Source organism: Arachis duranensis, chromosome 10 (genome assembly GCF_000817695.3).
Source record: "Arachis duranensis cultivar V14167 chromosome 10, aradu.V14167.gnm2.J7QH, whole genome shotgun sequence".
Classification (NCBI taxonomy): domain Eukaryota; kingdom Viridiplantae; phylum Streptophyta; class Magnoliopsida; order Fabales; family Fabaceae; genus Arachis; species Arachis duranensis.
This window is the reverse complement of record NC_029781.3, coordinates 97,276,879-97,348,967: the sequence shown is the minus strand read 5'-3', so window position 1 is coordinate 97,348,967 and position 72,089 is coordinate 97,276,879. Positions and strand designations below refer to the sequence as shown.

Below are 72,089 nucleotides of genomic sequence, written 5' to 3'. Positions count from 1 at the left end.
TTATCCTTTTAATTTAAAACTTCGAAAAATTACGCAGAAATAAAAATATTAAAGAAGGAGAGAGAAAGACGAGGATAAAAGGACAAAATAAATTGAGTTGCTATAGTGAATTAACAAGGTGATTGTTATGATACATAAAAAAATTTGTCTAATTTATTAAAAAACTTAAAAATTAATATTTAAAATTTATCATAAAAAATAAATTAAATAAAAATTAGACACTAAATTATAGATATTAAAAAATTCACTTAACATTAAATGCTATTAAAAAAGAATGAAAACATTTTTTAAAAGAAAGAAAACAAGTTCATGAATAAAATAAATATATGAATAAATTTAGCAAAAAAGGTAAAATGTATGAATGAAAATGGCGAAGACAAAGACACTAGAAACAGGCGCTGCCAACAAACTAGAAACTAAAGGAACATACGCATGTTGCAGACATGAATGATGAAAACCCAAGAGAACAGCTTGTTTAGGCATGTTAACATCTTTTTGAGATTTTTCTGCTTGAAATTTTATGTATACTAATATTTTTATTCGTAATAATATTTTGGGAATATAAATTTTTTAAAATTATAGTCCATTTTATTTTGACAGTATAAATTATGTATGGTATAAAAGATTTATAAAATCAAACTATTTTTTTAAAAAAATTTATAAATTGACAAAAGTCTCTGACTAAGAAGATTAAGGTACCTGTAGATAAAAAATCAAATAATAAGGTTTTTAGTTATTATTTTTATCTGAAAAAGTCTAATTTTTTATTAATAATTAATTTTAACATTTGTTATCTAAAATTTAAAACAATTTAACGTGTATATTTTTATATTTAATTAGATGTTAACTGTTAAGTCTGTTGCACAAATAAAAATAATTAATTTGTATACTTGTTATTTAAAAATGATATTTTTTCTCTCTATGTATATAAAACTACAATTAGATATTAGTAAAAAAAATTATACTGATAGTTATAAAATTAACTCAAAAATAATTTTTTTAAACAATTGAATATTGATTCTAACTTTTAATTATAACATTAGTATTCTCTCCAAATTATATATAATAAATATTTGAAAAAAGAGAAATAAAAATGTAAATTAGAAAGATAAGCGGTGAAAATTTAAAACTAAATAAAAAACTAAAATACTATATATATAATAACAATAATAATAATATTTTTTATTTAAATTATATTATTTTGTTAATTTTATTTTTTGTAGAAGAGAAAGATAGAAAAAATAGAGAATGAGAGAAAAGAGGGAGAAAGATAAAGATGAAGAATGAGAGTGAGAGTGAAAATTTGTTAATTTTGGAAGAAAAAATTTTATTTTAATTGTAAAGAAATATCGGATGACATATTTTGATTTATCAAATTACTAATATAAAATATAAATTATATATGAGTAAAAATAGTAGAGAGAAATAGAAAATTTGAGAGAGGTAGATAGATGAGAGAATTTAAGAAAGAAGTTTATTAATTTTGAAAAAAATATTTTCTCTCAATTTTAATAAGAAAGTGTCACGTGACACATTTAATTATTAAATTAGATAGTAATATATGATACATAATATAAGTATATTTCAATTTTCATTTTAATTTTAATGCAATTAAAGAATGTCATGTTGCACATTTTGATTGTCAAATTAGTAATTAGCCATTGATATTGATAATGATATACAAAATAGATAGAATAGTTGAAGGAATGAGAGAAATAGAAAAAGGAAGAGAGAGGAGGGGAGAACTCTTTAATTTTAGAGAGAAAGATTTAATTTCAATTGCAATGAAAAAATGACATGTGACATATTTTGGTTGTAAAATTAGTAAGGATGAGAGAAGAATTCCTTAATTTTGGAGAAAAAGACTTAATTTTAATATAATAAAAAAGTGATATATAATATATTTTAATTATAAAATTAGAGATATATAATAGATGATAATGATAAGTAATAAGTCTATTTATCTAATAAGACTATTTTGATTAATTGTTTGAACTACTATTGCTATATATATTTTATTTGACTTGAAATTCAGTGTATTATAAATTGAGATTAAATAATAATATAATAAATATAATATATATCTATATTTATATATTAGAAATATAATTATTTATATTTTTTATTAGTTTAAATTTTTAGAAGAAGTGGTATTGTAACATATATAGGATCAAAATTTTATATTCAAAAAATTTAAAATTTAATCTTTCATGAATTTTAAAAATAAAAAAATAATAGTATCAGACAAATAAAAAAAATTTATACAAAAAATCAAGTATTTCTAAAAAAAATTAATTTAAAAAATATATAAAAATATAATATCTAAATTAAATACTTTCAAACTCATTAATTTCTGGCACAGTAATTAGTCTTACGTTTTATAAAACTTTGCTTTCAAGTTTCAACTTTTTAAAAAAGGTTACCTTATAATAAATTATTGCAAATAATACTCGAAAATTATAATCATATTCTTCTATTTATTATTATTATGATTTTAAATTGAGATGAAGAAACTTCTAAGAATATTTATTTTGTCAGAATATAACCTTCATAATTATTGAGTGGATTTGTTCACAATTGCTTTTATTTTTTTTAGAATAAAGATTTAAATTAGTTCTAAGAAATTTTAAATTAGATACTTCAATTCTTAATTAATTTTTATTATTTTAAAATTTTTTAAGATGAATTGATCTTTGTGGACCAATTTACCTAATAATGATATTTGTTAAAAATTTAATTATATTTTTTAAAAAATTTATTAAGATCGTATTTGTTCAACATGTATATTAAATATGTTATTATAAATAATAATGGGATCCAACTGTGCGACAAAATAATATTTAGAGACTTCTAGAGTTATAAAGTTTTACTAGAATCTAAAATGTCTTATCGAAAATTCATTAAGTATCACTTTGACTGTATATATATATTTTTTTAAGAAAAGGTATCCGTTTAATATATTTAACTTTTAGACATACATAATTTTTTTTCTTTTTCATAAAGACATTAAAGACATTCTTTTGATAACAAAAGATACTAAGGCACTCGAAACATTTATAATTGACATGTTTTAATTATCGATCAATTTAAATATTTTATTATTATTTTTTCATCAATTTAATTAATTAGTAAAATGTAATACTATGCTCAAATAATTTTGATGAGATTTGTCTATTGCATTGATCTATCATCAAAAACTTTTTTCTTAAATTTAGTTAATAAAAAAATACATAAATAATTATATACTAATAAATAGTAAAAAAATAATTTTTTTAAATTTAATTTTAATGTATTAATAATATATACATATAAAATAAAAAATATTCTTTTTTAGATGATTATTTTTATGATTAATATAGAAGATAATTATTTTATTGATGATATAGTATTAGATATAATTTAATGCATTTGTAAAATAATTTTAAATTAATAATGTATCAAAATTAAATTTATTTTTAAATTATAAAATATCATATTTTAATGATGTAATAATATTTATATAATTATTTAAATTATATTCGCTCTTTTTAAATGACCATTCAAATTATTAATAAAAAATATTTTTACTGAAATATCACTATGTAATTGAATGTACACGTAAATCTATTTACATCAATAGTGCATTAAATTAAAATTGTATATATAATTTAATTTTTATACACGATCATAAAATAATTTTATATATGTACATTTAATTACGTAATGATACGTCAATAAAAGTAATTAATTTTTTATATTAACGATATAAATAATTATCTAAAAAAATAAACATCATTATAATGTGTGTATCTATGTATTTATACTAGCAGAATATCCATATCATGCGCGGATGAAATTAAAGATCACTATTTGCTAAATTCTTCAATTCGATTCTACTCATAAAAAAGATTCTATTATTATTTTATTAAAAAATACATATAACACATAGACTAAAAAAAAATGTGTAAGTACTGTTTTGGTCCCTAAAGTTTAGGGCCAGAATTGAAATCGTCTATCTTCTAATTTTAGATTTAAAATTATCTTTAATGTTTTTTTTGTATTAAAATCGTCCTTATAATTTTTTTGGACAAAAATACCCTCACTACTACCAACACAATTACCTCCTCCACCGCCACCGCCACCAACCAACACCAACACCAACACCAACACCAACACCGCCACCGCCACCGCCACCGCCACCGCCACCGCCACCGCCACCAACCAACACCACCACCACCACCACCACCATCACCACCACCACCACAGCAAACAACAAACAGAGATCAATTAACAAACTTCTTCCATCAACGGCAAACAACAATTCAAAGATTCAACAAATCAAAGATTCAACAAATCAAAGATTCAAAGATTCAACAAATTCAGAAATCAAGAAAATCAACAACTCAAATCCAACAATGATTCAACAAATCAAAGATTCAACAAATCAAGAAGCAGAAGAAGCAGAAGACGAAGCAGAAACAGAAATCGAAACAAGAAGCAGAGGCGGTGGGCAGCAGCGGCGAGGCGGCGACCAGCAGTGGAGCGGAAGCCGACGACGAGGAGGAGGTCACGGCGGCGACCTCCCTGTTTCTCCCCCTTCTTTCGCTCTCCACTCCCCGGTAGCGTGGTGAGGACGACGGCAGCAGCGCGGTGAGGACGCGGTGGTGATGAAGGCACGGCGGCTCTAAGCCCGTGACCCCCTCACTCGTGATCCATCTCTCTTCGTGGTTCTGCTCACGATGGCACGACGCAAACGGCGCGATGGTGGCGACGACTGAAGCACGAACGGCGACGACAGGGTCTGACGGCAGCAATGCGAGCAGCAGCGAGCTGCTCCCTTCCCGGCGCCATCCCCCTCCCCCCTTCCCAGGAATTAAATTAAAATTTTTAATAAAAAAGATAATTTTAATACAAAAAAAATATTAAGGATGATTTTAAATTCAAAATTAAAAGAGGGACAATTTTAATTCTGACCCTAAATTTTAGGGACCAAAACAGTACTTATTCCTAAAAAAAATTACTTCAATTATATCATTTTCAACGGAAGACACGATAAAATTAAACACTTACCAAAATATCATATATAGCTTAGTTTGAATAATTTTTCTAAATAGAAACATGGTTTGAAGTTGATAGTGCGGTTAACTTGAAGCCGACTTTTGTTGCACAAAAAAAACTAAAATATTAGCCACAGTATTTAGATTGTTTCTATATGTTATTGTTTTTCTCTAAGATTATAACCAAAAAAAATGCCTATATATCTCCAAATAATAAAATTATAATATTTTAATTAATATTAATTTATATTTTTTTATTATCATTTTCATATTGATTCAAAATTTGAATTATTTTTTTATTTGTATAATTATGTCAACTTAATATTTAATTAATATATATCTAATCATGTATTTCAAAAACTAATTACTTCAATTTAAAAAACTACAAAATCTTAAACAAACGTCAAAAGTGAAAAATATAATCCTTATTATCAACAATTGGTTTTTATAAGTTTATGATCATTAATTTGCCATAAATTGAAATAGAATAATAAAAAAAACATAAAATAAATATGAAGTGTAAACGCATTGCTTTCATAAGAATATCTTAGAAGATAAATTTTGATTTTGTCAATATAGGACAAAGAAAATTAAAATACTAATAATATCATACTATTCCAGGGATATGATATTATATATATTTAGATTAAACTAAAAAATTGCTTATTACAGTATTCGGTCTTTATTATAAATGGATATTTGGTTATTGACAAAATTACTGATAGATTTTATTATTTTGTAAAAGTTTTGTCGAAAATTATTTATCGATATATTTTTTTCTGTTATCGATATAATTTTTTCGGTAGTGGTCCCTTATTTCGCTAAAAAACTATCAGATTTTCTGTCGATAATTTACCAACAAATTTTTTCTATGATCTATTACAGACAGATTTTTCCTCGATAATCGTCACTTCCATTTCACTTAAACCGTCCGACTTTTTTGACAGATTTTTCATTGGTAACTAGCGTCAGATTTTTTGACAAATTTTCTGTCGATAATTGGAGCCTTGGAAAAGCATTCTAACTCTGAATACAGACGAAAAATTCGTCTATAAATCTGTCACTAAAGTAAAACATAATTTTTTTTAGATTTTTTCATTGTAAAATAAACTTGTTTTCATACAAAATAAATATAAATTTAATAAATATAAATTTTCATCTAATTTTCATCTAACTTGTATTCAAACATTCATAGTATTTCAAAAGAATCAGTATTTAAGATTAACAATAGAACCAAACACGATGTTTGATTTTTACAATGTATCAAGAACAAAGACAATAGTACCAAATTAATTATCAAAATTTTATTGAAATTTTTACAAAAATGCACAAAAAAAGTGATTAAAACAAGGTCAATCATTCTCGATGATATCCCAAATATCATATCATATCCATCATGCATTTATGCCAATGAATTCTTTGGCCATGCTAGTGGATACCATCTTAAGAGACTGCATATGTAAAAAACAGTAATTAATTAAAAAAATTTGATTCATCATTGATGGTTTCAGTGGCTAAGAGAAGGGGGTTGAATCTTAGCCCCTTTTTCACTTTTGCACACTTGTTGGTCTTTGTAATATTTTTTGGAGACTTTTATTTTTGTCTCGTCCCTAACCACGAGACTTTTCTTTTTGTCTTGTCACTTAGCACGAGATATTTTTCGGTTTTATCTCTTATGCAGCAGAAATAGAAATAGAGTAGAAGAGAGAGAAAATTACACCCAGATATATCCTGGTTCAGCTGCTAAGTGCAGTGCACCCTACATCCAGTCTTCATCACAAAGATGATGAAATTTCACTATAATCATTCTTGATTAAAAGCACCAATTCTCCCTAGGAACTACCCTTCCTATCTGAGACAAGTCCAGAATCTAATCCCAAACTGAACTTGACTTGGTCACTGCCAAGATTTCAACTGTAAAGTGCTAACCCAACTTACAAGGGAATTCCCACAGAATCATAAAACACAACATAGATGAACAAAAGAACTCTAAGGACATCCATGGCTTTTTCTTTTAATTTTGCACTCTCTGCCTTTTTCCACTCTATGGCTTTTTCATACAAATTTTACTGTTTGTCTGTTTCCATGAGACTCAAGACATGACAAAATTAAACAGAAAAATTACAAAATAGAATACATTGAAGGAGAAGAAAATCTGTTAGCTTAGGTAGCTCTGAGAATTCTGTGCCTTGCACTCTCACTCTTCTTCCTTACTTCAAGCCCTGGCTGTTCTCCCTTATTTATAGGAAGAAGCCTCCACGGTTGAAACCAAACAAACCAAGCTAAACTTCTTCTTCTTCAAAAAACATAACCGGTTCGGCCAGAGAGAGAAGAGATAACCCATGCAAAATCCAACATGCAATTACCTCTAGTCCTTCCTTGGTCACCAATCTTCATCAACCCGAGCCCTTCATCTTTTCTTGCTCTCCAAGATGAACTTCTGGCCCTTGATGCTTCATAATGATGATAGTTTCATCTGTTCCTATCTCTGCCTCTTCCATTACGTAGCCACTGTAGCTACCTCCTATGGTGGTTGAGCAAGATCAGAGACAAGCCATCCCTCCAAAGATCTTCTCCTTTCTGGCCGAAATCTTCTTCAACCATTTTTGGTATGAAGAAGCCAAGATCTCATCACCAAATCTTACCACAAGTGAATGAGAATCTTAGTCACAGTATACTTTTTGTTTGCTTTTTCTTGCCATCATTTTGATGGTCTTGTAGCTTGCTTCTAGCTTCATCTTGATTTTTACTGATAACTTGCTTCATCCCTCCTTTCCTGTGAGACAAGACCGAAAGAGAGAGGAGAGAGAACAGAGAAAAACTTGCAATGTAATTAAAGAAGAAAATGAAAATGAGTTAGGTTTATATTACCCATGCCTAGCCTCTGCTTCCTTCTTCAGATTACTTGCTTCTACCATCTTCTTCTCTGACAATGAGGTGACCGAATGCAAAGAGAGAGAAGATAGAGTAGAAAGAAAAGCAAAGCTATGGAAGCAATGAATGTTATCAATTAAAATCAAATTCTCATGCTTTTGCCTTGTAACGTGCCCAACTCAATAAATGCCATCAAATCAGATTTTTTCTTTCCATATACCAAGGCATTCATTAAATCCATTTAATTCAAAATTTGAATTCCAACCATGGAATGAGTTGGTGTCCGTGGGAAGCAAGCATTCATCTTTTGCTTTTTCTTTATTTTTAATTTTGGACCTAACCCTTGTTGGTCTTGCAAGGATTTTAATTGGGCTTGCTTCTTAAATTTTTGGCCCAATTATCATTTTAATAAATCAGCCACTTATATTAATATTTTGCATAAAGACTGATTATTTTTGTCAATCAAATTGGGCTTCATGCATTTTTTTGTGTCCATTGATAAAATTTGCATATAACAAAATTATTAATTAATAAGTGTGGATTAAAAATCAAATTAATAATTTTGTAATTAATTGTTTTAATAATGTTTGATCATCATCAAATTAATTTGGAGTTTTTCAAACTCATCAATCATAAACTACTACATAGTGCTTGGGACAAAGGGCAAAAAATTAAAGAACCTTCGCATTAAAGTTTTGGTTATCAACTTGAAAAACAGAGTTTTTTTTATGAATTGCAAAAGTAGTGATAATCTTTGAGAGACTATTAACAAATCAATTCCTGTATTCTTTCTTTATTTTTTTCATATTTTTTAAAATTAATTTATTATTTTCAAGCAACACCTTATTAGATATCCAACAGCCTATTAGCAGAACTTTGCAAATAGGAAACAACTATGCTTAATCTCACCTCTTTTTTTTCTCTATTGATCTGTTCATAGCACAGAAAATCCTTATGGAACCCAAAGTTCCTACATGAATTCCTTTATGAAGCACATAGCTAAGAGAAGACAAGTACTTTGAAGTTTGAACTTTAATAGAATCATTGACTTGAATTCCAAATATACAATTTTCGTAAATGGAACCACACCTCTAAATGAAGATGTAACATTGTTTCATACAAGTCTAAAGGTAAATGGAAGTTTTGCGGAGATTTAATAATTTTGGCATTTGCTTCACCAATACCAAGTAGCATGGAGATACTGTTTATAGTCATCTCAGCAAAATACTGTTCAGCAAGTGAATCAAAGCCTTTAAATATCAAATTACAAACATTCCTCTCTTCAGCAAACAACTTGACCTGTCCATGTATATATAGTTACTTACATATTTGAATAAAAAACAGAAAGCAGATAAACCAATTATACAATCTTCTTACAGCTATAGGCAGAAAAATCATTGTAATATTAGTATAATGCTACCTAAATATGTTAAAACGATAATAAAATAAAGAACAATAATATAGCATCTTAAAAAAAATCATAAACATCCTCCTAATACTATTTGAAGTAAAAGTTAGATAATTTCAAAATCTTGGAATCTTATAAAATAATCACTTATTCCTTGATTTAGTAGTTAAAACCAACATTATCGAACTTGAAAATTCACCTAAAATCGTAGAATTTAGCTACACTTGAATCAGCAAACTCAATCTAGAGCCTACACTTATCAAATTCACAAATTCACAAATTCATATACTGAAAGATTGCAATAAATTCCAAGTACCAATAAACTGAACTAAGAACTCAGAGTAGCAACTAAAGAAATAAGAATTATAATTACAATTATACATGTAATAGTTTGATATAAATAGTTCAAGCTCAAATTAAGATAAAAAATTGTTCATTTCAAACTAAAACAAATGTATTTATCCACATAAAAAAATCACAAATAGAGTAAAATTATGGAACAAGCTTAGAATACGTGATCGAATCTCTAAGCTGGAAATTAGAAACATTTAAACAGAAGAAAGAGAATGAAAAGGATAAAACTACCATCTATTTTGAGATATCAGCATATGATAGAAGCTACAACAGGAACAAGAAGTTCAATCAGCATCAACAGAAACAAGAAGATAGAAACTGTAAAGAAAAATTAATAAACCTAAAATTGGCACACACAAAATTGAGCCATAAGCAATAGAATCACAAAAATTAGAGTATACCTGAAATTCACGAAGGGAGCAGACGCAACGAAAGCGGCAATGAAGAGAGTTCTGCGACGATGGCGATGAAGGGAGCAGACACGACAAGAACGGCGTAGAGAGTTCTGTAACGATGGCGATGAAGGGAGCAAACGGGATGAGAACGGCAGCGAATCGGAGGTGGCTTGTGCGATGCAAGGGATGACAAAAAGAGAACGTGCAATGCGAGCCGCGGCATCGGCGGGAAAAGCTCGTGCAACGGAGAGAAGAAGTAGCCCTGCGACGAAGAGAGGAAGAAGCTCGTGTTTTATTTGTGTGGAGTATGAATGGAAATCGAGAGAGTGGGGTTAAGTTAGGTTTAACTCTATATTTTTCGACGTAATATTTTATATTACAGACAGATTTTTTATCTATAATAATTAAATAAAATACAGTGTTTTGTTCATTTAAATACAAATGAATTTTCTGTCAGTAATTATTTCCCACAAAAGTATTAATTTTTTGATAGAATTATCGACAGATTAAATTTTTTTCGTCTATAATTCATACTAATTCATTTTTCTTTGGTTTTGATGAAAATTTCCTTGCAAAATCTCTTTTTTCTATGAAATAAAATCTATCAAAAATATTAATATATAATAATAAGTAGTTTTGTAGTAGCGGGTGTTTTGTGAAACTAATAGCTTTAACGCATTCATCTTGATTTCTTCTCAAATTGTCGAAACAAGTCGGTCAAATACCACTGATATTCTAACACGAATTGCTGATCTTATTCATTTGGAGTGGGTGGGTTCATTTCAATGTTGTTCTTAAGAAGTTAAATTATGTGGCTGATAATCTTACTAGATTAAGGGTTAATGGCTCAGTTGACTCTATGGAATGGTTTATCTGGATGAGGTTCGAGAGCGTGTGACCATGAAAGCGGTGGCCCTTTTGTGATCATCATTTAGCTTGGGTTTTTTCTATTTCTTTTTTTTTTTCTTTCTTTCTTTGTCCTTTTCTTTTTTCTTTACTCTATCGCTACCCCAAAAAAAATTGTTTAGAATATTGACCTACCAAGCTTATGAAGCCAAGCAAAATCGTTTAGTTGTTTAAAGCTCTCATTAATACATGACTGAGAAGAAATTGACTTAGGATCTTGGTTATATTTATATACTGAAAAAATTCGGATCTCTTAATTTATGGTAATTTAATTTTTGGTGACTTTGGGGGTAGTGTAATAATAATGAGAGAATGAGAGAGAGAACATAGAGAATGGTTTGTGAGAGAATTGGTGACTCTCATTATGACTGAATTTGGTGCTTGATTGAACTACAAGCTAGCTATTTATAGTAGCTTCACATATATAACACGTGAAACTACTGCATATAATTGCATGCAGAGACTACTATCTAACTAACAGTAACAAACCGAAACAAACTGGTGTCCCACGTCACTAGCTTTCTAACTAACTCACCTCATTCCCATGCTTCTACAACTTTCTTCTCATTACTCGTGAAAGAGAATATGATCACACCCTCAGTAGAAGAAGAGAAGTCCACATACATACATATATAGCTGCAGAGAGTACAAGTTGTTAGTTACAGTTAGTAAATTGGTTACAAGGAGCTGCTTAAGTTAGTTATACTTGCTGAGTCAGTTAGTGTTAGTTAGTGAGTCATGTAAGATACCTATAAGGCTATAAAGCCTGATGTAACTAATTTTGATTCAAAATTAAGTGTAAGATTTTATTTTATCATTTTCTTATATAATTAGTTACAACTACTGCATCTGATATTCAAATAAAGAAAAAAAAAATTAAAAAAGATACAATTGTGTCTGCTTTTATATACTTAGTGTACTAACAAGTAAAATAATTTATTAAATATAATAATCATAAAATTAATCAAAATGACATATACCTTACCTTATATTTTAATTAAAAGACATTGAATGAAAAAAAAATAAAACAGGGCTACCAGTACAGAATACAATTATAATATGTATATATTAAATATCAGTAATTAAATTAGTTATATCTATAAAATATATATTTAAAAAACTTAAGTAATATATATTAATATACAAATATATAGTAATTGTTTTATAATATTTACATAATATATTTTTGATTGCTAGTATATTATATAAGACAAAGCTATTTTTTTCAAAAAGGATAAAGTATTAAATTTGTCCAATGTTTGGGTATAATTCTGTTTTAGTCTTTAAGGTTTAAAGTATTCTATTTGAATCCAAAAAAGTTTTATTTAGCATTAATTTAGTTCTACAATGAGTTCAAATTTGAATAATTAACGGAATCTCCTACATAACAACAGTACAAGAACAAAATTGATAATTTGGAGAACAAATACAAGCTCCAGAGACAAAAAATCAACCGTTGATACATTAATATATAAACGGTTGATTTTGTGCCTCTGGAGCTTGTACTTGATGTATCAACGATTGATTTTGTGTCTCTGGAGCTTATATTTGTTCTCCAGATTATTAATTTTGTTCTTGTACTGTTGTTATGTTCCGTTATTTATTTAAGTTTGACCTCACTGTGGGACTAAATTAATACTAAATGAAACTTTATAAAATTCAAATAGAACACTTTAAACTTTAAGGATCAAAATAGAATTACGTCCAAACATAGGACCAATTTAGTACTTTACCCGTTCAAAAATAACAGGTAAAGTAGCGCATTCACGGATTCTAACCGATTAAGTCCCGCATCAAAGAGTTATGCAAATAGTAATAATAAAAAAGTAGTTAATAACGCAACCTCTTATTATTATAAAAATCCATAATAAGTTAATAACAAATTGAAGTTGTTATTATGACTCTGAAAAACCATGTGGAGCATGGGTAGTGGAGAATTTGAAGAAGAGAAGATGGTTGTAAGGCTTTTCCGGCGTGACAATAGTTGACGGAAAATTGGGATGGTTGACGGAGTCAGGGAACGCTTGAGTCTCCAAACACAACGCCGATCGTGGCTGATACACAAACCCGTCTTTCCCCTTCTCATTCTTCACATAATTCGCAGTGTAGAATTGCAAACCCGGTTGATTCGTCGCAATCTTCATCACTCTCCCTGACCTCTTATCCGTCACAATAGCCGCAACCTTAACCTCGTTGTCGTCATTCTTATTCTTATCAAGAACATAATTTACGTTATAGCCATTGGTCTTGGTTAATTGGTCAATCCTAGAGCCAACAACTTGTGGTTTAAGAAAATCATATGGGGTTCCTTTTACGGACGAGAAGTTTCCGAAGGGAATGAGCTGGTCGTTGAGCGGTGTGAATTTGGATCCGAAGATTTGAACAACTTGATTAAGGATGTTGCCGCTGTTGTGGTTTCCTAGGTTCCAATATGCATGGTTAACGAGGTTCAATGGTGTTGCTTTGTTTAAGGCTTTTGCTTTCATGACTATGCTCAAACTCCCTTCTTCACTTAGGATGTAGCTCACTGTTACCAATAGGTCACCCGGAAATCCTGAAACACAAATTTTCAATATTTTAATTTGAAATTTTATTAACGCAGTTATTCATGGCTATTAAGATATTTTTTTTTTTAAACTAAAGATGAGAGATTCGAACTCACAATCTCTTGAGTGAGTATAAAAAAACTATATCATTTGAATTATAACTCATTTAACAAGATATTCTAATATACTATGTTAAATAATTTAGTTAAATATTATCAAATTTTCTAACCGTCTCAGCGGCCATTTTTATATAAAAAGTAAAATAGTCAAATATTATAGAATTATATTAGAATTTATTATTTTTAATTATTATTTTTAGTTATTAATTTAATATTTTTTAATAATTCAATAATATATTTTAATTTAAATTTTTAAATATTAATAATTAATTAATAGTAAAAAATAATATATTCTAATAAATCTTTTAAGTTTTTTCTTTTATTAATAGTGTTATATATTTTGCATAAAAATTTATATAAAAATTCTCGTACAAGTTTAAATATTGTATTGACACGCATTTTATGATCTATTTAAGGGAAACATATTCAGTTTATTTTTTATAAATTATCGATTAGTTTTTTTCTTAATTATATCTTGGTTTAATTGAACCATTATACTTTTTAATTATTGAACCAATTATATGACACGTTTCGATATTTAAATTTATATTCTTGCATGAAGACGACTTTAACTATTTTCATGGAAGATTTGTTACCGTGTTAAGCTCTCTTAATTAAATTAATTTGACTCTACACTAAGATAAAAACTGAGAAAAACCTTTTGAGGTTTGTATATAGTGTTTATTTAGGTGTCATTATTTTAATAATTTCTTTTTATTTTTAGTGTGTTTAGTAAATTTTTAATAGTAAAAATAAAAACACTAGAAAAATAAAAAATATCTTTTTTTTGAAAAATTGTAATTTACATCTTTTTTTTAAATATTTTTTTAAAAAAAGATATTTTTTATATAATAAATAAACAAAAATATTTTTATATTATTATATCTAAACATAATTAATAAATAAAAAAATATTTTTATATGAGATATTTAAACATAAAATTATTTTACTTTGTTAAAAGATATTATAAAAAAATCAAAATTAAAAAAAAATCACCCAAACGAACTCTTAATATGACAAAGCACACAAGTGATAATTTGTTAGAGGTTTCAAGGATTTATCATGAGATATAAATTGTTATATACCGTGTTGGACTCTCACGTTAGTTAAAAAATAGGAGCATATAAGTAATACGCTGCATTTTTATAAAATTTAAAATTTTATTTTATAAAATATGGACAAGTAAATAACCTTAATAAAAATGGTTACAATAGTTATAAAAAATTTTAGTTGAAAATTTTAACCTTTACATGCTTTGTGTATTTTTCACACACAAATTTTTAATAATTACTTTCAAGAATATTTTTAGAACAAGTCAAATTTGTATATTTTCACTTTAAAATAAATGGTTAGTTCTCATATATCAGATATACTATAACTAATAATAACGTTTTGAATGAATAATATTAAAATAATATTTTGAACCAAACAAGCGACTTATATTTTGGAGAAACTAAAATTGTGGACTGAAAAAATAACACACATCATATATAGGAAAGAAAGAATAATAATATATCCCATTAAATAATTAATTTGAATGAAGTGACATGATGATGAGATTTGATTATTGTGTAGATATGGATCGTTGGAGATGGATGGGATGAAGATGAGCAAATGAGTGCATCAAAAGGATCATTATTCATTCCTTTTTCTCATTTCCCTCCAAAGAAATTCCGAAAAGATTGCTACTTCCATTTTACACCAGCAATGACCGCTCCTCCTAAATTCATGAATTTGCACTCTTGCGAGGTTGGTACAATAATACTCCATTATTCACAGGTAGAAATTCATGTGGAATCGGCTTCATGTAAAATTGATAATTGAGAGTTATTAGATGATTTAACTGATTTTACTAAATTTTCATCTAACGACTCTCAACTATTAACTTCACGTGAAGTCAACTGCACCTGAATTTTCATCTTTATTCACATTTTTTTGGCGTGCGTGTGTATAAAATAGTTAATTGGATAATTATTTTGTGGGTGCGTAAAAGATAAATTCAAAAGTTATATTTGTTGGTTATTGACATTTTATTTTTCCCCATATTTATGCACAATTTTAACAATTTTGGAACAAAGCAATTAGTTAGACTACATATAAATTTTTCTTTATTTGATGAACAAATTATTAATGTTTTAAGTACATTATTATTATATTCTAAAAATAGATTAATGTGTTACGTTGCAGAATTGGCTTCCAAGAAGAGTTCTAAGTGCTTGGCGTATAGCTGGAATAGTTCATGCCTTAGAAGGATGGAATGTTCACGAATGTGGATACACCATACTTAGTATTAAAAAAGTGTGGCAAGCAAGTTTATTCCATGGTTTTCAACCTCTCAAGATTCCCCACTCACCATGATCAACACTACTACTCTATTATATTACGCCTTGAATAATTCATCGAAAAAACCTGAGAAATTCAGAGAATCAATTCGCAAGGAGATCAAGGGAGGAGAATTTAGATGTTTCTGGATTTCATCATGTATTATTGGAATAAGCAATAATATTATTAGTTGTTTACATACATATGTATGGTTTGTTGCGTTGTAATTAAATAATATCCAAAAATATTAAACTTCAAAATCATCTCTAAAATATATCGATTCTTCGCCATTTTGTAATTTAATATGTTGTCTTTGATTTGCAGCATTAATTAAAAACAAAAAAGGGTGGAAAAAGAGAAATTTAAGATTAGTTGTCAAGATGGAAAGCCATACAACATATAATATCACTAAGAACTTGCTCATTTTCCTATTAATGTTATATTCAGACTGATTATAATTACAATAATAATAATGGGCTATAGAGAAGGATATAACTAGCAAAAGAAGAACATTGAAGTAAGGAAGAAGGACAAATTGGTCAATGTAAAATGTGCGTGGCTTTCAGACTTATTCATCAGTTGTAATAGGCTGTGGCCTTTTTATATACCTGTGTCTGGATTCCAAGTATATTTTTGAGTTATATTACGGGTAAATTGAATTTAGGTCGAAAATTATATTTTATAATAGTAATAATTTTATATTATTATATAATTTTATTTTTGTTTTAAAATAATTTAGTTTGATATAAATATTATATTTTATTAATTTATTACATAAAATTTATAAAATTATATATCGAATTGACTCAATTTAATAACCTAATTTATTTTTATTTTATGATTCAATTTAACTTTTTAAAATGCATCTAATAAAATATTATAATCAAATTTAAATCTTAACAAAATTCGACCTGACTTGGCCCTTATAAATACCACTACACAATTGTATCTACATTTTAATACTAATATATTAATAATTACAGTAATTTATTATTTTATTTATTAAATGTGTAAAAAATAATAATTGTGATATTAATCAAAATAATAAAAGCTTATATTTGAACCAAAAAAACTTGAAAAAAATAGAAATAAAGAGCGATACTAAGCTATATATATTATAATTGGTTAGTTAAAGTGGAGGGGAAGACTCATGTAAAAATGTCCAAAACAAGTTTTTTTAAGTTGCTGACGTGTATCGGTTAATGAAATCTGTCTTTAAACTAGGTACTTTAATCTTTGGTTCGATCTGTCTGATTTAAATAAATCGATCCTAATTATTTTTTTTTATTTTTTTTTTAAACTAAAGATGAGAGATTCGAACTCACAATCTCTTGAGTGAGTATAAAAAAACTATATCATTTGAATTATAACTCATTTAACAAGATATTCTAATATACTATGTTAAATAATTTAGTTAAATATTATCAAATTTTCTAACCGTCTCAGCGGCCATTTTTATATAAAAAGTAAAATAGTCAAATATTATAGAATTATATTAGAATTTATTATTTTTAATTATTATTTTTAGTTATTAATTTAATATTTTTTAATAATTCAATAATATATTTTAATTTAAATTTTTAAATATTAATAATTAATTAATAGTAAAAAATAATATATTCTAATAAATCTTTTAAGTTTTTTCTTTTATTAATAGTGTTATATATTTTGCATAAAAATTTATATAAAAATTCTCGTACAAGTTTAAATATTGTATTGACACGCATTTTATGATCTATTTAAGGGAAACATATTCAGTTTATTTTTTATAAATTATCGATTAGTTTTTTTCTTAATTATATCTTGGTTTAATTGAACCATTATACTTTTTAATTATTGAACCAATTATATGACACGTTTCGATATTTAAATTTATATTCTTGCATGAAGACGACTTTAACTATTTTCATGGAAGATTTGTTACCGTGTTAAGCTCTCTTAATTAAATTAATTTGACTCTACACTAAGATAAAAACTGAGAAAAACCTTTTGAGGTTTGTATATAGTGTTTATTTAGGTGTCATTATTTTAATAATTTCTTTTTATTTTTAGTGTGTTTAGTAAATTTTTTTATTCAATCATGTAGTGGTGAATCTTACTTTACAAATGAGAGCAACGTTGCTTGTATATATATATATACTGTAAAAAAAATTAATTTTAACAGTTGATTTTAATTAATATATAATATATTTTATTTTTTTATTGTTTTTGGAACAAAATAGTACATTGCATGCAATTATTGTACCACATGAAAGTATCTGCCAGTAATCATTTTCCGGTACAGCTGTGAAAATGTCTGTTTTTTTTTTATTGTCAGATTTTTTTATGGATTTTTCTTTTGGCTTCCTTCCTTTAATATAAGAGAAATTTTACGTGAACATAGTGAAAGTAATTTTATGAATAATCAACTTAATTTAGCCAATTTTCTATTTTTTTCATTAAAAATATTGATCTTCTAGCATTTTTTTAACTAAAACTATTCATCAATCATCATATAATTTTAAGATTTAATTCTAAGATATCTTGATGACCTAAATCCAATAATTTTTTAGTTAGAATATAAGATGTTTATTATTTTAATAACTAATTTATCATTTTTATTATACACGTTTAACTAATAAATAAAAAAATTAATATGCTAGTTATATATATAATGCAACTATACATGGGGTTGGTTGTCAACTAACTATTTTATGGAGTAACAGAGCACGTGATGACAAGAAAAGTAAGCTAGCGACAAAGCTAATAAGTGTGACAAGTGGTAACTATACAGTACAAATGTTAGCTATCACATGTTTGTGTTTGTGTTTTGTCACAGTCCAAATTATTTTGCTATCAACAGATGAATATAATACAGTTCGATTCATCATTGGGCTTCTCCAATTTAGAGAGAAAAAATACAACAATGAATTATCAATTAAAAAATCAACGATTTAAATATTTTATAATAATTTAGTATATGTGGTAACTACTCCTTTAAAAATAATTATGCATGTTGTGTTTATAGTTCATTAACTCTAAATTTAATCATTCTTTTCCATCAAGAGAATAGTTTAGATATTTTAGTTTATTAAAAGCAAAACAATCTCAAACTTTTATTGAGAATTATTAGAGATATAATCTTTTATTTTATTTTTTTATAAATTTAAACTTTTAAAAGAAATAGGATTATGACATAGTATTAAAATTTTGTTTCAAAAATTTAGAATTTAATTTTTGTATTAGTGAATCTAAAAAAAATAACATAAAACAAATAAAAAAAATTCTAAACAAAATATCAAACAAACTTAAAAGAAAATTTTTTTAAGAGAATACTTAAATATATAATCATTCATGTTATTCTTTGGCTCTCCTAACTTAATAATTTTTACAGGAGATGAAAGGAAGAAGAGAGAGAAATCTTTAGGACTGTTGTTTTAGTGAAAACATACTTTCACTGCTATTTATATTAATAAAATAAAAAATATTAAAAAAATAAGACATATTTTCACAAACAAGCATAAATATATAATTAACTACTAAATTAATTATTTGTATAAATACATATTAAAATAATATAAAAATATTAAAAATATGTATGGTAATATATATATATATAAGTTAGTAGTTAAATTTTTACGTAAAGATAATATTTTTGTTGATAATTAAAGAAATAATTTATTAAAACAATAGGCTTACAGTGTATGCCTCGGGAGAATCATATCCAAGAAGAATGTCTCCCAACTTTCCTAAAACAAACAACATTGCAGGAAAAGAAAAATAATGAAGTTAGTGAAAGGCTTTTGAAAAAATAACGAAGCAACACATAGAAACCTGGAAGATTTAATTATAGTTCTTTTGAAGATGAAAAGTGAAAACTAACACACACACACTGAAGAGAGATTGAAGCATATGTACCATATTTGTCCGGGAGTACTAAGGAAACAAGTGTGGCACCCCAGTTAGTGACCTTCAAAGTAAGGTCACCCTTCTTTAATTCAAAGACCCTAATTTGGTCTTTCTCCTTCTTGATGATAGATCCATTAACAAACCCAGAAGCAGCTAACCATACAACATATAATATCACTAAGAACTTGCTCATTTTCCTATTAATGTTATATTCAGACTGATTATAATTACAATAATAATAATGGGCTATAGAGAAGGATATAACTAGCAAAAGAAGAACATTGAAGTAAGGAAGAAGGACAAATTGGTCAATGTAAAATGTGCGTGGCTTTCAGACTTATTCATCAGTTGTAATAGGCTGTGGCCTTTTTATATACCTGTGTCTGGATTCCAAGTATATTTTTGAGTTATATTACGGGTAAATTGAATTTAGGTCGAAAATTATATTTTATAATAGTAATAATTTTATATTATTATATAATTTTATTTTTGTTTTAAAATAATTTAGTTTGATATAAATATTATATTTTATTAATTTATTACATAAAATTTATAAAATTATATATCGAATTGACTCAATTTAATAACCTAATTTATTTTTATTTTATGATTCAATTTAACTTTTTAAAATGCATCTAATAAAATATTATAATCAAATTTAAATCTTAACAAAATTCGACCTGACTTGGCCCTTATAAATACCACTACACAATTGTATCTACATTTTAATACTAATATATTAATAATTACAGTAATTTATTATTTTATTTATTAAATGTGTAAAAAATAATAATTGTGATATTAATCAAAATAATAAAAGCTTATATTTGAACCAAAAAAACTTGAAAAAAATAGAAATAAAGAGCGATACTAAGCTATATATATTATAATTGGTTAGTTAAAGTGGAGGGGAAGACTCATGTAAAAATGTCCAAAACAAGTTTTTTTAAGTTGCTGACGTGTATCGGTTAATGAAATCTGTCTTTAAACTAGGTACTTTAATCTTTGGTTCGATCTGTCTGATTTAAATAAATCGATCCTAATTATTTTTTTTTTCATTAAATCTATGATACTACGTTGTTTTACCGACCTCTTCTCCTCCCTCAACATTACTGTCACAGCAGCTCTCATCTCTCACTGTGCATCTGTGTCGCATTACTCTCGAACTCAAGTTCTCTCCCTCTTTCGGCATCGGTCTCTCTCACTGTCTCCAACAAGCTCGTCGTCGCTCTCCTACGATCTCCGGTCTCGCGCTCCTTCCCTGTCCTCGTCATCGCTGGCGGCAATAGCAGCAGCTCCCGGGACTGGACGCCGTCATCGCTCCCTATCTTGTCACTGCCTCGCAGTCAGTCTCACGCTGTCGTTGCGCCCGTCGTCGCCGGAGACAGAAGCAGCAGGTCCCGGGACTTCATCCTCGTCTTCAGCAACTCTCGCCATCAGCTTCCTCCCCGTCGTCGGCTTCCTTCGCACAACCTGGTCCCAATTTGGTGAGTTTCAACAAATTTTCCTGTTCTTCCATTTTCTATTTTGTTGCTGTCTTTGATTGTTTTGCTGAAAATATCAATTAATAAGTCTCTTTGTTGCTCAAAATAATCACATTGATTATGAACCTTGAATAATTTATTGATGAAAATTCACTAAGCTAGTTTTTTTGTTGACGAAAAATCATTGAAATAAATTTGTTATTGATCTGAATTTTGAATTTATTGTTGTTCTACTCAAATAATTACTTAGCTATATCTTTTCATCACTGAAAATAATCACCGAGTTGAATTTGTTAAATAATTTGTTGATAAAAATTCACTGAGCAAGTTTTTTTTTGTTGCTGAAAAATCATTTTGTATGAATTTGGTATTGATAACATTCACTGAATTTTGAATGTGTTGCTGTTCTACTCAAATAATTACTTAGCTAAATCCTTTTGTTGCTGAGTTGAATTTTAGAAAAATGATCTTGCACTGGACAATCTAGCACAAAAAGTTCAAGAATCCCTCTCCCTTAAAAGAAGGTATAAATTTTGGGAAACCCAACATGTCGGACAGTTCAAGGATGTAAGGGACACCAGTTTGCCTGAAGGCCCTATTGAAGCTCCAACTCCCTTGTCAGAGGTCAAACAAGACCCCTTGCTTCAACTGATGAATGATGCTCTCATTGTAGCAAAACAGAAGGACTACAGTGTCACCAATGCATTGGATGTCATGCAGAATGAAATCTTTTTGAAAGAACTGAAATTTGGACTAGGTGATGGGAAGCTTCATTATTATCTTTACAACTACTGGATAAGGAATGGGTTGAAGCCATCAGAACTTGGCCTTGAGCTTCTATAGCTTAAAGTTTTCAGAAAATTTATTGCAATTTATGGATTTTGAATTACAATAGTTTTACTGATAGACTTTGTATCGTGGTTGTACATGATGCTAGACTTTAAATTTTGCCTGACCATCTGAAGAAAACAAACCTGTTAGACACTGAATTTTCATGGTTATGAATTTCATACTGAGTTATGTCTTTGTGAGCGGCAGGGACCTATCTGCTTCAGTTCATGCCTCTCATCTCCATCTATATTTATTTCCATGCCTTTGCTCAACTGATTCATTTTCTTTAACTTTTCAATTGTCATGACAGGTTTATTGTCTTATTTGGCTATGAATATTTTCATAACAGCTTTAGGTGTATGCAAATATTTCTTGTATTTTACATCAAGTCTCATTAATTTTGATAACAAAAAAAAAGTAAGGCCGATGACTAAGTATCAAAAGAAAAGGATTTGTTTTACTTAAGGAAAAGAAAGTGTTAAAGTAAAGTAATCATACCCAAACAACCAGTATGTACCTTTCCCTTACTACTTCTTCAATGCCTAGTGCATTTCCTGATCACTTTCAATTTTAAGAAATCAACATAGTAAAAGTCACTTTGTGTCAGTCAACTTCAAGTAAATAAAGCAATTATAATTAAACTTATTTTCCAAGGCCATTTTACTTGAATACTCTAGAGCTTTTTATTTAGAATACAATTATCTATAGTTAGTTCAATAATCACTCTTGCTTTCATCTTGCGCGTGTAAAGGTGCAAAGCTTCTTTCCTGCAAACAAAAGAACATACAAAAAGGTTAAGATGAAGTCCAATGCAGTGATTGAAATAATATTTAGCTCATTCACCAGATAAGTGGATTCAAAATGAAGAAGCACTAATTGATAAATAAATTTTGTTACATAATTCAGATTGTGAGACTATTCCTGTTACACTCGTGAATCATTTTTTTTTGCTTTAATACTTCAAAACCAAAATATCATAACATGTCACAAATTAAGCACAAAAAAATTGATGATGGAATAAATCAGAGGTACAAGTTTAGAAATACAAACTAGAAACAAAGTGCTACTCAATGCTTTCCTACAGTTAAAGAATATAGGAACTGCAACCAATCTTCTTCATGCACTACATCATGATAGACACAAGTTTATAACAACAAGGGAGCACCATCTTCCATCTTACACCAACTTGATGGTAAAATATTAACTTTTTTCTCACTAACCACCAATGCCTGCCGTGGTTCCATTTCATCTGTTCTTACCACCACTAAGGCCTGCTCTGTTTCCATTTCCTTAGCTCTTTCCACCATAATAGCCGGTGGTTTCTTTTCCTTTTTCTTTTTCTACTTGGTTCAATTATAATAACAACATTAGTACTGGTCTTTTTTAAAAGAACCAACTAAAAAAAAAAATATAATTAAAATAAAGATATTAAAATGAGTCAATGCAACACCAAATCATATGGATTGCTGCAAGTTTTTCTTTAATATCTACATTGCATATACAAAAACTTCAAGATACAAATATGCATGTCAACAATAAATTCAAATTCAACAATGGCATAAGATTAGTTGTTTACAACAGCTCACTAATTTTGTAATTCAAATTCAATGGCATAAGAGGCACATACACTGAGCCATTTTGTTTAATCATCCTTAACTTTATTTGAAAACAATACAAATAAGTGCTTCTTCATCAACAACACCCACAATCATCTCATCATCATTATCATTAATCACTAAAACTAATCAGCACTCTCAATAACATTCTTGCTATAACAATGGTTCCAATCTTCTTCATCATCATTTCTTGGTCTTCAATTACCACACTCCATCAAGGTCAGAAGACACACACACTAAATAAAATCACAGAAGACTACCGAAAGGAAGAGCCGTGAAGAGGCTGACGAACGAGCTGCAACTAAGACCAGCGAAGATGCTTCTGCAGCGGCGATGAAGACCGAGCTGGAGGCGGCGTCGTTCAGGCTACAACGAGGGAAGGCAACGGTTCTACTTTATCCCTCAGATGCGGGAAGACGACGATTTTGTGGTGAAATTGTGAGAGAGAGAGAGAGACGGTGGCAGTAAGAGCGGAGGAGCATGCCGGTGAGGGAAAAACCATGAAAAAATTGGTTATAACCAAATAAAAAAAACCGTTAAAGGTGGACCGTATTTTAATTTGACCAATGCTACATGTCAAACATTAATTGGTAGAATTAATATATCTTTAAAAAAAGTTGTTTATTGTGTCTTTATGTGAGTGGCGCCCAAAGTAAAGGGGGAACACCTTTATTATAGATAGTAGAGTACTTATAAGTTATAACTAAAAACACTTAACATCAATACACTTTACATCTCACTATGCTCATCATTGTTGGTCAAGAATGCCAAGATCACTTGGTGAAAGAGAAGGTTCCAATTAGATTCGCCACTATCGCCGGTGAATTCATGGGAATTGAGACAAAGCAATCAATGTCAATTCTTGACTTTTTGCATCAATGGACGCCTCATTCAAACACAGAGTCATTGGCTATCAATTTGCATACCAAGTGTGGGACAGAATTCACATATACTTTGCTTCACAAACAAAAGTACGAACTTCAATTGAAAATCATCAAGAAAGTTTGTTTTGCATCAGAGTATCTTCTTAAGATCAAGAAGCTCGTTGATCACTAGCAGTTATAGGCGCACCTCTCTCTAATTCAGAACGCACCAATGTGATTCTTGATGGGTTGAGTGAAGAATATCATTCTTTTATCACAATAATGATCACTGCAAATAAATGACCCACCATACATCATTTTTGACCTTTTAATGGCTCAAGAAGAAATAGTTGAGAGATTCAAGAAGCCATATGCATCCGTAGTACAAGTTCACCTCTCACAAGCTTCATTATTCTTTTGCAAATGGAAACTTTCTTGGAAGAGCACAAGCTAAGGGATGAATAGACCACAATGTTAAATTTGTGGCAAACTTAACCATGTCGCAAGCTATTGTTATTTCATGTTTAATTAAGCATACAATCATGCACAGAAAAACACCATACCCCTGCCACTTTCATGCATAATGCTCTTTCACCACCACCTTCCTTTCACAATCCACGTGCTATGGTTGCCACCCTGTCATTAGTAGCCGATCAATCCTGATATTGTAGACAAAAGAGCCACTCATCACTATACACTAAACCCAAATAATCTTCAACAATCCTATGACTATACTGGACATGAACATGTATATGTTGGTAATGGCTCAGGTATGTATATTCAACGTGTTGGTAATTCTCTATTACATTGTTCTTGCATTCCTAGAAAATATGAATTGTATAGTTTGTGCGTGTTGTTTCTCTCAATTACTCAGAATTTAGTAAGTGTCTCTCATTTGCAAAGGACAATCATGTATACTTCTCATTTTGGCTTGATTTTTGTTTCGTAAAATTATAAGATACCAAGACGGTGTTTCTCCGAGGAAAAGTTGAAAAGCGCATGTATAAATTTAAGAAAGTTAATATTTCCAAAATTGTATCTATCCATATTAGGCTTGTTGTGACAAATGTGTCATGGGATATGTAATATAGGAAATTTGGACATTCCTCCTTACAAATTGCAAAATCCATTCTTAATAAAGTGGCTTACCTACTAATTCTATTTTTAAAGATTCTAATTGTTCTCAATATTGTCAATTTTGCTGCATGACCAAATCACATAGATGACCATATACTCTATCTTATTTCATTGTGCTCCTAATAAGTTTGTTTAGCATCTTTAGTTGTTTGTGTTTCCTAAAAATCAGACCTTATAGTCAATATAAATTGGAATTGAGATCTCAACCATGCATTTTCTTAGGTTAATATAATGAATAAAATGTTTATAAATTCTTGCATGCTTCTAGAAAACTGACTATATCCATAGACGTGGTGTTTCATGAAGATAATTATGCATATCCTTCTACCTAATTCTGTAGCTCCTAATACCACTAGTGATGTCAATACTCATGCAACCCAATCTAAACCTCAACAATATTTTTATACATGATCATGATTCTTTATCTATTAATACAGAAGCACCTCTTCCTTCAACCTTACCAACTATTCCTCTAACTACAAAGAACCAACACCATATATATGAGAACTCATTCTAAAACAGGTTTCTTGAAGTCTAAGGCTTTTCAAGCTATCACAAACTTTTTCAATTGGATAATTCTCACCAATTGCCAAAATATTCCAACTTACACTAAAAATTCCTCATTGGAAAGAGGCAATGTGGAAGAATACAAAGCACTTCTCTATCATAAAACTTGGATATTGGTGGAATTTCCTTCAAATGAGAAAGTTGTGAGCTGCAAATGGATTTTTACAGTAAAAAAAATGTTCAAAGACAAGTTGTTAGGCATAAAGCCAGACTTGTTGCTCGTGGTTTCACTCAAACAGTTAGAGTGGACTTCGACCAAGTCTTCTCTCCAATGATTAAACTTGTTACCATCAGGATTATACTCCAATTGGCATTTCTTAATGTGACTTTGCATGAAATTATGATAAGACCAGCAATAGCAAACCAGCTGATCTTTATTGATACATAGGGATGGCCAATTAGCACTCTCTAGAAGGTTCTACACAATTGGAACTACCAAATTAGGAGGAGAGATTCTCTCCAACTTCTAACAAAATTCATAACAGAAAATACACTCCCCTAAACTAACTATAACCTAGCTATTTATAGGCAGTGAGTAATAGAATCTAACAACCTATCAGGCAGTTGGACATGCAACTAATTCCTAAAACTAATTGTTACTTAACCGCTACTTACCTCTCCTTTTGTAACAAAACCCAAACCTATTAGTAGTAGGCACTTCTATCAATACTTCTCCCTTGCACAACCATCTTGTGCTCAAGGTGGAACATCGAAAAGGTGGTCCGCGATGTCACCGCTCGCTCCCAGCTGTCCTCACAAGGAGAGAGACCCACCCAGCACACCAAATACTCCAAAGCCTCGTCCTTTGCGGTTCGCAATGGCACGATCTGAGACGGATGCATCACCAGCTAACCATCCTCAGCCAGCCTCGGTGGAAGTGTCTATACCTACTGCTGCGGTAGAACGGCCTTTATCAACTTGCTAACATGGAAGACCGGGTGGAGTCTGCACCCTTGAGGCAATGCTAACCTGCATGCCACTACCCCTATCTTCTCAACCACTTCAAACGGTCCATAGTGAAAAGGGCTTAGCATCCGATAAGGTTGCATTTTCAAATAAACCCAATACCCAGGCTTGAACTCCACATCCCTTTGATGCCCATCTGCAGCTTGTTTCATCCGCTGCTTAGTCTGCACCAAGTACGTCTTTAACTCTGCCAATACCGCATCCCTGGCTATGTCAACACTGCCACCTCCTCAACATGCGATGGAAATGTCTCTCCATGGAAAAGAACGGGTGCTGGAACACCATAAAGTGCCTGAAATGGAGTTGTTTGGGATGAGGTATTAGGAGGTATTAAACCAAAACTCCACCCACGGTAATCACTCCAACCATTTCTTTGGGTAGCCCCTCACAAAGCATCGCAAATAAGTCTCGAAACAGCAATTCACCACTTTGGTTTGGCCATCGGTTTGAGAATGAAATGTCGTGCTATACTTCAACTTTGTCCCTACGGCTTAGAATAGTTCGGACTAAAACTTACTCATGAACACCCTATGCCTATTCGATATGATTGACTTGGGAAACTTGTATAGTTTAACCACCTCCTTAATAAAGGCTAGGGCCACCTCCTTGGATAAAAATGGATGAGCTAGGGGGATGAAGTGAGCGTATTTAGTTAACTGATCGACCACTACCAGGATAGTGTCCATGCCTTTAGATTTTGGCAATGCCGCCACTAAATGTATGGTAACGTGCTCCCAAACTCTCTCCGAAACTGGTAGGGGTTGCAACAGCTTTGCCGGTTTCATCGCGGCATGCTTGTTTTGCTGGAACGTGTGGTAGCCCACAACATAATCTTTGATCCGCTATCTCATGCCGCACAAATGAATCGCTGCTGCTAGCCGCTTATAGGTTTGAAAGAAGTCTGAATGTCCTCCTGCCCCACTATCAAGGGACTAATCCGGCAAAAGTGATATCTGAAAAGAATTTGCGAGCAACACTGCTTTCCCTTGATAAAACAGCCGACAGTAGGGAATACCCCGGATAGTCATCCAGCCCCTACTGCAGGGCGACTACGATATTTTGTAGCTCTTGGTCGCGAGCCACCTCCTCTTCGACCATTTTCTAGAGGTTCATATGTACTACCGAGATTGCCCTTACCATCATTTGTCGTGACAATGTATCTGCTGCCTTATTCTCAAGGCCTGGCCGGTATCGGATCTCAAAATCCAAGCCTAACAATTTAGTGGTCCACTTCAAGTAAGCTGGGTCCATGAGTTACTGGTCCGCGAGGAATTTCAGACTCCGTTGATTTGTGAGAACAATAAAATGGTGACCCAACAAGTAATGCCGCCACTTTTGGACAGCAAAGACAATGGCCATCAATATGCAGATTTTTGTCGAGCCCTTGGAGATAGTGCTTGCCTTAGGAATGCTATCGGTCTGTATTGCTGGGACAGCACCACACCCAATCCCTCACTCGATGCATCAGTTTCCAATACAAAGTCTCGATTGAAATCTAGGACTACTAGAATTGGTAGGTCTGCCATTAGCCTCTTCAATCTCTCAAAAGCCTCTTGAGCCTTGTCATTCCATTCAAATGTATTAAGCTTTGTCAACTCCATCAACGGCTTGGCAATCACCCCATATTCTTGCACAAAATGCCTATGATAGCCGGTAAGGCCCAAGAACCCCCGTAAATCCTGCTAGTCCGTAGGCGTCGGCTACTCTAGTATCGTTGTGGTTTTGTTAGGATCAACCGAGACCTCTTGCGCCGAGACAATGTGACCTAAATATTCCACCGACCTCACTATAAATGTGCATTTTTTCTCATTCAACACCAGCTGGTTCTCTATTAAAATCTTGAAGACTTGTTAGAGGTGAAAGGCATGGCTCGCCATATCCTGACTATAGATGAGAATATCATCGAAAAAGACTAAGACAAATTTCCACAATAGAGGCTTAAGAATGTCATTCATCAAGGTTTGGAAGGAGCTAGGAGCGTTGGTCAAGCCGAAGGGCATGATTAGGAACTCATAATGGCCATCATGAGTGCTAAAGGTAGTCTTGTGGATGTCTTGATCCCTCATTCGAATTTGGTGGTACCTCGATTTCAAGTCCAGTTTAAAGAAAACTGCAGCTCCTGCCAATTCATCGAGTAGCTCATCAATAACAGGGATAGAAAATTTATCCAGCACCATAATACCATTTAACTCTCTATAATCGACACAAAATATCCAACTGCCGTCATTTTTCTTCACCAACAATATCGGGCTAGCATAGGGCTAGAGCTTGGCCGAATTATCCCTGAGGCCAGCATTTCTCGCACCATTTGTTCAATTACTGATTTCTGATGGTGCGGGTAACGATAAGGTCTTATATTCGGGGTTGCAGCTCCTCTCTCAGTGGAATGGCATGATCATGGCAACGGTGTGGTGGCAAGCCTGGTAATGTCTGAAACACCTTAGCATGAGAAGTTAACACCAATTGTATCACCTGCGGCACCTACAAAATAGCGGCCACTTGCAAAGTCATGGACCATAGCTGGACCATAAATCCCTCTCCCCCTTCTTGAATGGTCAAAACTGCAGATTGAAGGTACATGCCTCGATAGCACAGCTCTGGGTCTCCCTGCGAAGTAACCATGTTGTCCCTATTCCGAAATCAAAGGCATGATTTTTGATGTTTGTGATGACGTCTCCCAACTTATCTAGCCACGCCAACTCCAGGACAAACTCAGCTTTGTCAGTTGGGAAGATGAATAAGTCTTCCTTGATCGCCAATTCCTTGAATTGGAGAGTGACGCCCATACACCTTCCTTGTCCCTCTTTATTGCTGTTGTCCGCTACCTTGACCTGGAACTTAGGGGTGTTGTCAATCCTTTGGCCCAACTCGATGACGATTTTCGGTGTCGCAAAGTTGTCCGAAGCTCCACAATCTAGAGAATGCATACACGATGGCCATTTATCTCTGCCCAAGCTTTGATTGACTTGTGATGTCCACTCAAGGTCATAACTTTGAGTTCCGATTGTCCCTGCTCTCCTGTTTCTGGAACCGCCTCATGATGTAACCAATCCGCTTCAAAGTCTGGCTCCATGATTAAAAGCTTGAACTCTCTATTCTTACAAATGTGATCTGCGGTGTACGGTTCATCACAGAGGAAGCATTCCCCCTGGCGCGCTTTGCCCTATACTTCTCGTTGCTAAGATGTCTCAATCCGCACCATCGCAAAGGATCCTTCGTCAACTCCGCGTCGTTGCTTGCCCAGAGTTGGATGCTGTAGCAGGGTGCACTGCTTTGGTGGCAGTTAAATTAGCAATGACGAAGTTGGGAGCCAGTGGTTTACTGTGTCCTAATGCTCCCACAAGGCAACATTTCAGTTTTCTACCTTTTGTGCCAGTTCCATTAACTCGTCAACTGACAGGTATGGGAACAGTTTACATTCTTCCCCCACTTCCGGTTTCAGCCCATTCAGGAAGAGTCCATTATCCATTCCGGTGCAATTCCATGAAGGGGTCACGCGTGAAGCCCAAACTAATCAATGTAGTCTTATACCGAGTTTGTCTGTTTCAACTTCAGCAGCGCCTGATATGGACTCTGCAGTCGTTCCGATTGAAAATGTCGTAGCAGCGCTGCACTGAGGAACCGCCACTGCAGCACCAGTGGTATCGCCTCCCACCACCTGAACCACGTGAACGCCCTTCCTTCCATTGCGAAGGTGGCAAACATGAGCCATTCCTCCTTGGCACTGAGTGCAGCAAGAAGAATTGCTCCATGCATTCAATCCAACCCACTGCGTCATCTTCGTAGAAGATCGAAAGTTCCATCTTTTGCCATTGCTCTGGCGCGTCGTGGCTTCTAGCCAACAAGCCTGCAGCTAGGTGCAATCCCAGTAAACACGCTCGTTCCAATTAGGTGCGCGATTTTCGAACGAATCCATTCAGAAATCGAAGCGCTGCAGCGTCTCTTGCATCGATCGGAACATCTCCTCCATGCGTGACTCGATTGTGTCAAATCGTGTCTTCATTTTCCTTGACTCGATTGCACCTTTCAGCATCAGGATCCTCAAGCTCTGATACCAGTTCATAGGACCAGCAATAGAAGAACGGTTGAGCTTTATTGATGCACAGGGATAGCCAATTAGCACTCCCTAAAAGGTTCTACACAGTTGGAACTACCAACATAGGGGGAGAAATTCTCTCCAACTTCTAACAGAATTCATAACAGAAAAATACACTCCTCTAAACTAACTATAACCTAGCTATTTAACCACTACTTACCTCTCCTTTTGTAACAGCTGAAACTTATTAGTAGTAGGCGCCTCTCTATCAGATTATGTATATGTCTAAACCACCAGTTTCGCTCATGTCAATTCTCAATTAGTTTGTAAATTTAATAAAGCTATATATGGCCCTAAACAAGGCCCAAGGACATAGTAACTAACTATTATTACTGCAGCACTAAAAGAATTTGATTTAATTGCACAAAGTAGACCCATCTTTGTTTACAAGATTCACTCCTAATTCTATTATGTACATTTTAATCTATATTGATGATATGCTGATTACAAGTGATAATAAGAATGAAATTGATAGCATTATGAAGAAATTACACTCTACCTTTCTTCTCAAAGAATTAGATTATTTAAAATTTTTTTCTTAGAATAGAAGCCATAACATACTCTGACACTTTAATTTCTTTAAATCAAAATAAGTATATTAAAAAAATATTAATTAAAGCTGGAATGCATAAAGCTAAGCATGTAATTACTCCAATGGTTAGTTCTTTTAGATTAATTGCTAATGCAGGTGCTCCATTTGAAGACCCCATACTATTTCACTCAATAGTGGAGGAGGGTTTACAATATGAGACCATCACTCGTCTATATTTTTCTTTCTGAGTGAACAATCTAAGTCAATTCATGGTGAACTCAAGACAATATTATTGGATAGCAGCCAAGAGAGTTTTGAGATATCTGGCAGGAACTAGTAATCTTACATTTGTAATTCTATAAATCTAATAATCTACATTTAACTACCTTTTCATATTCGAATTGGACTACAGACATAAATGATCGACGATCAAGTTTAGGTCAAGTCTACTTTGGTTTAAATTTAATTGTCTTGAAAATGTGTCAAACAACCAACTGTAAGTAGAAGCTTGATAAAATTAATATGGACTGAAATATTTTTATATAAATTGTATCAGCCTTACAAGATTCTACTTATTGTGTTATGTGATAATATCTCAACTATTCCTTTTACATATAATCCCATTTTTCATGACAGAATTGGTGGTAATAACTCATGTCCTGGATTCGGAGCAGATGGCAGACATTCTCATCATTAAGTCCTTTTTAAAACCGCTGCTAAATGGTAAATGAATAACAACACCACACTTAGTTGCCGCATCAACCACCGTTATTTTACAAACTGCGACAGGTATTTACAATCGCTGCAAAACTACCAGCACTGTCTGCCGTTTTTGTTGTAGTGTATAAGAACCTTTATTATAAATAGCAGAATATTTATAACTCTAAACAGTTAATATCAAATACACTTTATATTCGGTTTTACTTCCATTCTCTCTTTCTCTCCTTTTCCCTGAAAAGTTCTTAGGCGACTCTAGTGTTTATTGAACACTAGAGTATATCATACAAGACCGTAGTGTATCCTATGCTCCAATAATAGCATATCAAAAAAGTCTAACATTAGTGTACCATAGCATACTGCGTATCCATTTTCTCATGGCATAATCATGTAATTATACGTGAAACATAATGAAAGTGAATTATAATCTAATTAATTTTAGTTACTACAATGCTTTAGAGAATAATATATAGCTGAAGTGGCAGAGTCAGGGATTCTAACCGATGGAGTCCCGCATCAAAGAGTTATGCAAGTAGTAAAATTAACGGTCATGTTTGAAAAATAATAAAGTAAAATTATTTTATTTAACTAAATATTTATAATTTTATATATGTAATATTCATAATTACACATTTATTATTTTTAATATTACTCAATTATTTTAACAATAATTTATTTTAGATTAATTTTTTATTATCTTTTAAATATTCTTGAATAAACAGATGCATGCATGCTAATACACTCATAATAACCAAACTGAAGTACTTATTAGTTATTAAGACCGTTAAAAACCATGTGGAGCATGGGTAGTGGAGAATTTGAAGAAGAGAAGATGGTTGTAAGGCTTTTCCGGCGTGACAATAGTTGACGGAAAATTGGGATGGTTGACGGAGTCAGGGAACGCTTGAGTCTCCAAACACAACGCCGATCGTGGCTGATACACAAACCCGTCTTTCCCCTTCTCATTCTTCACATAATTCGCAGTGTAGAATTGCAAACCCGGTTGATTCGTCGCAATCTTCATCACTCTCCCTGACCTCTTATCCGTCACAATAGCCGCAACCTTAACCTCGTTGTCGTCATTCTTATTCTTATCAAGAACATAATTTACGTTATAGCCATTGGTCTTGGTTAATTGGTCAATCCTAGAGCCAACAACTTGTGGTTTAAGAAAATCATATGGGGTTCCTTTTACGGACGAGAAGTTTCCGAAGGGAATGAGCTGGTCGTTGAGCGGTGTGAATTTGGATCCGAAGATTTGAACAACTTGATTAAGGATGTTGCCGCTGTTGTGGTTTCCTAGGTTCCAATATGCATGGTTAACGAGGTTCAATGGTGTTGCTTTGTTTAAGGCTTTTGCTTTCATGACTATGCTCAAACTCCCTTCTTCACTTAGGATGTAGTTCACTGTTACCAATAGGTCACCCGGAAATCCTGAAACACAAATTTTCAATATTTTAATTTGAAATTTTATTAACGCAGTTATTCATGGCTATTAAGATATATTTTTTTTTTAAACTAAAGATGAGAGATTCGAACTCACAATCTCTTGAGTGAGTATAAAAAAACTATATCATTTGAATTATAACTCATTTAACAAGATATTCTAATATACTATGTTAAATAATTTAGTTAAATATTATCAAATTTTCTAACCGTCTCAGCGGCCATTTTTATATAAAAAGTAAAATAGTCAAATATTATAGAATTATATTAGAATTTATTATTTTTAATTATTATTTTTAGTTATTAATTTAATATTTTTTAATAATTCAATAATATATTTTAATTTAAATTTTTAAATATTAATAATTAATTAATAGTAAAAAATAATATATTCTAATAAATCTTTTAAGTTTTTTCTTTTATTAATAGTGTTATATATTTTGCATAAAAATTTATATAAAAATTCTCGTACAAGTTTAAATATTGTATTGACACGCATTTTATGATCTATTTAAGGGAAACATATTCAGTTTATTTTTTATAAATTATCGATTAGTTTTTTTCTTAATTATATCTTGGTTTAATTGAACCATTATACTTTTTAATTATTGAACCAATTATATGACACGTTTCGATATTTAAATTTATATTCTTGCATGAAGACGACTTTAACTATTTTCATGGAAGATTTGTTACCGTGTTAAGCTCTCTTAATTAAATTAATTTGACTCTACACTAAGATAAAAACTGAGAAAAACCTTTTGAGGTTTGTATATAGTGTTTATTTAGGTGTCATTATTTTAATAATTTCTTTTTATTTTTAGTGTGTTTAGTAAATTTTTAATAGTAAAAATAAAAACACTAGAAAAATAAAAAATATCTTTTTTTTGAAAAATTGTAATTTACATCTTTTTTTTAAATATTTTTTTAAAAAAAGATATTTTTTATATAATAAATAAACAAAAATATTTTTATATTATTATATCTAAACATAATTAATAAATAAAAAATATTTTTGTATAAAATATCCAAACATAAAATTACTTTTACTTTTTCATAAAAATAAAAAAAATAATTCAAAAAAATATTTTTTTAAAAGTTCATCCAAACAAACCCATACTCTTTTTGCCTTCCTGATCAAAATGTTCTGCACTAGTCAGTAGTCACCAATTAAATGGGACAAAAACTATTAAACATGTATAATAAAAAATAACATAATTTAAATTTTATATTAGCGTGGGATCAAATTAATTAAAATATGGGAACACAGTGTGTGTATATATAGTTAATGAAATTCACCAATTAGAAATCATGACAACGTCTCAAACTTTACCTTCTTCACCATCAAAACTGTTGTAGCTGAATTTGATTTTGGGTCTGTCACCATCTCTTTGATACTTTACCACTTTCCAAAGCACATCACTAAATCCTCTAGGTCCGCCTAAGTTGAGGACAAGCAAAATTATGAGATAATCTTTCTATGTGACATGTTTATTCATCAGATCTTTGTTTGCACCCATCACGGAAATCAATTAAATTAGAACTATATGTGTTTATTTAGGAAAATTAATTAGACACATATAGTACTAGTATTAGTATATATTTACCATGAAGTGTATTGTTTCCTTCATTAGCAATTAACTTGTAATGGATTCCATTTAATGTAAACTGAGCTCCTCCGATTCTGTTAGCGACCCTGCCAACGGTAGCTCCAAAATATTGTGTATCATTCTGCAAATTAAAATAGCTAACAATTTTTGCATTAATATTGTCGATCCGGATAATTAATCACCACAGACAATGTTGTCCTTATAAAAATGAAATCAAATTCTTCAAGTTGACATTGTTTATGGTTTGGTTCCTCAAATTGTCTTCACTTAATATGCAAACTCATTGAGACCACATATATGCATAGAGTTTCGATCTTGAGTCTATATGTAAATTGTTTTATGATAAAAGAAAAAAATTAGACGGTTAAGCAAACTAAGTGTCTTTTGAAATTAAAAAAGTCTAAATATTAAAGGGTGGAAATTGAGCTAAAATTTGACTAAATTTTTATCTAACAATTCTCAGGTATCAACTTCATGTAAATGTAAAGTCGACTTCATATGAGTTCTCACCATATTAAAGTATATAACTTCAAAAGTTATGATGAGTAAAGAAGACAACTTCAGAAGCAGTATGCTACTCAGAACTTCAGAAGCAACATAGTACCCCTTCAGAATTTTTTTGTTAACACACCCACACTCACGGTGAAATTACAATGTTGAAGAAACAACACGTTTAAACGTTTTATAACCAAGACTTTCTTTTAAATTTAAAAAAAAAATTCACAATCTGCAAAATATCAAACTCAAATAAAATAAAATACACTTTTCGTGACGTATGAAATGGGCCGAAAGAAATGGTGTTTTTTTTCGCAATTGCGAAATTGCAGTTCAGCCCAGAGAAAGGTTGCCTGAGAAAAAGGTGTACCCCATATTTCTATCATTCACTTGTCTGGCCCTTTTTGAGGAAATTTATCATTTATTTTATCCCTATTCTTCGATCATCCTATATTTTTAAAACTTAATTCCTAGATATATTGATGGCCTAAATCCAAGATCTTTTAGTTAAAATATAAGATTTTTTTATTACTAAAGATAGGAAAACTCACATCCGCGTCTTCTTAGATAAATATGGGGAGACTATGCTATTTGAGCTATTATTCATTGGTTAGAATATAAAATATTATTATTTTTATTTATTTATTTATTTATTATTATTATTATTATTATTATTATTATTATTATTATTATACACGTTTAACTAATAAATAAAAAATATATTATTATTTTTATACTATTATTACACATATTGAGTATACATGGTACAAGACAAAAGCATGAAAATTAAATATTGTACATCTGAGATATGTAATACCTTTAAAAAAAATATATTCTAAGTGCATATCTGAAATATATATATTTTAAGCGTTACACATCTCGAGTATATAATAATAATAATAATAATAAGTGTAAACACTAAATACACTCAGTAATAATACTGTAAAAATATAATACACTTAATAATACACCAGGGCAATTTTATGGTGTTTTTTGTTTGGTGTCTAACTTTTGTCTAAATTATCTTTAATAGTAACTTTAAAATATTTAAAATTTTTTAACTTTTATATTTTTAAATTTAGAATTAATTATTTTATCTATTTTAGTAATTAAATAATACCTTTTAGTCACCATAACAAACACCAATATACAATTACACATATTAACAAAGAAAATATTTATTTTATTTATAAATTAAAATAATCCAGAGTAACAGAACATGTGAGAAGAAGAGTAAGCTGGCGACAAAGCTAAGTGACAAAATAATAGTAAACTACAGTCCAGATCTTATTATTAGCTATCACATGCTTGTCACAGTCCAAATTGGGCTTCTCATACTTAGAGAGTAAAATATAACATTGAATTATCAATTAAAAAATCAATGATTTTCATATTTCATAATAATTAAATGGATCCTCTTAGAGAAACAATTGACTATTTGTACAATGTGTATAATAGGTTAGAGTTATAAAATGAACATCCTTCATATTATCTAAAATAACCATCCGAGTACTAAGGATAATAAACATCTTTCCAAAAGATTAAACTGATTTTGGAATTCACCAAGGATCAAATTCATAACCTTTCAGATTTAGTACTCTAATACCATGTCATGATACCACTCATTCCAAAAGCTTCAGCTGATAAAAAAATGTAACACTAATAGTTATATCTCTAATACTCCATAAACCTCCATTGTACACATTGTACAAATATTCCATTGGTTTCTCATACTTTCCCTAATTGAATTTGTGGTTACTCCTTAAAAAAATATGCATGTTGTGTTTATTTTATTAAATCTAATTTTTTTCCATTATTCGAATAGTTTAGATCTTTTAGTTTATTAAAAGCAAAAATCTCAAATTTTTATTGAGAACTTTCCTCCCTCCTAGCTTGATAATTTTCCCAGAAAATGAAAGGAAGAAGGCAGAGAAATCTTTAGGCGTGTTCTTTTTGTGAAAGCTGAAACATGCTTTCATTGTTACTTATATTCATTATGAAATAATAATAAACAAATAAAATTTTATTTATACTGTTTTTGGTTTTAATTTATATATCTTTTCAGAAATCAAACAACAGACATTATAACCGAAGAAACAATTTAATCATATATTAAAAAAAAAATAGACTTATATTAATGGACTTACAGTGTATGCCGTGGGAGAGTCATATCCAAGAACAATGTCTCCCAACTTTCCTGAAACAAACAACATTACAGGAAAAGAAAAATGAAGTGTTAGTGAAAAGCATTTGAAAGAATAATGAAGCACAATACATATAGAAACCCAGAAGATTTAATTATTTTGGTTGCCCCGTGAAATCTTCGGTCTGACAGGTCAAAAATTAATTAATTGCGAATCTGAAGTCAATTTAAAAGTCTGTAATAAATTACTGCTTGTACAAAATAAGATTCAAACTCCCAACACTTATTTAAGTCGAAGAGTTGATCATTTGACCAACCCAAATTGATTCCAAAAGATTTAATTATAATAGTTCTTTTGAAGATTAAAAATAAGACACACACAAATATAGAAGCATACCGTATTTGTCAGGAAGTAATAAGGAAATAAGTGTGGCACCCCAGTTGGTGACCTTCAAAGTAAGGTCACCCTTCTTTAATTCAAAGACCCTAATTTGGTCTTTCTCCTTCTTGATGATAGATCCATTAACAAACCCAGAAGCAGCTAAACATACAACATATAATATCACTAAGAACTTGCTCATTTTCCTACTAATGTTATATTCAGAGCGATAATTATAGTAATGGGCTATATATATATATATATAGAGGGATATAGCTAGCAAAAGAAGCACATTGAAGTAAAGAAGGATAAAGTCAATGGAAAATGTTTTGTCCCTTTCAGACTTTATCATCGGCCGTAATAGGCTGCCGATTTGATGTAGTATTAACTATTAAGAGAATTATTAAATTTTATTGAAAATATAAATAATTAAAGGAGAGTTTAATTTTAAAGCATTGACAATGTAAAATATTTTATACAATCGTATAATCACAACTGTTCTTTTGGATAACTATTTAAAAGGTAATTATTTCTGTTAATATGATGTTATATAATTAAATGCAAGTGTAAAACAATTTTACAATGATATTACATTAAAATTAAATTCCTAATAGATAACTAATTGTATATTATTGTTTATTACATAAACAAAATTAAATAATTTTAAAATTTACAACTTAAAAAAAATTTAACTACCTTAATTTGATTAGATAATTGTGTAAAATTTTATAACTTTTTAAGTAGTAAGAATGGTAAAACTCATTTGCTTTAAGAATGTTCGCAGTACAGTTTTGATCGATTTTAAAAGAAAAATCAATTCGATTCAAAGTATATAATTTGTTGCAATTCAGGTTGAATTGATTTGATTTTGTGTTTAAATTATCCAAAGTGTTTCGATTTGGACTGGTTCAATTTAAAAAAAAACAAAATTTTAGGATATATAAGAATATATGTCAAATTATGTATATTATATATAAACTTTAAATTTAATAATAAAATAACAATATCATATCACATTTTACAATTTGGATTAGATCGGTTTAATTTTAAGAAGTGGATTCGAAATCTGATTGAATCCGATCCATGTGGTTTTGTTGCAAATAGAATCCGATCTAATATAAATTAACGTGGGTTTGATTGATTTTCGGTTTAGATTAGATTGTATGAACAATTTTATTTGGATTGTTTTAAATTTAAACACTCCTAATTTACAGCAAACAATAAAATTTCATCTGTTTGTTTGGAGTTAATTCACGTAGACATATGGGGTCCTATCTCCGTTTTATCCCCTGAAGGTTATAGATATTTTTTAACATTTGTAGATAATAAATCAAAGTACACTTAGGTTCACTTCAAGAAGGCTAAATCAAAAGCATCAAACCTGACCGTTTCATACAATTCGACCGAAACACTCCCTATAAATCGGCACACAAAGCACGTGCACATTTTAGTTATAGAAAGATACCACGTTTTCGGTAAAACCTTACGAGAATCACCTAAAAAATAGGCCAGTAACATAACGGCATTATAGCACATTCAAATTAAAAATCTATAAAGGAAGAAACCCAAGGATATCCAGGTACGCTATTCACTCTGAATTGCAATATACTTATCTCATTCTCTTTTTAACTTGAGCATTTTAGTGCCTTTGTAGGTGCCCACTGCCGTCGTTCTTAAGAAGCCGACGTATACCTCATTCTGTCCAAGGAAAAGCGAGTTTAAGTACTAAGCAGGATGAGCTTTACCTTGAAGCCGGCTATCTATGTAGGAATATTTGGCAACCACCGTGAGGCCGAAGTTTTAAACTAACCCCACCATCATCTCTTCTATCCTACTCTCACCTCTTTTTTACAGGTTACAACTTATGGAAGAAGAGCGGAGCAACCCTCCTCCTCCCCTAATTCAAGCCAAGCTAATGGCCATCAACGAATCTCTACGAGTAAAGAACAAGCAGATGGCCGACTTATTAAATCAGCGACAAAATAGCCGAGGCAAGGCGGAAGAGCAAAAAAATCCTGAAAACAAAGATGACGAGGATGAGCACCCGTTGGAGGCTAAACCCGTGGTGACAACCACCCCGAAGCCTAGTGAAAATGACTAATCCATTTTCAAAAGACATTATGAACTTTCAAATGCCAAAAGATGTTATCCTGCCAACAACGCTGAAATCTTATGACAGAATCGGCGACCCTAATATACATGTCACCAAGTTTCATACAATGATGTTCATGAATGGTGCATCCGATCCAATATTTTGTCGTACATTTCCTACCTTTTTAGATGGTGCTGTCTTGATCTGGTTTTCTAACTTGCCTGCAGGATCTATATCAAGTTTTGATAAGCTGGCCGACCTATTTGTCAACAACTTTGTCGCATTAAAAATCTATGTGCATGACTCAAACTACCTCAGCACCATAAAGCAAAGACAACATGAAAGCCTTAAAGACCACATGACAAGATTCGCAAAGGCAACCATGGAGATACCTAACCTCAAACCAGAAGTCCACCTACATGCACTAAAAAGTGGGCTCCACCTTGGGAAGTTCCAGAAAACTATCATTGCTACAAAATCGAAGACATTGGCTAAGTTCCGAGAAAAGTCAATGAGCCAAATCGAAATAGAAGAACTCTGATGAATTTGAAAAGCAAAAGACCTAACCCTAGCAGAGAGGAAGACAAAAGAAACAAATACCCTAACAATAAAACAGACCAAAAATCCTTCAAACTCACACCAAAATTTTACACATATACCCCTTTTAATACCAAATAGGAGGACATCATCAAAGACACCCTACACTCCAAATTGATCGAACCACCAAACAAAGCTGGGACCTATCAAGACCAACGATATGTAGACAAATCCAAATATTGCGCTTTTCATCAAAAATATGGGCACAATACAGATGACTGCTTTATAGCAAAGGACCTTCTTGAAAAACTAGCTCGCCAAGGTCTGCTAGACAAGTACATCGACAATCAAGGACAAAGACGAAACACGAAAGACCTCGGCCAACACTCTAAATCAAATAACAATCATAGAGACAAAGAAAAAAAGGTAAACAAAAATCCTAACCATCCCCACAGTGTTATTAATTGTATTTCTGGTGGCTTCACAGGTGGAGGGTGTAGCAACTCGGCCAAAAAGAGGTCCTATAGGATCATGTCAGTGACTAGTTCCGAGCCGACCTCAACCACCAATATAAACGTCCTAGACATCACATTCAATCCTTCAGATTGCAAAGCAATGAACAAAATCCTAGACGACCCTGTGGTTATATCACTTCAAGTCAGCAAGCCATTGGTAAAAAAAAGTCCTTATGGACCCAGGCAGCAGCGCAGATATACTGTTTTATTCCACATACCAAATAATGAAGTTAAGTGACAAAGCCCTACAACCATCTACCGGAGAATTGGTAAGTTTCGCAGGTGAGTGCGTTCCAATCCGATATTATATATGGTTACAAATGATACTAGGCAATTACCCTAATTATAAAACTCTAGATATTCAATATTTAGTTGTAAACTGCAAAAGCCCGTACAATATCATTTTAGGCAGACCCTCTCTAGATGATTTTGGTGCTATTGTCTCCATTATACATTTGTGTGGTAAGCTTTCTTCACAGGATAATAGAATTGTCACCATTCGCATTGACCAGAAAGAGGCTAAACAATGCTATAACGCGAGCCTTAAGGCAAATCCTCCAAAACAAGCTAACCAGTAATACACACAAGCAGTCTATAACTCGGAAAGTCTACCTGTTCTAGCAGACTTGGATCCTCAGACAAACCTACAAGACCCACCTATGTCTACAGACACCTTAACCAAAACAAAACTAGCAGACAATGAAGACAAGCATACCTACATTGGAAATGCATTGCAATGACAAAAAAAAGAACAACTTATCATATTACTACAACAAAATATTGATCTATTCACCTGGACCCAGTAGACATGCGAAGAATTGATTCGAACATCATCTGTCACAGGCTTGCAATCAATCTGGCAATCCGACCTATAGCCTAAAAGAAGCGACACATCGGCATAGACAAAAGGAAAGCATCCTTAGAAGAAACCCAAAAACTATTAAATGCTGGATTTATAAAGGAAATCAGATTCACAAGCTAGTTAGCAAACGTGGTTATGGTTAGAAAACACAACAGTAAGTGAAGGATGTGCGTGGACTATACCAACCTCAACAAGACATGTCCAAAGGACGTATATCCTCTACCTTGTATTGACAAATTACTTGATATCTCATCTGGTTTTCAATATTTAAGTTTTATGGATGCTTATTCCGCCTATAACCAAATACTTATGTATTCGGCTGACTAGGATAAGACTGCCTTTATTACTAACCATGGTAACTTTTGTTATAAGGTTATGCCATTTGGACTCAAAAGCGCAGGTGTCACCTACCAAAGGCTAATGGATAAAATTTTTGCTAACCAAATCGTACGAAATATAGAGGTATATGTCGACAATATGGTAGCAAAAATCACGTCTGGAAGCAATCATACAAACAACCTACAAGAAATATTTCAACAACTGAAACTATACAACATGAAGATGAACCTAGACAAATGTGCTTTCGGAGTACATGGTGAAAAAATGTTAGGTTTTATGTTAACATGCCAAGGTATAGAAGTCAATCCAGAGAAATGTCAAGCCATAATAGAAATAAGGATCCCTAAATCAATCAAAGAAATCCAACAACTCACTGGCCGTTTAGCAGTGTTGTCACAGTTACTGATCACACCATTTTTTCAAAACACTAAGAAAGCAAAAAGAATTCATATGGTCAGAAGCATGCAAACAAGCCTTCATTGAGCTTAAAGCCATACTATCATCACGACAAATACTTTAGAAACCAGAGCATGGTAAACCTCTGTATTTATATTTATCTGTTACTAATCATGCTATTAGTTCTATTTTAGTGACAGAAACAGGTAAGCAGCAACAACCAGTATATTTTGTCAGCAAATCTCTTCAGAATGCTGAATTAAGACACTCAAAGTTAGGAAAACTAGCTCTAGCTCTTATAACAACAGCAAGGCATTTGAGACACTACTTCCAAAGCCACACTATCATAGTACAAACAGAGCACCCTCTAAAAAAAATCCTGACACGATCCAAACTAGTTGGAAGATTAATCAAATGGTTTATAGAGCTCTCAGAATACGGCATCCAATACCAAGCACGAGGGGCCATCAAGTCTTAAATCCTGGCCGACTTCGTAGCAGAACCTATACTCGATGACTCCACCTCAAGTAATTAATGAGATATAGACATTATATGTTGATGGAGCTCCAAACATGCAAGACTCTGGAGCTGGCATATTGCTCAAAAATAGCAAAGGAACAACTACAGAATAATTTTTACAATCCACTTTTCATGTCAGCAATAACCAAGCAGAATACGAACCACTTATAGCCGGGCTAAGATTAGCTCACACCCTCGGAATGACACATATCAATGTCAAATGTGTCTCTCTACTGGTAGTACAATAAGTAACAGGTAATTTTCAGGTAAGAGATACACTATTAGAAAAATACAATTCCATTGTCAACAATCTCATCTCTTTCTTTTTGAAATTTGAAATATCCCATATACCTTGGGAACAAAACCGTCGAGCTGATATTCTATCAAAACTTGCCACTACTAGAAATCCAACCCATCAGCTGAGTTTATCACAACTAACACTGGACGAGCCCCGTGTCACACTAACGGCTGTTTTGAGTATTTCACAAGAAGAAGATTGGCAAGACCCATTCATCCAATACCTACAAACAGGAACAATACCTGAAAATATCCAGGGCAAAAGAAAATTCAAAAGGCAATCAAACTTCTTCACGATGATCGAAGCCGAGCTATATAATTGGGGGTTTACAAGACCTTTGTTAAAATTCTTAAACAACATAGACGCTAAGCTCGCCATAGATGAAGTCCATGAAGGAGTATGTGACACACACATAGGAGGCAGGAGCTTAGCATCCAAAATACTTAGAGCAGGATACTATTGGCATACAGTACAAAGAGATTGCATGAACAAGATCAAATTGCAACCAGTGCCAACGTCATGCCCCAACTATTCACAACCCATCCGAGCAATTACATATATTAGAAGTAAGCTGACCCTTTAGTAAGTATGGGGTAGATATCCTCGGACCTTTCTCACAAGCACCAGGTTAGGTTAAATTTTTAATCACTGCTATAGATTATTTCACAAAATGGATAGAGACAATACCTTTAGCAAAAATTAATTCTGAAAAAATGATATCTTTTCTTTGGAAAAACATAATATGTAGATTCGGTATATCTCATTCCATTATTACTAATAACAGAAGACAATTCATTGATAAGAATTTCACAAACTCTTTAAAAAAAATTAAAATCACACATCAATTTTCATCTGTAGAACACCTTCAAACTAACGGGCTAGCTAAGGCAGCCAATAAGGTCATAATGTAGGCACTCCAAAAAAGTTTAGAATTCCAAGGGCCAATGGACCGAGCTTATTCTAGAAATTTTGTGGAGCTATAACACAACAAAATATTCATCAAGAAAAGAGTTTAAACTAGTATATGGTTCCAATGTCATGATACCAGTTGAAAAAAGGCAAACGATGAACAGCAACATTCAATGAAGAGGCAAATGCTGAACTCAGTACCACCGAGCTGGACTTAATCGAAGAAATCAGAGAACAAGCACTAACCCAACAACGCGCAACACAACTTGCTATAGCCTGAAAATACAACAAAAGATCAAGCCAAGGTCTTGTCATGAAGGAGACCTCGTCCTCCAAAAAATAGAAGAAGCACGGAAACCGCAAGGCCATGGCAAACTTGCTACAAATTAGGAAAGACCATTCTGAATATCCAAAGTTATCAGACAAGGAACATACAAATTACAAACTGAAGGTTGTAGTAGACTTAGAGAAGGGTGGGTTGAATGTATGCCTTTCTTTAAGTTACTGTAATAACCCTTTAAAGCAAACTTTCAATTCTGATTCTATTTGAACTTAGCAGCGAAAAGTTTATGAGACAATTTATTTTTGTCTCATGAATATCAGAAAACAGAACAGAGCAGAGAAGAGAGAAGCTGACACCATCATGTATCCTGGTTCAGTTGGCTGGTTCAGTTGCCTTGTGCAATGCAACCTACATCCAGTCTCCACCACAACAGTGGTGGAATTTCCACTATAGTTAAAGTATTACATACACCAATTTCACAGGATTGACACAATCCTTTCACTCTCAAGTTCTAACCTAACTTGACTTGGTTATGGTAATACCTAACTATTCACTCTTAGTGCTCACCCAACTAAGAAAGGGGTACCTCACAGGTACAAGATACAAGACTCAGATTCACCTAAAAAAATCTGAAATAACTCTAGGCTTTTCTCTCAAGTGTATCACTCAGCCTCTTTCCACTCATTTGGCTTTTACTTGAGCTCTCTCATTATGCCTTTTCACTTAAGAAATTACAGAAAGATAAGTATTAAAAGAAAGTTACAATCTGTAAAACATGAAGGAGATTGACTCTTTAACAGCCTTTTTGCTATGTGATAAAACCAGATTTGCTAGCCTATGATTCAGTTTTTTATTCTGACGGAATGCTCCTTTGACTAGGAATCGTTGTCCAGTTAGATGAACTTCTTCAAAGAGCTCTTCTCAGAACATACACCTCAAGAACATTGGTTTTCTCTCCTTGCTTCTGAATGATAAAAAATCTTCTTTTATCTCCTTGCATGTTACTGGGTTGCTCTCCCTAGGTCAACTTCTTGAGTTTTGTGCTTCACCAACCTACTATCTCACATTTTCTCATTAATCCTCAGAATAGAAACTTTGGTTCTGACCTTCTCTTGTTAACCGAAAGCCATAGGAAAGCAGAAATATATATCTTCAATAGTAAACCCAGATTTTGGCTATTGAGTGGCTACTTGGTCCCCAAGATACACTTGTGACCGTAGATGCACATCAGTGGAAGCAGAGATCATCTTTCCCATGTATCTCAGAATGGATAGGCAGAATGTTGAAGATGAAGAGAAGAAGATATGATGCATGTATAAGGAAATGGATTACCTTTTAGCTCTGCCTTAGCTTGATGTGGTTTGAAATGGTTTATTAGACTTATGCCTTTCAAGTTTAATCTTTTTCTTTCTTTTTTCTTTGGTGAACAGCTTAGGAGCTAAGCTTTCTCTTTCTTTCTTTGAGTTCTGACCAAAGCAGGAAGAAGTGTACATTGCTTTGGAAGCAACGATGGAGGGATTAGCTTGCTGAAATCAAGTCAGGCTTGGGTGGTTCTACTCAAGTTCAGCCCGTTTGTATTCTTTTTCTTATCTTCAGGCTTCTATTGATTTGTGGCCCACTAAGATAGAATGGCTTGCTTTGTATTGGGCTGCTGCAATGTATATCAATTTTGGCCTGCATTACTAAACCAAAATAATCAAAACTAATTAGTTAATTTGCCCAATAATCTAACTTTTGTCATAATCAATTATATTAGTTAATTTCTTAACTCAACACAAACATCACAAGGCAATGATGTACCAAGCACATGGAACATCTCTTCACTAAAAATACACTATACTTAAGTGTATAAGTCAAGACAAGGTGATGTATTTTTTTTCCTACTATTTGGATTTTATCCCTAAGTTGGATTTTGCCAAGAGAGGTTTTAACGAGGCACATCCCCTGTCCTTCAGACATGAAGGATGCAATTCAATAAAATACTATTTTTTGGTACTATATCTTATTCAATAAATTCAAACTGATCTATATGACATTCTTGCATACTAAAAATTAACATATCAATATGATACAAATCATGTAATTCAAAAGCCAAAATGTACTTCAATATAAAATGCACATTTTAAAAAAACCCTCTGCAACAATCTCACCGAGCTATAACTCGAAATCTATAAAGACGAGGGACAACAACAAACTCAACTCGACCATTATATCTTCAAACCATTCGCAAATATATTTCTAAATTAACATCTACATGCTAATTTATCTTATCTACAACCAAACATCAAAAGGCAAATTATATTAACATAACACGTTTTTCAAGTTCATCCAAACCGCACTTACAAAATGGAGTTCATCATCAGTTTCCACAAAATAAACATTGATAAATAAAAAAAATACAAAAGACAATCCCAACGGCTTAAACTAACAAACACAATCATGGCACACCTACATTCTCATCCTCACCCTCCTAATCGTCATTAGCAAGCTCCCCGTTAATAATCACTTTGTAGGGATCCATAGCAGAAAATCACTTCTGATGCAATAAATTTGATCTTCTCCATTGCCTTGTCAAAACCAACCTAAAGCATTTCTAAACCATGATTGCCTTTACTTTCTTCAGCATTTTTCTTTTTAATGCTAAGCCTTACAATCCTGGTTCCCAAGTCAAATTAGCTTCAAGCTTCTTCTCTTTCTCCTCCAGCAGCCCAACCTTTTCCTTACTTCTCTCCAACTCTTTTCCTACTATAGCAAGCCATTTCAAGAGCCTTTTTCAACTCTTTCTCCATCACAACTTTCTCTTCAACAATCTTGTTCAACTTATCCTCATCCACTGTAATACTTTTATGTCTCAATTCTCAACTCCGCCTTATACACATTAGCCGAGCACCTATAACCTGCATAATGAAAGCATAGAGTTTAATCAATAGATCCATATACACCATTTTACAAATTCTTTATATACACACTTTACCTACAAATACTGATCTAAAACAACATCACTAGCATCATTCACAAGGTTAACGTCAGGGGGATGTTAGGCACATTCTTTAGAAAGCAACGTAAAGTGACATTGCTCATTCCACAATGACATTGTGTCACCCCTCCATGGAAACCATGCAACTCTCTCTTATTCATGGTAAAGGCCTCTACTTCATCCAACTCCATTTCTTTCACATCATCTTTCCTTTGCATAGTTAAGTTTATTACCTTATCCTTCAAGCATCAACCTTAAGCCTTCTCTTCTTCACGCTGACCTTTTTTCTCTGTGCTGATCAACCTCAGCCCCACTCTCAACTTTAATAACTGTTGTAGATCCTTCCTTCTCCACGTTCTTCGCCCTAAAAAATGCCTGTAAACTAGCTGTCGACACCTTAGGTGCTTTTTTTTTCTGTACAAATAGCAAGACAACTATTTTAATAATATATCATAATATGCTATACTCTACTACATATTCATTATTGTATTACCGCCTCCATATCTGTCTCACACGAAATCAACCTAGAAACAGCAAGTAATCTTGCAGAAAAAATATTATTAACCAAAAATTCAACTATCATCTCATTCCTATACACCATCCTATCCATGCCCAGAATGTGCTTCGGCTGAGGGTTCCAGTATAGAGAAAACCTCTCCATCTAAAACTCATCAAGATAAAATAGATACTAATCTTCAACCGACCTTACCTTCACATACATCTCTTTAAACCCTATAAAGGACAATTTATACAAGCTAAAAATAGCCCGATTTGGAATATTACTAAGATGAATCCAAATGCCTTTTCAGACACCTTTGGCTTGAAACAGTACAAGAAATACTTCTAGAGAAGGTTCTAATCAAGATATTTCATCAAAATTTCAAATCCTCTAACAAATGTCCAAGCATTAGGATAAAGTTGCGTTGGAGCACACCTCAACTAAGTCAGCACACCACATTGAAAAGAGGTAAATGGAAACTTTACATTTAGTTCAACCAACAAACATGTATACATATAAAAAAATTCGAAACCCTCTCCCCTTTGACATACACGATCAAAGACAAAAAACTCCATCTTTACACCTTCACCCTCTCTAACCCATTCTCGAGAAACTAGCTGCGCAATACTATTCTCACCATTAAACAAAGACACCCGTTCTCCCTATGCTTTTCCTTTTCTCATCATTTTTTCCTTTATTGTCCCTTTCCCTTTCACATCCTTCTTCACCATACTCTTTTCACCAAATCACCAAACTTGTTTCTAAACAGCAAAAGCAAAAGCACATAAAAAAACTGAGAATAGATACATTGACTAACCTTTTTTTACTCATCTTCAAACAAGAGTAATAGATTTTCCTTCGGCCAAAAATGATTTTTCACATGGTCATTGAATCTTACCCACTTCAAACTTATTTTTCACCCAAATAACATACCCTAGCCATTCATGTAGCACGCATCACCACACGACACCAACTCCCCATGATAAACGGTCATGATAGCCTAGATCAAAGGAAAAATAACTGTTCAATTATCTTTTCCAATAAATATACTATCTTTTCATTACCTCAAATTGATTACATTTAACATTTCGTATATCAAACTAACGTTACCTGCCTTTTTTTTACTTATTTTGTTTCATACCAAATAATGTTATTTGCCAAAAAAAAAAGAAATAATAATATAAAAATAATAATCAATATATCTATATATATATAAATATACATATATACACATATCCATATGATAAGCTAATTTTTAACAATATATTTTGCAACTAATTTTCAAAACTGTGATCTTCCAACTCCAACACGTTAAGTTTAGGAGGCTACACCTTCCATCACAAACATGCCGATTTATAACTCGGAACTTTCAAAGGAAGCTCAACCTGTTTTCGCAGAAGAGTCCACAGGTTAAACTTGGGAGCTATGATTCGTTCTATACAATTCGGTCGCAACACTCCCTATAAATTGGCACATAAAGCATGTGCACATTTCAGTTACAGAAAGATACTGCATTTCCAGTAAAACCTTATGAGAATCATCTAAAAAATAGGCCAGTAACATAATGGCCCTATAGCACGTTCAAACTAAAAATCTATAAAGGAAGAAACCCTAAGAATAGCCAGGTACCTTATTCACTTTGAATGGAAATATACTCATCTCACTCTCTTTCTAACTTGAGTGTTGGAGTGCCTTTGCAGGTGCTCACCGCCGCTATTCTTAAGAAGCCGACGTATACCTCATCCAGCCCAAAGAAAAGCGAGTTTAAGTACTAAGCAGGATGAGCTATACCTTAATGCCGGCTATCTACGCAAGAACAAAACCTAATAATTTCTTTTGTCAACTTTGGAAAGAATTAATTTGGCCTAAACATTAAGACAATTCGAAGTGATAATGGACTTAAATTTCTCATGCCTACTTTTTGCAATTCCACTAGCATTGTTTACCAAAGAACATATGTAAAAACTGCTCAACAAAAGGAAATTATTGAGAAGAAACACTAACATATCCTTGTAATGACAAGAGCACTCATTTTTCACTTAAACTTACCAAATGATATTGAAATTATGCGACTACTCATGTCATTTATTTAATAAATAAACTACCCCATGCTCTTTTATAAAATTAGTCACCTCATCAAATTTTACACCAACACTTGCCTCTAATTTCACTCCTACGAGTTTTTGAATGTTTAGCCTATGCCAAAATCTCACTACTGAAAGAAAGAAATTGGATCTAGAAAAGAGGTCACATTTCTGACATTTAGGGAGGGAACTAAAAGTTTCATTTTTTAGTCATTTTCAAAAAAAAATCTTTCAACAAATGTAAAGTTTTATGAAGATCTTTTTCCTTTCCATGCATATAGTAACCAAAGTCAGACACTTAACTCCAACAACAATTAGCAAGACCCACTCCAATACATACACTTTTTTCATGATCCAGTCATTTTTGATATGCATAATTAAGAGGTCCCTCATTTGCATCCACGCACACCCACTGGCATTGCATCAAGGTGAGTACGACATGCATCATCTAATCATCAAGACATTATTGAACCTCTACCACAAGTTACTCTACTAAGAAGATCAACAAGAGAAAGAAGGCCCTTAACCTATCTTCGAGATTTTCAAGTTATGAGTCTTTTTACAACCTTACCTAACAAGTATCCCATCCCACAATTTTTGTCATACGATCTACTTTTAGCATCTCGTCTCACCTTCTCCATACTCATCTCCACTGATAAAGAGCCAAAGTACTATGAAGAAGCAACAAGTCATGTGGAATAGAGGAATGCTATTAAAGAAGAATTAACTGATCTTCTACCTGGAAAAAGGGTGATAGACTACAAGTGGATTTTCAAACTCAAGCACAACCCTGATGATAGCATTGATAGGTACAAATCCTGACTCTTAGCGAAAAGCTTTACTCAGGTTCCAATAATTGACTATCTCAACCCTTTCATCCCACTTTTTAAACTTAGCACGTTGCAAATTATGTTAGTGCTTGCTGCCACAAAGGGATGTTTTGAAATAAATTGATGTCAACATAGCTTTTCTTAGGAGAAGGAGGTGTATATGTGTGTTCTGCCAAATTCTGCTTCCAAGATGCAAAAGTCGCTCTATGGGATCAAATAAGCAAGTTGCCAATGGAACAACAAGCTCAAATTTGTCTTGCTCTAAGATGGTTATGTACAATTCAAATTTGACCACAGTTTATTCACAGAGTCACAGAAGAGTGACATCACTGCCTTGTTGATTACATAAATGATGTAATATTGGCAAGGAACGATATGAAGAAAATTGAATATATCAAAGCTTTTCTGCATGCACAGTTCAGAATTAAGGATATTAGTGACCTTAAATTCTTTTTTGGAATAGAGGTTGCTAGGAGCAAGAAGGGAGTTGCCTTGTATAAATGAAAGTACGTCTTAGATTTCCTTAAGGAATCAAGGATGGAAGATTGCAAACTGGCTTCTACTCCAATTGATTATGGTGCCAAGTTGACAAAAGATACAATGTTTTTTCCCTAACAATGTTAGGGTATAGAAAGCTAGTTGGTAAACTTCTATATATTGCTAATACAAGACTAGATATTAATTATACCATTGGAAAACTTAGTCAATTTCTTGAGGAACTAACTTCCTTGCACCTCAAGGCAGCACAAAGAATTTTAAAGTACATTAAGTTAGCACCCGCAACTAGCTTTTCCCTGCATAATATGATTTGCTAGTTACTGTGTTCAATGACTGGGATTGGGCTACTTGTTCAGATTCGAGAAGATATTGCTTCTACGTTAGGAGTGCTATTATGTCATCGAAAATGAAGAAATAAACCACTATGGCGTCCTTATCAGCCGAAACTAAGTATAGGGTACTAGCATCTGCTACCGAGAGGCTATTTGGATAAAGAAGATTCTCAAGGATTTGAGGATTGAGTTAGATCAACCCATTAGTCTTTACTATAATAGCCAAGCTGCTATTCATATAGTCACCAATCCAATGTTCTACAAACAGACCAAGCATATCGAGGTGGATTATCACGTTGTAAGAGATAAAATTTTGGAGAAGCTCATCTATCTTATGCCCATTTCGAAACACAAGCATATTGCAAACCTACTAATTAAGTCTTCAGCTCCTAGAATTTTTTCGACACTATTTGGCAAGTTAGGGTTGCAAGATGTTTTCACTTCGAACTTGAGTAAAGGTGTGTACCTGAGTAATATGCTGAGAATGAGATTCCTTCTTTAGTATAGTTGAATTAGATAGTAATGAATCATCTAGTTAGTTAAAATATTTATTAGAGTAGTTATCGTGTGTCTGCATGTGCATGGACATTTGTGTTAGTAGATTACCCTCTCTATCTTTGTCGACGCACATGCAGACACAAATGTACAAAAAGCATTTTCACAATTGTGCTTCAGTGAAGCTCAATGAAAAAATCCCCTCTTTGCAAGCACATAAGTGAAAAACTGAAGAAATAAAAAATGATGAAGCTCTGCTGTGAATCAACGCTCAAGGATCTGACTTGGAGCCAAAGTAAGAATACACGGTTCAGATTCAAGAGGCAAGATGAAAAAGGTTGAAAGAGAAGATTGAAGGTATGGTTGCATGTTTGATTCAGTCACTGCTTCTACCCTGTCTCTCTTCTGTCACGCCGCTGCTACGTCTGATTTTTGGGAGAAGAAGACCAACAAATGCTGAAGCAAGTTTCAAATCCTAGAAGCTTCACTCCTCTATTAAAGGGGTGAACGGCCAAAGATTGAGGCAAGGAGTGAGAGCACACGTTTGGGTTTCCATAGATCACTGAGCTGTTTATTCTTCTCCTTCATGGTTTTCATTGAGTATCTCATTTTTTCAGTTTAGTCTTTCTGTATTTCAATGGTAAAAGACAAAATGTTGAGGTTTGTAAAAAAAAGCCATTGAGTGGTAAAAGGCAAGGAGTTAAACTTGGAGAAAGAAAAAGCCATAGTTATTTCAGAAATTATTTGTAAGTTTTTCTGTTTTGTTGTCATGATCCTGAGGAAATTTTCTTACAAGTTGGGTTAGCACTTTGCTATTGAAAAGTTAGGGTGAGTTCCTAGTCAAGTCTTGTTTGAGTTAGAAACTGAACTTGTCCCAGATAGAATTAGGTAGAATCCTAGAGAGAATTGGTGAATATAATTCTGTTGAAAGATAATAAAATTTCGTCACTGATGTGATGGAGACTGGTTGTAGGCTATATTACATTGAGTAGCTGAAACAGGATACATCTGTGTGTCATTATTATTTTTCTTCTCTATTTCTGGTTCTGCATTATAGGAGACAAAACTGAAGTATCTCCTGATTCTTCTATTCAGCAACACTTCTTCATAATACACCTTTCATGTAACTCTGTTTTGGTTCTTACCGCATCAAGAGACAAAATTATAATCTTTCCTGTTTTCTACTCAAAGTATCACAACTGAATTCAAGATTTAAAGCAAAATAAAAGAAAGTGAAAGATTCAACTTCTCCTCTTTTAGCCCCTGATAATCTTCAAAGGTAAAGACGAGGAGGTAAAGATGGTGAAATTCAAAATGAGGTTGTTTTGAAAATGTAACCTGATTTATCTATTTTACTAATCGTAAATATTTAACTATTATAGGTGTGAATTAATTTCTAGTGGAGTATTTAATGTTATTGAATAACAAAAATAAACGTTAAAAATAAAATTATGTATTAAAATTAGTGGGTGACTAAAATAATTTTTAAAAGATTTGCGGACTAATTTGGTAATTACAAAGGAAAATCAGTCTCAATTAGATTAATTATTAATTTTCATTAGGGTGTATATGGTTCGGCCCAATTCAAAATATTTTAGGAATTAATTTGGTGTGATTTCACCATGTCTAGGATTGAATAAAAATCTCAAAAATAGATTTGGTTATTGTTTTGGGTCGAGTCTAGGTCGAGACGAACCTGATTTTACTCGATTCATGTACACCCTAAGAGGATTAAAAAAGATATATATATTTTAAATTAATTTTAATATTATGTTATATTAATTATAAATTTATTGTTTTATTTTTAATCACATTTGTCAAATTAAAAAATAAATAAAAGAAGTATTAAATTAAAATTTATGGATAAATTAAAGTTGAAATATAAATATGCCAACGAATTTCCATTTATAAAGGAAGTCATTTTCACACTTTAACTCGTGTGTTAGTATTATTTCAATCCTTTTGTTGCACCGAGATGACGCGTCCTTCTCCTTAGTACCGCCACCGTCACCATCACCAATACTGAAATCGAAATAGAGCGACAAGGATAACAATGGCGGCTTGCTTGACCTTCACGGTGTCGCAAGATGGAAGCGGCGACTTCCAAACGGTGCAGGACGCCATCGACGCCGTCCCTCTCAGCAACACTCGCCGGACCGTCATTCGCGTGTCGCCGGGAATCTACCTTCAGCCGCTTTATGTCCCTAAGACAAAGAATTTCATCACTCTTGCTGGCCTCACTCCCGAGGATACTCTTCTTACCTGGAACAACACTGCTTCCAAAATCGATCACCATCAAGTAAGTAATGCCACTCCTCTTCATAGATCTTTTCCTCATTTACTGTATTGTGTATCTGTCAAATCAAAATTCAAATTTTTTAATGGCTATGTCTCAAAATCTTACAAATTTATTTTTCATTCTTCAATGGTGGATTTTGTTGCAGCCTGCTAGGGTGATAGGGACAGGGACATTTGGTTGTGGAACTGCAATTGTAGAAGGGGAGGACTTCATTGCTGAGAATATTACTTTTGAGAATTCTTCCCCTCAGGTAATGCACTAATGCTCTTGTTGAATTAAATCTCACTGTTTATTTGAGATTCTTTCTTGTGCTACTTTCTTTAATTTGGCATCAAATTCCTGAAAACCATTGGTTTGGTAAATGAGCACAAGTGTGTGTAGTTGATACAAAATTGATTAATAGGAATATTTTGTTTCTTCATAAGGATGAATTGACATATTTTGCTACTGGGAAAATATACTGTAAATTCATTAGATACAAAAGCAGTAGCGATTGATGTTTGTTCCACTAGGTACAGTCTGATCTATATATAGATCAGGTGACACCATAAGGTGTTAATATTCAACTTAAACCCTGAATCATGAATTCATTATATTATTGTCTCATTAGCATCTTCTTGAGCTTTTTTTGCCTAGTATATAGTGCTTATGGATTTTCCTTCTTCTGGTAGGGTTCAGGGCAAGCAGTGGCAATTAGGGTAACAGCAGATCGATGCGCCTTCTACAATTGCAGGTTCCTTGGATGGCAGGTAGCTCCATGTCTTGATGCATTTTTTTGTATAGGTTAGAAGCTTCATGAAGTTGTTTATGAAATATACTTTAGTTAAATTACATTAAAACTTTGAGAATTCACTTCTGATTCAAGAATGGATTGATCAATGTCTATTATCTTGATGGATGAGTTCTTTGTGTAAGTTATGATCGTCACTAAATGATATCTTGATGCGATGATTAGCAGATTGGTTGGTCTTATCATCGGTTCATGCATTCATTGCATTCATGAAATTGGTGCAGGACACACTGTACTTACACTATGGAAAACAATATTTGAAAGATTGCTATATTGAAGGTAGTGTCGACTTTATCTTTGGCAATAGCACTGCTCTCTTGGAACACTGTCATATTCACTGCAAGTCTGAAGGGTTCATTACAGCACAGAGCCGAAAGTCTTCACAGGAAACAACTGGCTATGTATTCTTGAGGTTTGTAACTGACCACTGTCTAGTGTTAACAATCTCTTTGTCGCGCCTAGTACCGTGTTTTTAGTGTATAATAATAACTCATAAGAAGCTCCCAACTAGTTCAATCCAGTAAAGAATCAGCAGTCTGGAAGCAATAAGGGCAGTTTTTTTTGCAGTCGTCATTCTTGTTATGGGCAGAGAAGTGTACAATAACTGAGATTCTTAGTTTAGGAGCATGCTACTAGAGTTTAATGAAGATCACCCTTATAAGGATGGCAGTTTGAGTGTTGGTTTCCCTCCCATTGCTTTAGCCATAAGCTATGGCAGCTCCAGCTCGAAACCACGGGGGCCCGCCCTGCGAGGCCAGAGTGGGATCAGCGGTCAGCCCCCATTCGAATTACGTTAGAGGGTCTTTCGCTTTTGCCTGATTTAGAGAGATATTACAAGTCCTCTGTCCCAGCCACCTTTTCCTAAGGCCTAAGGCCGTGCTTGATTTCAGACTTGACCACTTCCTTCGAACTTACTGCCTCCCCTACCGGTACCGGGTTTTTAAAAGAGCTAGAAATAAATAGTAAATCAATCAAATTCAAATTATTAAAAAGTCAAGAAAAGAATAAAGAATAGATACTAGATCTCGTGCAATATAAGGCGGATCTAGGGTTGGTTGGAGTATCCAACCTAACAGTTCTATAGCCTCTACCTATTGAGTTCCCTCTCCTGGGGTTCAAGAGTTGCTTTCAGAGCCCTTGATTGAGATCTCCGTCTCATCACGAACTCATAAAGACAGCGATCAACCTCTCTTTTCTATTCTTTGGCAGATTACTTGCTCCAGGAATGCTTGCTGTCAGCAGTTATTGCATTCCAGATATCACACATTTTTGCATGATTTTGAAAATTTTCAGGTGTGAGGCAAATTGTGAATACATGAACATACTCATGTCCTTTATGCTAATAAGGGTTTATATATTAGGTGATATTGAATAGTAATTAGTAAATAAGCATATAATTAAGGTGTGAATAGTTTAGGCAATTTAGAAAATTATGTTATAAGTAATTAGTGGAGATTGTGAGTGGACAATTAAGATTGCCACAAGAACCTGAATTATGTATTAGAATCTCATACTACTTCCTTGTAATTAGATACTGCCTCATTTGTTTTTTGGATACAACATAGCTGCACCCTGTTCAATTTCATGTTCCTCAACTTTGTATCACGTTTGCTTTACCTGTGTCAATGGTACTGTAACTACTTCCAAGTCATTTATCTATGGATGCTTATCATCTATTATTCAATTATGGATAAATTTGATCTCTCCTTTTTTTCCCCCTCGAATTGATTTTCTATAAAATCACGTCTGGCAAAAACTTTTTATAAATTATAAATTTTATGAGTAATGTCTCTTGTGCCTTCGCAGATGTGTTATCACAGGTAATGGAGAAAAATCGTATGCATATCTTGGACGGCCGTGGGGCCCTTTTGGAAGGGTGGTCTTTGCATACACTTACATGGATCATTGTATAAAGCATGTTGGTTGGGATAACTGGGGAAAAGTTGAGAACGAGAGAAGTGCTTGCTTTTATGAATACAGGTATCTCTGGCAGATTACATTTTGCACTGGTTTATACTTTGCAAGATCATTATCTTAAGAGTATGGTTAATTTCGGTACTTGACTGCTTCAGTATCACCAAAAAATATAGTTAAGATGTTTGATCTGAATCAAGAATGGATAGTTTTCAATTATTGTCTCTCTCCTAGGTCAAGTCTTACTTTCGTGATTACAAATACCCTATTAAAATAATTAGTCATTTTGTCAACCGAAGCTTTGTTTGTTGTGGGAGTACATCTAGTGGGTAGTTTATAATCCTCCCCTATTTGGCCTTACTTTGAGGAAATATTCATGTTAGTGGCTGAATCAATTGTTGTTCCTTTATTATGGTGATCTCTAGGTGGCATTCATGAAAAATAAGTTCAAACTACTCTTCCAAGGTGACATTCTGTTACTATCACACTTAATTCAATGGTCTTTGGACACGTTTTCGGAAACTCTAGAAACTAAATTTGAACATGTTCATCATTCAATGGTATAATATAATGCAACAAATCAATGAGGACACAACAAACATGAATCATAAATGAAATCAAGGACCGATATGTATCGCATTTTGCAGCATTAGCGACCAAAAGTCGAACTTTAAAATGCAGGGACTAAAATGACTCACGTGTATACTGCAGGTGTTTTGGACCTGGTTGCAGTCAATCGAGACGAGTAACATGGTGTAGAGAATTGTTGGATGAAGAAGCAGAGCAGTTCCTCATGCATCCTTTCATAGACCCGGATCCCGAAAGGCCTTGGCTTGCTCAAAGAATGGCCTTGAAGGTTCCATATACAGCATAGGACAATGCTCCAAACAGTTGTTGATCATGCATATTCCATGCTCACTGTCTTGCATGTTTAAAAAGAAAAATGTGTCAAATGCTTAATTGGAAGTAAGTCATTGTACTTTTATTCCTATAAGAGATTGCTTAGGAGATTAATATTTCCTGCATCGGTGTGTATATTATATGGTTCATATCTTTGTTACTATGTACTAGTATATTGGTCACATTGTTAATCTATAGAACGCACAAGGATTGTAAGTGAATAATTTTCATAGTTTTGCACATCGTTTTTTGTTTGACTGATAACCCTGGTTATGAATCATTAGAAGTTAAGTTGACGAATTAATTAAAGGTAATTTTCTAAAACAAAAATTGTAATATGTGTTTTTCAATCATTTTTAAAAAATTTACATGAAATTGCACATAACAACACTGGTTTTTTATTTTTTAGAATAGAATAGATACATTAAATTGGATATACTAAAACGTGATTGATACTTCAACGATAAACATTGTTCTAAACTATATACTAACTATACTAAAAATTAATTCTAAAATAATTTAAGAACAATATACATTTTGGTGTCTAACCAATCCTCCTATAAATAAGGAGTTAGTTACCCCGACACATTTGATTGTTATTACTTATTAGAGGAATTAAATTGAGTTAGAAAAACCAAATGATTTAACTATGATAAAACAGTAAAACTATTTCAGAAACTTACAAGAATTTTCAAAAAACTCATTTTACAATTTGTTCTGTTTTTCCAAACCACCAAATTCTTGAATTCGTCCAAGCAAAGAAAATAAAAAATTGAGAACAAAGGATAAAAAGTTTAAAAAACAGACGTGATATGATCATATCAGAAGGAAATTGTATCAGCAAGAAATTAAATATTTTGGTTCAAGCATCTTTTCTTTGTCTTTCTTCTCCAATATACATATTTGTCTTTCTTCTCCAATAATATGTATATCCAAACTAAGAAAGTTGAACATAGTCATTAATTTCCCACATTTCATATGAAGTCACGACGACCAGAGATTCAAATTTTTTTTTTCACTTTTGTTTTTTTTTCCCAACTATTACTTTTGTTTGTGGGCAATAACAGAGTTAGCAATGGGGTGGTTTGGAAAAATGAAAAAAATTGCAAACTAGAATTGTTTTTAAAAAGTTTAATTATTCTGTAGGTTTCTAAAATTTTATTAAATTTTTAATTAGATCTTTATATTTTTTTTCTTTTTAATTGGGTCTCTATTGATGAAATCTGTTATGAGCTGCAGATTTTTTGGTGAACAATAAAAATTCTGCTATGCAAGCTAAAGAAAGGAGAAATGTGTCTATTGCGTTAGTGGAGAAATCACATATTTACAGAGACAAAAGGTACAACTATATATAACCAAAAAAGAAAAGAAGAAAGAAAAAAAATTTATACTAGCTACCTCTTCATATTCTATTATACAACTATCATCTACTAGTGTCACACGATACCCGATAAATAGAGAATACTGGGAGTACTAGTAGTATTCATACATTAATAGCCTCCCTTAGTATTCATACATTAATAAATGTACAAATTATACATTCCAAACTTACTACATATCTCTTCAAAAGGACCTGGTAGAAGTGCCTTTGTAAGGATATTAGCAAGTTGTTCTCTTGATGGAATTGGCATGAGCTTTAAAGAATCGTCTTGAACTTTCTCTCTAACTTTGTGACAATCAATCTCAATGTGTTTCATCCTTTCATGAAACACTGGGTTAGTCACAATATATCTAGCACATTGGTTGTCACAAAATAATGTCATAGCTAGGGCCTGGTAATTTAATTTTGAAGTCATTCAAGATATACATAAACCAAATTCCTTCACAAGTTGCAAGAGCCATAGCTTGATACTCTGCTTCCGAAGATGACCGAGCAACTATTTACTGTTTTTACTTTTTCAGGACACCAAAAATCTTCCATGAAAGAAGCAATATCCGGTCACTGATCTTCAGGTATCCGGACATGTACCCTAATCAGAACCTGAGAAACCACGGAAGGATAAGTCACAAACAGACTCAAAAAGTAATCTTTTTCCAGGAGCTCCTTTCAAGTACTTCAACACATGTAAGGCTGCTTTGAAGTGCTCATCTGTGGACCAATCTAGAAATTGACTTAACTTGCTAACAGCAAAGCTTATGTCAGGCGTGGTATTAGTGAGGTATATCAACCTTCCAATGAGTCTTCTATATGGCTTAGCATCATTCAATAATGTTCCTGATGACTTTGAGAGATGAATTGAATACTTCATAAGTATGTTGGCTAGTTTTGAATCTAATAATCCATACTCTTTTTAGGAGATGAAGAGTATACTTCCTTTAATATAAAGATATTCCCCTTTTACTCCTTACAACTTTCATACCCAAGAAAAATTTTTAGTTCGCCTAAATCATTGATTTTGAACGAAGTATCGAATTTCATCTTCACACATTGGATCTCTTCTATATCATCCTCCGCTAGAACCAAATCATCGACATAAACGAGAATAGAAGTGAAACCTGTTGGAGAATATTTGGTGAAAAGAGAATGATCTACCTTTGATTGTGAGTAACCTGAAGCAATCAAGACAGAGCATAACTTAGAATTTCACTGACGACTTGCTTGCTTAAGGCCATATAAGGATCATTCCATCTTGCAAACCATTCCTAGCTGCGCATTTAAACCAGGGGGTAACTTCATATAGACTTCTTCAGGTAGATCACCATGAAAAAGGCAGTGGTCATATCTAATTGATGAATAAACCAGTTCTTACCGATTGCAATTGTTAAGAGTACGCAAAGGGTAGTCATTTTGATTACAGGACTAAAGGTATTAAAATAGTCATACCCTTGTGTTTAAGTGAAGTCCTTGGCCACAAGCTTTACTTTGTGTCTCTCTATAGTCTCATTAGAGTTATACTTGGTTTTAAATACCCATTTATATCTGATTGCATGTTTTCCTTTCAGTAGAGTAGTAAGTTTTCAAGTCTTATTTTTCTCCAATGCTTCAAGCTCAGCTTTGATTATTTTCTGCCAACAATCACTCAGAATAGTTTGCTCATGGCTCTTTGGTTATGGATTTGTAGAAATTGTAATGGAAAGGACTTTGTATAATTGTGATAGGAATTGTAACTCAAGTAATTGAAAATAGGATATCGTTTTGTGATTGATGATTGGACCATGTTATTAGAGACAATGGTTTGTATACATTCATAATTATCAAGATATCTTGGCTTGTGTCTTTCTCTAAGAGATCTTCTTAGTATAGGAGGTGGATTAATATCAATGGACTGGGGATTAGATTGGTTTTCATCATATGATGGGGTAGTACATGATGTTGGTGCTGCTGGTAAACTCAAAGAGTTGGGGTTGGCTGTGGTTGAACATCAATTGTGTTGGAAGGAGTGTTTAGCAATGTATGTTAAATGGGATGTAAATCTAAGTTATGGGAAGATAATGTACTGCTATCTGATGCATGAGCATCTTTCTTATCTTTTTCTAGTGAATTTGCAATTGAATTTGTTGAATTGAATCAAGAATTAAGTGCTTTAAGCCACTATAAATGCTACTTTGAGTTGTTTTGGAATTTAATTTATTTCAGGTAGCATTTGGACGAATTTTGTGAAATTCAAAAAGAAGAAACGGAGTCAAGTACAAGCAGAAGATGGCGCCAAACTTCAACCATCCAAGTTTGGTATCGTGATCATCACAAAGCTTCATTTTGGTTCGGCCTTGTTAGCACCAAACGCCGCATCACTGGCGTTTAGCGCTGTGATTAGAGATTTTCGTGCATGCTTCATTCAAACCTAGCGCCAAATGTCATCCAGTTCAAGTTTGGCGCCAGGATCAACTCACAATGCACTTTTGATTTGGCACCAGCTTCAGGATCTTGCCTGGTCCCACATCTTTTGAGGAATATAGCAACGTGATCTCCCTTATTTTTTATTTAAATTTTATTCTATTTACAATTAGAAAAGATATTAGTTAGTTTTTAGAAAATATATTTTACATTAATTAGAATTAGATATAAAAGGAGAAGAGATTTTGACCTAGGTCTTCTTCTCCTCTTCGACACTTTACACTTTTTCTCTGCTAGGGTTTACTTTCTCCATGAGCAACTAAACCTCCATTGTTAAGGTTAGGAGCTCTGTTTATTCTATGGATGAATACTATTGCCAATCTACTTTTAATTAATGTATTGATTTAAATTCAATGATTACTTTCGTTCTTCATCTTATGAATTTGAGTATATTGGAAGATAGCTCTTTTTCTACATGAATTCTTGTTGATTCTTGAAAAAGTTACTCACTTGAATAACAGCTTGAAAGTAACTCCTCCTAAACCACTAATTATCTGAACTTAACGTGATATGTGACATATAATCATCTTATATTTGGGAAATTAGGGTTTATGTGGCTAATAAACTAGAATTAAACTTAACCATTTAATCTAAATTAAGTGACCAAGGAATTGGCTGTTGATAAGGTTAGAGGAGATTAAATCACTAAGGAATTAGTGTTTAATCAACTAAAGTTTGCCATGAATTAAATCTTGCATGATTAAGGTAGTTGGTAAAAATTGTTAATCTGGAAAAATAAATATCTGTGAAACCTTAACTATTTTTCGCATACTTTTCACACCCATGCCATTGTTTTCTTTCTTAATTTCTAAATTATTGTTTCATGCTAATTGCACTCAAAGCACTCTTTTCTGCTTGTCTGACTAAGTGAATCACTCAACTATTGTTGCTTTGTCCATTTATCCTCTTGAGATCGATCCTTACTCATCTGAGGTATTATTTGGTACGACTCGATACACTTGCTGGTTTAGTTGTGGTATTCAAAATTTAACACCACTATCAAAGATATCTATAGGATCATGATTATATAATGTAGGCTTAGTATCTTGATTAGAATTGGAAATATATTCAAATTGATGAGAAACTTGATTATTCTTATAGAAAAAGAAATTTTCATAAAAAATTATATTTCTAGATATAAAAACTATTTGTTATTAATGTCTATCAAAAGATATCCTTTTGTTCCTGCTTTAAAGCTAAGAAAAATACATTTTCTTTCTCTTTTATCCAATTTCTTTCTATTTGTAACTAAAGTTGAAGCAAATACAAGACATCTAAAAATTTTGAAGTGTTGAATGTTTGATATTTTACTAAAAAAAATATGATAAAAACTTTTATTATTAATAGATAAATTAGGCACTCTATTAAAAATATGTACAGCATGCGATGCAGCATATCTCCAAAAAATTTTAGGAAGATGAGCCTTAAAAATGAGTGCTCTAGCAATATCCAAAATATCTTGATGTTTTCTTTCCACGACTCTATTTTGTTGAGGTGTCTCAACATATGAAGTTCGATGAATTATTCCCTATTTTTCATAAAAGGAATTCATGATAAATTCAGATCCATTATCAGTCCTGATATTTTTTATTTTTGTTTAAAATTGGGTTTCAATTAGTTGCACAAATTGTTGGATAAGAAAATAAGTTTCACTTTTATTTTTCATAAAAAATAGCCAAGTGAACCTGCTTTTGTCTTCTACTATTGTTAAAAAATACTTATGGCTAGCAAAAGATAGGGGTAGAAATAGGTCCCTAAATATCCATGTGCACTAAACCAAATAAATTGACAGATTTTGTTTGACTCAAATGAAAAGGCAATCTTTTTTGTTTTGCATAATGACATGGTTCACAAGGTTCATTTTTTAATGGACATACAATAAAAGGATAATTCTTTTTCATTTCCTATAACCTATCAATTGAGACATGTCCTAACTTACAATGCCAAGTTTCATGATTTATAGTGCTTGTGATAGCAATAACACTAATTCAATTGCTGGTGTTGACTAGTTCTCTATTCTTTATTTCTAAGTTGACATAAGTTGCATCTGTATTGAAGATATACAAGCCATCTCTTTGTCTAACATAACCAATCATCTTTAAAAAAAGGTTGTCATGTATCTCATCTCACAATGTGTATCGTTAAATAAGAATTGACAAGGTAAAAAATTAGTTACTTCAAACACAGATATGAGATTAAAATTGAAAGAGGGTACATATAACAAATTTGTAAGGTAAAAATCACAGGTTAAATTATAGTTTCACTAATTGTTGCTGTGGTCTGAATTTCATTTTGACATTTGATTAATACAGGATCTATTGTGTGATGAGAGTGAAAAGCATGAAGAGAAAAAGTAACATGCGCAGTGACACCAGTGTCAATTATCTAATCATGTGTGTAAAGAAATGTGAGAAATTGATAAAATATGATGTATACTTGCTGAAGGAGCTATCACTGTGTTTATGACTTGTGTTTGAAGAGAACTATGAGCAGGTGGGATCACCTTTATGTTGTTGGAATAGAGAAATCAAGGCTTGTTTTTTATCTTCGGAAAACAAGTTGTTTAGGCTCTTACTATTCTCCTCTTGAGTTGAATGCATATTATGTATGTTGCCATCTCTACACATGTTTTCTCAGAAACATTCATATTGTTCACATTCGCTACTCCAAATCTCTTTTGCAAATGAGGAGGAAATCCATGCTTATGGTAGCAAGTCTCTATGGTGTGTATCCAGCCTTTACGCAATGAGAATAACTTCTCATCATTCCTCTTTCACTACTAATTCTGCCTCGGCCTCGGCCTCGGCCACGTCCGCCTCTACCACCTCGACTTGTGATACCAGAATTTGCATTCAAGGTCATACCAAACCCTTTATTGTTTTTATTACCAGTTCTTCCAATATATATTGACAACATTAACTAGCACCCTTTCTTCACTTTGATCTAAGTTAGTTAATTGTCTTTCTTGTTGTAAAAGTAAAGAGTAGATAGAATTTACACTGGGTAGTGACACCATCAACATAATCTGTGGTTTTACTGTTGTGTACTGCTCATTTAACCCTCTCAAAATTCTAATAGTATGTTCTTGGTTTCTATATTCTCTTATGATCTTCAGTCCACATGAGCATGATGCTACACAGGCACATGATGGAATTGGTTTGAACTCATCAAGTTCTTCCCAAATTCCTTCAAGTTTAGTGAAGTATGCAGTGATGGATAGATTTTTCTGTTTCATCGCAAACATCTCTTTTTGAAGATCAGCTATCCAAAACAAATCATATTCATAGAATCTATGATTGAGATCATTTCAGAGCTCCGAGGCCATGTTACACCAAAGAATACCCTAAAGAATCTCTGTGCTTAAGGAAGAATGCAACCACGAAAGTACAAAGGTGTTGCATCTGTCTCAGGTTTCATAGGTTGAGTCATTTTTTTTAGGTTTCAGAATGCTTCCATCAATGAGTCCCAACTTATTCTTTGATTTGATGGATATCCAAACCGATCTTACCCATGAGTGATAATTTCGAGTTGTAAAAGGAGTTTGAGTTAGTGATAAACCTGAGCTTTTATTTGGATGGAGGTAGAAAGGACTTGTCTGGTCTTGAATCGGGTTCAATGTTGATCTTCCTACTTGCGTTTGAAGGCTGGCAAGTTGATTCATCAATATTGCGAGATTTTGTAAATCACTCCCTGAAAATGTTTGCAGTTGCGAATTTTCTAGATTATCCACTTCCGCTTCTCGATTTGCCATGGATGTCGTAGAAGGAAGGGGCAAAGTTCACAATTCTTACTTAACAATATTTGCAGCTCTTCCACTCTCATTGCACCATGATAAAATCTGTTCTGAGCTACAGATTATTTCTTGGTGTAAAATAAAGATTCTGCTATGCAAGATAAAGAAGAGAGAAATGTGTCTATTGTGTTAGTGGAGAAATCACACCTTTACAGAGATAAAATGTGTAGCTATATATAGAAAAAAAAAAAGAAGAAAGAAAAAAATTATACTAGCTACCTCTTCATAGTTCATATTCTATTATACAGTTGTCATCTACTAGTGTCACACAATACCCAATAAACAGGGATTACTAGTAGTATTCATACATTAATAACCTTCCTTAATATTCATATATTAATAACTATACCATTTAGTTTTTTTTAATTAAGTCCTTACCATACAAAAAAGTCTAAGATAATAGAATATTCTAAAATTAAGGATAAAAAATCTAATTTAAAAAACCTCAATATTTTTTAAATTATAAAAATATCCTTAGCATTTTTTTAGATTAAGAAACTCTATGCCTTCCCCCTCTGACCCCGCTCTCACCCCCTTCGCATCTGATAAGAACCAACGGAAAAAAGAAAATTTATGGAAAGCGCATGCAAACAGTGGACCAGAGACGGCAAGTATGAAGTTGACAATGGTTTAGTGACGAAGATGGAGGAACAGCTGTCGTGAAGGCTGTTGGATGCTCTCTATCTATCTATCTATCTATCTATCTATCTATCTATCTATCTATCTATCTATCTACAGCCATCCATTTTGTGCACATTCGTCTCCACCTCCCTTTTCACAATAGTGCAACCCTCAGCGTCGTTTCTAGCTGTGCATCGCGCGCCGTCATTGCATTGAGTGATTCTTCCGTTGTGAATGTCGTCGTCTTTTTCAATAAGTTTTTGATGATTCAGGTAGGTTGGTTCCTAAATCAAAATCTGAAATTGTTGTTGACTTGTAATTTGAATTTTTTGTGGTTTTGGAATTTAAAATTTATATAATTGAATTTCAATTTGGTTGTTTTGTGAATTTGTCTGGCTCATACTGCCCATCATAGTCTTGAAGTCAAGTGAGTTGGATCCAAGAATTATGATTCACTATTGCATTCCATCAACGGCTTCAATTCTTGCCTTTGATTTCATTCAGAGACTCTTGGCTATTGGAACGCTATTAGGTGCTTATATTGCTTACATTAATGGCAGGGGTAGAAGACTAAAGGTAATTGGTGGTGATAATATTGAGGAATTTTGATTTCTTCTAAGCAATTGCCTTATAACATCTTAGAGGTACGTTTCATCTACAATTTTTTTTTTTGTAGATTTGAAGTCTTGAAAGCTGAAACTTTGTTTGTTCTTTAGAATGGGAGTCTAACATTATTACTTTTTCTGTCATTAGTGGCTCTCACTAATTAATGTGTTATTATTATTATTATTACGCCACTGTAAGAGAGAAGATTTTAGAAAGAGGCTATTTAGAGAGAATCGTAAATAATGAAAAAATAATGAGGAGGTGAATGATAAGGGTATGTAAGTAATTTCACAATTTACTAACGGTTTTTTGACGTTTAATATTAGCAGGGACTAAATTAAAAAATAATTTGATGTATAAGGATCTAATTAAAAAGAAAAAAAAATATAAGGACTTAGTTAAAAATTTGGTAAAACTATAAAAATCTGCCAAATAATTAAAGCTTTTTAAAACTATTGTAATTTGTAAAAATAATTTCAGTAGTGAAATTAACTTGTTTTTTCAAACTAAGGTTAAAGAATGAGTTAGAGAAAATATCGGAAACCAACTACCCCATCGCCAACTTGAATAAATTTTTAAAAAATAGGATTTTGAATTTGTAAAAAAATAAGATTATGACGTAAACCATTCTTTGTGAATGTAATGTAAACACATAAAACTTCATGAACGTAACTATCATCGCGAAATCCTACTCTTATCGCGTTGCCGGTCTGTAACCAACTAGCTAATTTTTTTAATTTTAAAACTAAAAATACAAAGAATTGGCTTAAATTGGCTTATGTTATATTTGGTTTCTTAGACTTTTTCTTCGTTGGAGCCAATATCATAATTGACTAGAATTAACTGATACCCTATTTAATTGCAAGGCAAAATTGATTGGAGAAAATTTTTTTAGCTTTTACATCATTTAAGCTTTCAATAATGATCATTGCAATAAACAAACAAAAAATATAGAATCTCGTTACATTTGACTTAACAATAAAGCTGCATTTGTTTCTTGAAATTAAGACCGAAATTGAATATTGTATTTAGTAATAAAAAATTAAAATTTTAATTTTAATTTTAAAACACAAAATTTTAATTTTTTTTGCTATTTTCAGAAAATAAGGATATAGAAAAATAAAATTTTTAAAAATAAAAAGTGAAATTTTAATAGAATATTAAAATATAATTCAATTATGTATATTTTATACTAAATATAATATAGAAAAATTTTCATATGTTGTAGCCACTTTATTGGCATAGCAATGTGCCAGGTACTGTTCGGTAACCTATAAGATTTTTGTCGTGCTATTAGATGTGTAATGTCGTTAATGTCCATGAAATGACAGTAAAAAGACGACAAAGGGCAGTTCATATGGTGCGACTTTACGGACAACTAAAGAACTGCCGTAGTAAACCAGTTGGGAGCTGATGACCTATTGGAATACAGGCCGAAAAACCTAAAAGACAAGTAATAAAAATTGGATAAAATTTTGTAATTTGATGTGGTCGAAGTTATGCATTCAAATAAAATAAAATATGTGACAAAAATGTAGTTACTATATATTTGTATATATTATATGTAAAAATATTTTATTAAAAAAAATAATTAGCTACTATATATATATATATGTATAAATATATATATTATGTTATTTTACTCAATTTTTTAATAAAATTATTATCACTTGAATAACCAAATTTAGTGTAAAAAAATAATAAAATTTGTTATTATAACCAGGTAATTAAACTTTTTCATAAATACTAAATATGTATTCTTATATGACTAGCGGCTTATTTTTGTATTTATGTAATATAATTAAAAATAATTTGACATATTTTTTATATATTAAAATTAATATTAATATACAAATTTATAATTTACATGAATTTAAGCCGATATATTATAATCTTATTTGGAAGTTAAATTTTAACAAAATTTGATAGAAATAATCTTAACATCAATAGATGATGATAGTTCAATCGTGGTATGTTCATAAGTTTTATAAAAAAACTAAAAAAAAAAACAAGACAATTATGTAGAGTAATTTTATTTTAAAATAATCGAGTAAAATTATTGATTTAAAAAAAGCGTATAATAGAGGAATTACAATTAGTGTGAAGAGTCAAGGTGGCGTGACAGAAGAATTTTCTATTGGTATAGGATTATACCAGGGATCATTCTTAAGTCCATACCTTTTGATATTAGTCTTGGAAGTACTCACAAAGCACATCCAAGAGCCTGTGCTATGGTGCATATTTTTTGCCAATGATATCGTCCTTATGGGAGAGTCAAGGGAAGACCTAAACAAGAAGTTAGAGTTATGAAAAGAAGCTCTAGAAGTGTATGGCCTGCACATAAGTCGTAGCAAGACGGAGTATATGGAATGTAAATTCAGTTTGAGAAGGAAAAACACTAATATAGAGGTGAAGATTGGAGAAAACATCCTACGAAAAGTTAAAAGTTTTAAGTATCTTGGGTGCATCATACAGGATAACGGAGAGATTGAACATGATGTAAATAATAGGATCCAAGCAGGTTGGTCAAAATGGCGGAGTGCATATGGTTTTATATGCGACAAAAAAAAGTGCCTTTAAAACTTAAAGGTAAATTCTATCGCACCGCTATAAGACTGGCTATACTTTATGGTATGGAGTGTTGGGTGGCTAAAAGGGAGCACGAACATAAGTTGAGTGTAGCAGAAATGAAGATGTTGAGATGGATGAGTGGTCATACGCGATTGGATAAAATAAGGAACGAAAATATAAGGGAGAGAGTTGGAGTAGCACCCGTTGGGAAAAAGATGGTTGAATCGCATCTCAGGTGGTTTGGACATGTGAGAAAAAGATCGATAGAACATCCAGTCAGGAGGGTGGATGAGATGGAAGATGGACAAGAGGCGAAAGGCAAAGGAAGACCTAAGAAGACCATCCATGAGGTGGTTGGTGCACGAAATTGTGATCTCAATGGCACCAACAACTTGGTACGAACAATTGTAATCTCAACTCTTTTTCACAACTTTGCACAACTAACCAACAAGTGCACTGGGTTGTCCAAGTAATAAACCTTACGTAAGTAAGGGTTGATCCCAGGGAGATTGTCGGCTTAAAGCAAGCTATGGTCACCTTGTAAATCTCAGTCAGGCGGATTCAAATGGTTATGGAATTTTGATCATTAAAAGATAAGTAAACATAGAATAAAGATAGAGATACTTATGTAATTCATTGGTGGGAATTTTAGATAAGCGTATGGAGATGCGTTGTTCCTTCTGCATCTTTGCTTTCCTATTGTCTTCATCCAATCCTTCATACTCCTTTCTATGGCAAGCTGTATGTTGGGTGTCACTTGTCAATGGCTACTTCTCGTCCTCTCAGTAAAAATGGTCCTCTATGGTTTCAATACGGCTAATCAACTGTCGAATTTCTCGTCTCGGATGAAAAATACCATGCACAGATATCGTATGGCTAATCAGTTGTTGGTTCTCAATCGTGTAGGAATAGGATTTACTATCCTTTTGCGTCTGTCACTACGCCCTACAGTCGCGAGTTTGAAGCTCGTCACAGTCATCCCATCCCAGATCCTACTCGGAATACCACAAACAAGGTTTAGACTTTCTGGATCTCAAGAATGCTGCCAATTGACTCTAGCTTATACCACGAAGATTCTAATCTCGGATACAGAAGCCCCATTGTCAGAGGGGGGTCGATGTGAATCGTTGACTAGAAACCCAAGAGATATACATTCAAGCTTGTCTTCATGTAGAACGGAAGTTGTTGTCAATTACGCGTTCATAAGTGAGAATGGTGATGAGTGTCACATAATCATCACATTCATCATGTTCTTGTGTGCGAATGAATATCTTAGAATAAGAATAATCATGAATTGAATAGAAGAACAATAGTACTTTGCATTAATACTCGAGGAACAGCAGAGCTCCACACCTTAATCTATGATGTGTAGAAACTCCACCGTTGAAAATACATAAGTGAAAGTAGGGAAGGCATGGCTAAATGGCCAGCCTCCCAAAACGTGAACAATGGTCCAAAGATGTTCCAAAAGCTCCCTAGTACAATAGTAAAAAGTTCTATTTATACTAAACTAGTTACTAGGGTTTACAGAAATAAGTAAATGATGCAGAAATCTACTTTCGGGC

General features: G+C 32.4%; 3 protein-coding genes across 6 annotated transcripts; 2 read left to right on the top strand and 1 right to left on the bottom strand.

Moving 5' to 3' along the window:
* Window positions 1-12,789: 12,789 nt before the first annotated feature.
* Window positions 12,790-38,971, bottom strand: LOC107471199 (uncharacterized). Of its 2 annotated transcripts, none has more exons than XM_021134348.2 (5): window positions 38,749-38,970; window positions 38,356-38,405; window positions 35,711-35,834; window positions 35,437-35,544; window positions 12,790-13,527 (listed from the first exon to the last, which is right to left on the bottom strand). In XM_021134348.2, the coding sequence occupies exons 1-5, from the start codon at window positions 38,930-38,932 to the stop codon at window positions 12,869-12,871; spliced, it is 1,125 nt and encodes a 374-aa protein (XP_020990007.2). In that variant the 5' UTR covers window positions 38,933-38,970; the 3' UTR covers window positions 12,790-12,868. The 2 variants fall into 2 exon arrangements, with proteins under 2 accessions (XP_020990007.2, XP_015946129.3); XM_016090643.3 differs by lacking the exon at window positions 12,790-13,527 and adding an exon at window positions 33,329-34,091 and having other exon boundaries at window positions 38,749-38,971.
* A 1,852-nt stretch (window positions 38,972-40,823) lies between these two features.
* On the top strand, window positions 40,824-41,363 carry LOC107471148 (uncharacterized). The gene has a single exon (XM_016090588.1). It carries the CDS (start codon window positions 40,824-40,826, stop codon window positions 41,361-41,363), a length of 540 nt encoding a protein of 179 aa, XP_015946074.1.
* Window positions 41,364-55,124: 13,761 nt separating this feature from the next.
* On the top strand, window positions 55,125-59,338 carry LOC107471227 (pectinesterase 31). 3 transcript variants are annotated; one of them, XM_016090680.3, is made up of 6 exons: window positions 55,125-55,494; window positions 55,640-55,744; window positions 56,166-56,243; window positions 56,509-56,696; window positions 58,091-58,264; window positions 58,910-59,338. In XM_016090680.3, the coding sequence occupies exons 1-6, from the start codon at window positions 55,249-55,251 to the stop codon at window positions 59,070-59,072; spliced, it is 954 nt and encodes a 317-aa protein (XP_015946166.1). In that variant the 5' UTR covers window positions 55,125-55,248; the 3' UTR covers window positions 59,073-59,338. The 3 variants fall into 3 exon arrangements, with proteins under 3 accessions (XP_015946166.1, XP_020988314.1, XP_052110954.1); XM_021132655.2 differs by having other exon boundaries at window positions 56,166-56,277; window positions 56,453-56,696; XM_052254994.1 differs by having other exon boundaries at window positions 56,166-56,277; window positions 56,450-56,696.
* The last annotated feature ends 12,751 nt before the right edge of the window (window positions 59,339-72,089 follow it).

Bases quoted from the DNA above. Each gene is read 5' to 3' on its own strand.
- LOC107471199 (XM_021134348.2), bottom strand. From the start codon at position 38,932: ATGAGCAAGTTCTTAGTGATATTATATGTTGTATGTTTAGCTGCTTCT. The intron at 38,406-38,748 runs GTATGCTTCTAT...TGTTTGTTTCAG, and splicing joins ATTACTTCCTGACAAATACG to GAAAGTTGGGAGACATTGTT. The intron at 35,545-35,710 runs GTAAATATATAC...TCCTCAACTTAG, and splicing joins AGGAAACAATACACTTCATG to GCGGACCTAGAGGATTTAGT.
- LOC107471148 (XM_016090588.1), top strand. From the start codon at position 40,824: ATGACTAATCCATTTTCAAAAGACATTATGAACTTTCAAATGCCAAAA.
- LOC107471227 (XM_052254994.1), top strand. From the start codon at position 55,249: ATGGCGGCTTGCTTGACCTTCACGGTGTCGCAAGATGGAAGCGGCGAC. The intron at 55,495-55,639 runs GTAAGTAATGCC...ATTTTGTTGCAG, and splicing joins CCAAAATCGATCACCATCAA to CCTGCTAGGGTGATAGGGAC. The intron at 56,697-58,090 runs GTTTGTAACTGA...GTGCCTTCGCAG, and splicing joins ACTGGCTATGTATTCTTGAG to ATGTGTTATCACAGGTAATG.